This window comes from Sarcophilus harrisii, chromosome 1, assembly GCF_902635505.1.
Source record: "Sarcophilus harrisii chromosome 1, mSarHar1.11, whole genome shotgun sequence".
Classification (NCBI taxonomy): Eukaryota; Metazoa; Chordata; class Mammalia; order Dasyuromorphia; family Dasyuridae; genus Sarcophilus; species Sarcophilus harrisii.
This window is the reverse complement of record NC_045426.1, coordinates 79315446-79387534: the sequence shown is the minus strand read 5'-3', so window position 1 is coordinate 79387534 and position 72089 is coordinate 79315446. Positions and strand designations below refer to the sequence as shown.

The 72089-nt window shown below is 35.7% G+C and overlaps 1 protein-coding gene across 1 annotated transcript; it reads right to left on the bottom strand.

Moving 5' to 3' along the window:
- Positions 1–16140: 16140 nt before the first annotated feature.
- On the bottom strand, positions 16141–67009 carry RFT1 (RFT1 homolog). The gene is made up of 13 exons (XM_031957421.1): positions 66818–67009; positions 64068–64153; positions 62852–62968; positions 62219–62408; positions 61765–61866; positions 58713–58847; positions 49116–49194; positions 37882–37932; positions 37229–37359; positions 35761–35905; positions 28214–28319; positions 18469–18718; positions 16141–18064 (listed from the first exon to the last, which is right to left on the bottom strand). Exons 1-13 carry the CDS (start codon positions 66914–66916, stop codon positions 17900–17902), a joined length of 1656 nt encoding a protein of 551 aa, XP_031813281.1. The 5' UTR covers positions 66917–67009; the 3' UTR covers positions 16141–17899.
- Between the last annotated feature and the right edge of the window lie 5080 nt (positions 67010–72089).

Below are 72089 nucleotides of genomic sequence, written 5' to 3'. Positions count from 1 at the left end.
TTTAAAACATATTTCTATATTAGTCATGTTGTGAAAGAAAAAATTGGAAAAGGTACAAACTGTGAGAAAGAAAAAGTTAAAATAGTAAGTTTTGATCTTCATTCAGAGTCCATCATTCTTTCTCTGGCTGTAGATGGCATTTTCCATCACAAATCTATTAGGATTATCTTGGATCAGTGTATTGCTGAGAAGAGCTAAATTTATCATATTTAGTCATCATGAAATGTTGTTGTTATTGTGTACAATATTCTGGTTCTGCTCACTTCACTCAGCATCAGTTCATGTATATCTTTCCAGGTTTTTTCTGAAATCTGCTTGCTCATTATTTCTTACAGAACAACAGTATTCCATTATATTTGTATACCACAACTTGTTCTGTTACTTCTCAAATGATAGACATCCCCTCAATTTCCAATTCCTTGTACCACAAAAGAGCTGTTACAATGTGCAAACATTTTTGCACATGTGGGTCCTTTCCCCTTTTGTATGATCTCTTTGGGATATAGACCTGGATCAAAGGGTATGCAGAGTTTGTTAGCTCTTTAGGCATAGTTCTAAATTGCTCTCCAGAATGGTTGGGTCAGTTTGCAACTCCACCAACAATGCATTAGTGCCCTAGTATGTCTATATCCCCTCCAACATTTCTCATTTTCCTTTTCTGTCACGTTAGCCAGTCTGATAGGTGTGCCCTCAGAGTTGTTTTAATTTGCATTTCTCTATCAATAGTGACTTAAAGCCTTTTTAAATATGACTATAGATAGCTTTATTTTCTTCATCTGAAAATTACCTGTTTGTATCTTTTGAACATTTGCCAATTGGGAAATGACTTCTAGTCTTATAAATTTTACTCAGTTCTCTATAAAAATGTTAGTTATCAGAAACAATGATTATAAAAAATGTTTATCTGCTTTTCCCTGGCTACATTGGTTTTGTTTGTCCAAACCCTTTTTAATTTAATGTAAACAAAATTATCCATTTTGCATTTCAAAGCAGACCTGTAGATTTCACAGGCATTCTGGATAAGAGGATTTCCTTTGCTTTCTCCCTCTCTCTCTCTCTCTCCCTCCTCGTTCCTTCCTTTCTTTTTGCTGAGGCAATTGGGGTTAAGTGACTTGCCCAGGGTCAAACAGCCAGGAAGTGTAAGTGTCGGAGGTCAGATTTGAATTCAGGTCCTCCTGACTTCAGGGCTGGTGCTTTATCCACTGCACCACCTAGCTACACCCAATAATTTGCTTTTCAATCAAAATTAAATCCTTGACACTGATACATTGTTGGTGGAATTGTGAACAGATCCAACCATTCTGGAGAGCAATTTGGAACTATGCTCAAAAAGTTATCAAAATGTGCATCCCTTTTGATCTAGCAGTGTTTCTACTGGGATTATATCCCAAAAAGATCTTAAAGGAGGGAAAGGGACCCACATGTGCAAAAATGTTTGTGGCAGCCCTTTTTGTAGTGGCAAGAAACTGGAAACTGAATGAATGCCCATCAGCTGGAGAATGGCTGAATAAATTGTGGTATATGAAAGTTATGGAATATTATTGTTCTGTAAGAAACGATCAGCAGGATGAATACAGAGAGGCATGAAAAAATTTACATGAACTGATGCAAAGTGAAACAAGCAGAATCAGGAGATCATTATATAAAGCAACAATAAGACTATACGATGATCAATTCTGATGGATGTGGCTATCTTCAACGAGATGATTCAAATCAGTTCCAATTGTTCAGTAATGAAGAGAATCATTTATACCCAGAGAGACGACTATGGGAAATGAGTGTGGATCACAACAAAGCATTTCCACTCTTTCTGTTATGGTTTGCTTGCATTTTTGTTTTCCTTCTCAGGTTTTTTCTTTCTTTCTAGATCCGATTTTTCTTGTGCAGCAAATGTATAAATATGTATACATATATTAGATTTAACATATACTGGACTATCTGCCATCTAGGAGAGGGGGTGTGGGGAAGGAGGGGAAAAGTTGTTGGAACAGAAGGTTTTGCAAGGGTTCAGTATTGAAAAATTATCCATGCATATGTTTTGTAAATAAAAAGCTATAATAATAATAAAAAAATTAAGTCCCTGATAAAAGGCTTTGAGGTCCTTCATGGATAAATTACACCTTCTAGAACTATGTCCATCTTTCTTATTCTGTTGTTTATGGATATGATCTATTCTTAGTTCAAACAAACCTGTGTCTCACAGGAAGTGCTACCTTTCCCACAGTAGGCCTTCCTCTGAAGTATCCCTGTTGGAATCCTTACAAAGTGATAAGTCATTAGAATTGATAGAGACAATAATTATCTAATTTAGCATGGTTCAGTATGATTGATCTGATCCTACAAGGAGATGTTATGGGCCAGAACTTGAAACAAGCTACTAAGTGGAATTGATGGAAGTAATGCTTGTGTGCTTACATTTGCATCTTTAAGAGTTTACATATTAGAGGTCACACATTAGAGCTCACACCTTTAAGAATTCACACATTAGCTCACACATTGGAGTTCACAAGTATGGGAGATTCACAAAGTTAACTTTTTAACTTTGTAAATTCACACCTCCCATAATCCCACTCTCAGAGGAGGAATCAACCTTTGAGAGAGCATACAAATAGCTGAGCTCAGTCAGCAGAGTCAGTTGAAAAGATTCAGAGTGGAGGAGCAACAGTTCAGAAAAAGCCACAATTCGGAATTGAGCTAGAGGCAGAAGGTGGAAGAGCTAAACGACAAGCTGCAAGAGCTCTTGGAACCAAGGAGTAAGAGAGGCCTCTAAGAAAGCTAACTGGGCCCAAAAGAGATAAGACTTGGAAGGAGAAAATAAATGTTTGGATTTTATCAGCTGGCTGCATTTGAAGTGATTATTGATCTGAAATGAAACTAAGGCTGCCTCTAGAAAACCTCCCCGAGAAACCTGCTCCCAGAGAGAACCATCATATTATAAAAAAGAAGAGAACATATCCCCTTGCCTTGAAGGCACTTTCCATTTCCTCTGCACCAAATCTTGTCCTTTTCTTTAGGACAATAATGGAAGCCACATAATATGATTGCAAAAGAACCAATTATAGGATCTATGAAAGCTGGGTTTGAATCTTGTCTTCCCTATTTCTTATCTGTATGATCTTGAACAAATATCTTCACCTCTCTAAGCCTTAGCTAAATGAATAACCAGGTTTCATTCTAATACAGGCATTTATTTATCTATGAGTACTGGGAGATGAGATTTAAGAGATTATGCAATTTAAGAGATTATACAGAATGCAAAATCTGGGTAAACCACAAGGTGGTGATCTAATTTCAAACAGCCACAGTTCCTTTTCTAAGCATGTGCAGATCAAAAAAGAATCATCCAAGTAGATGGTGGTTATGTAGATTAAGTCACTGGATGGTGCTCAAAGTCTGAATTACAGGGACTCTCTTCTGATATCTGTGTGAATGGACAGTTATTATTTGATTGTTGTTATTACCTTTTTTTTTTTTTTTAAATCAGCTCTGGCTTTTCCCACTGCTGGATCCAGAGAATTTACTTGAGTATTATTTAATCCCACCCTAATTTATATTGAGTTTGTTTTATGTTTGTTTCCATCCCATTGAAATTCCAATTTCTTACCCAATTTACTTGATCCAAAATGAGTTATTCTGAGTAGATTAAAAGAATATTTTACAACAGTAAAAATAAAATGATCAACATTGATTTTTTAAGCTCCCCTGCTGAAGACAGTTATGGTGAGCTTTTAAATCAACTCCTCCTACCCAGTCTACACCAAGTGTTCCCTAGGTTTGTTCAAAAACGTTATGGATAAAGAACCACCTGTGAGGATTTTTGGTCTCTAGAGGACAAGAGTGATAGAGGCATAGTAATGCCTAAGGAAGATTATATCAGTAGCTATCTGAAGAGGGAGTACTTTTCCTGGAAGATGGAACATTAGAGCAGTAATAATTCTGGCTACATTGCTCCTTGGTTGTAGTGAGGATTTAGGGTTTCTCTTCTTCTATGCTCTTGTCTTGAGGTCCCATTCTGATAAGTTTTCTCCAGCATTAACTACCTAGTGGCTATTAACTAGCACCTCAGATGGCTAGGTGGTACAGTGGATAGAGCACTGGGCCTGGACTCATCTTCTTGAGTTCAAATCTGGCCTCAGACACTTACCAGCTGTGTGATCCTATGCAAGTCACTGCCCCAGTTTCCTCATCTGTAAGATAAGATAGAAAAGGAAATGGTAAACTGTTCCAGTATCTTTGCCAAGAAAACCTTAAATGGGGCCATGAAAAGTTGATCACAATGGAAATGACTCAACAACAACACTAGCACCCCAGTTCTATTTAACCAATTAATAATAAAAGGATATATATATTTTTTACTTCACTCATATATCAAGAATAAGGGTATAAACATTCCACTCTCCCAGCACTTTGGACATATACTCTTACCTATACCACCTTGGTTCCTAGTGATAGTGGGCTCTATACTACAATTACAGCACTGATGCTGGATGAGCCTTTGTTCGAAACTGCGGGGCTGAGTCCCACAAGGTTATTCCCAGCTTCTGGAGGGTTTGAAGGTAAAAAAATATATAGATGGCTGCAGATTCTACCTCAGAACATTACTGCTAGATATAATGAAGGCGTGTTCTCTTGATCTTTCAAAACTCAACGGTGAGGTATTCCAATCTAAAATGAGAACACAAATACCAAAGCAAAGAACTGGGATCCATATCCACATGCTACATGTTGGTCTTGGATGGAGAGAGCCACGGCCTCTCTACCTTATCTCTCCTCCATATAGTTAACTGACCAGAACTAGTTACAGAATGTCTATAAATGAGGCAAACTCCATCTAAGAACTGAATCAATAGGACACTCTGCATATACTCATGAGGACTAGACATATATAGTATAGCAGAACTCTGGCAGGAGTTTGCCAAAGTGAAAAATGAGGATTGGAGATGGGCATGAAAAGAAGCAATAGAGAACAGGGAAGATAGGAACCAAAAATAACTCCAATGATAGAAAAGTGGCTGAAAGGGAGGTTAGTAGTACCAGGTGGCTCAGTGGATAGAGTTGTAGGCCTGAAGTCAAGAAAACCTGAATTCAAATCTGGTTTCACTACTTTACTACTAGCTCTATGACCCTAAGCAAGTCACTAAATCTGTTTGGTTCAGTTTCTACATCTATAAAATGGAGATAATAATAGGGTCAATCTCCCATGGCTGTTATGAGGATAAAATGAGGAGATATTTGTAAAAAGTTTTGCAAACCTTAAAGTGCTATGTAAATGCTAGCTAATATTATATTATATACAATTATTCGTTATTTTTATGATATATTATGTATTACATGTTATTATAAAGACATAGAACAATTATGAGAAAGAAATAGCTCTATAAATTTGAATACTGAGTGATATGAAATAGGGCAAAATACCAACCAGACTCCAAAGCTTTGTTTTTTAAAGTGTGTAGGCGTCTTTTCAATTTGAACTGAGGTCTTTCTGATTCTAGTCCAGTATTTTATCTGCTGTAGCATCATTTGCTTTGAGCTGATTTAGGTTAATTGTTTTTCCTTGTGGTCATTATAATTATGCATTATTCAACCTCATTTTTTTGCTATTTTTCTTTCCATTTATATTTTTGTTATAGTCATCTTGTCTGTTGTTTTCTTGGTTCTGCTTATTTCACCTTATTATCAGTTCATATACATCTTTCCATAGTTCTCTTCATTCTTCATGTTCATCATTTCTTACAGTGCAGTTATATTCCACTTTATTTACAGAACACAATTTGTTTAGCTATTCCCCCAAGCAATGGAGGAACACCTATTTTATTTTCAGTGCTTTCCTATTACAGAAAAATGTTTTATCAATATTTTGGTTTATATTGGACCTATCCTTGACCTTGAGGTATATTAAGCTCCATTTAAAAAAATAGATGCCAAACATAATCCTCTCCTAAACCATAATAATGAAAGATACTTCCTATTGTTGTCCACTGATTTCCCACATTTTCATAGATTGTTCATTTGGAGCTAACTGTGGCATACTATATAGTATGTTACACCTCCCCCCCCCAATAGAATATAGCTCTTTAAGGATAGAGACTATTTAACTTTTGTTCCTCTATTCTCTGCCCAATATTTTACAGGTAGATGCTGATTAATAAATGCTTCTGGTATTGTGTGAGGATCAGATGAGATAAAGTATATAAAGTGTTGTTTTTTTTTTTAACAATTTCAAAGTATTATACTTTGTGGTCTAGTGTGGTTTTGTGGATATACTGAGAATGTGAGAGGAGATGATCCTACAGATTGGCTGAGAAAACTGTGACAATGCTGACATAAGAGATTTTCTTTAGTTGATTCCAAATATTCTTTGAAGACATAAAGAAAAGGTCACCTGGGAAGCAGTTTGCAGAAAATAGTGGATTGTAGTTGAGCTACAATTATATAGAAAAGCTAGCCCCATCATCTTCCCAGTCTCCAGGGTCTGACATTTTAGAGTCTGCTAAAATCTCCCCAGGGGGAGATTCTCTATGCTAGTTTGAGCAAAGATCTTTTCTGAAGAGCTAATTAACTCACTGATTTCCTATGATATTCTAATCTGTAGAATTCTGATTTTTGTTTACTGTTTTATATGAATAAATGTGTTTCCATGGTATTCACTATTTGTATAACTTGTATTTGGTGGGAAGGGGCTAAATTGGTTGAGTATAAGCTAAAGGCTCCTTTCCTCATTAAGAATGATTGATTAATGAAGTACTTTTCCTTCCAAATCCAGATTCATATACTAAATCCAAAGTCATATGAAGAGTCACAATAGATATAATTCTAGCCTAATATCCTTTCTGGAGACTAAAGGAGGGATTGCCCAGCCTGAGCAGCCTAGACATTAATACTTCTTGTAGCTATTATGCTGGTGGTACAGGTATAACCATTCTCCTATTATACAAAAGTGGGTCAGAACTCCGATCATATTTATCCATGCTACTTGAGAGCAGGATCTATACATTTATGTAATTTACACATAATTTTACATGTAAAAATTATGTATAGATATGTCATGCTCACATAGGCTCTAATACTTTGGCTGTCCTCAAATACAGCTTTTTCTGTAGCCCTAGGGAGTAGCTTTAGCCCAATTTCCAGCCCATACATATATCCATGTTTTACATTGTTGCATATATTTACCTTTTTTTGGCTAACATTGCAAATATTAATAATGTTAAAAAATCTTAAGTGTTTCATTTCTCTTTGTTCTTTCATAGTTGAGAAAGCATTTTTTTCCTTCTTAAAGCTTTGTAGGTAGTGAGGAATATTGAGTCTCTGTGCATGGGGCATCATTAGTCTTGACTGCAGCCGGGGCATTTCCTATATGCTTTATTGACAGGGCTTGCCATGTTCACAGTAATTGGACATCTAGGATCTGAAGTGAAGATCTGAACAAGATTGATTGAGCTACCCACTTAGGAATTGCCCTAGGTACATTCAATAGCATCAGGGGCTGCTGAATGACACCTGTTCATAACTTTAACTCACTCTGTAGTTTTCTCTGTGTAGTCACGTCCCTTAATTTGGACCAGAATGCTAAGTAGTTCTTTTTTCGTCTTTACTAATTTTTTTTTCATCTTTACTAATTTTCTGGATGTAAAGTGAAAACTCAGAGTTGTTTTATGATTTTTTTTTTTATTATTGATTTATCAGACCTGTCTAATCCTGCTGTCTTTGGTGTGGGCTCTGGGCTCTTCAGCTCTGATCTGTCCTCAATTGCTGGGGCAGAATCCTGTGTCCTGGGCTGAGCTCTGTTGTCTATAAACTCATCTTCCCCAAGAAAAAGTCTTGAAAGTTAGGAATTGGTCTCTGTGCTCCTGATAGTCAACATTTATTAGAAACTCTTACTTTGATGCCTGTGTATGGAGGGAAACGAGGGTTCTTGAAGCCTATTCCAACAGAACATAAACATTTGTACAACCTCTCATATTGAAAATGTTTTGACCCTTTATTCTTGTTCTCTGATAAATCCTTCCAACCCAACCTGTCATTAACTTTCCTCTGGATCATTTGTAATTGTGAAATACACAGAAGTTGATAACTAAATAAATTGTGAAGGTAGCACTGGAGTATACAGGTTGTTCATTTAACCTTCACTCTCTGTACACAACCAATTCACTCTTCATGTTTTAAAACTACATAAAATTTTTAATTAAATCTATTTTCTCTCCCTCTTCAATCAAAAAGGGTAGGAATTAATTTAGCTAATTATTTAATGATGTATTAATTTTAAAAAATTGCTCTTCCATCTTTTATTTTTAGTTGTATCAATGGCTCCTATACTTATCAAGATAACTTTTTTGTGCTTGTTTAGAGATTATTTCTTTTTTTTCTTTAATCAAGAAAAGTCAGAGCAGTGTTTATTTAGCTGGTATATGGTGATAAGATTGGGACAGAATTGGGATCTTCTCTGCATCTGTGACTACTCTTTCAATTCTACAGATGCTTCCTCCTACATCCAACCCTTCAGTCTCGCCAACAGAAACTGTTTTTGTACAAATTATTTTATGTGGATCACACAATCCTGATTCATTCAGATCTCGCGGACATGCTTTTATTGGTGATATGCCAACAAAAAAGGAAGCTATCTTGTTTACACTTGAGTAGATAGTTGAAGTGATGCAAGCAATAATCCTCACTGGTACATCATTCATCTCTTGCTACTTGTCCAACATTCTACTCCTGATTTGCTACTGGTTTCTCTAGAAAGAAAAATGATCTTCAGATTTCTTATAATTTCTAGAATCTTTATGAATCTGGAAACCACAATCTGAGGCAAAGGTGTGCTAGAACTAATTTGCATTGACTCCCAGGAACCCATCATTAAATTTTCAGTGTAAGTATTTGTATCTTGGAAGTTGGTAAACACTATAAATCAGAGTTTGATTTAATTGATTGTGTACAGTGAAAAGTGATAGAGAAAATGTTGATAAGGCATACTTAAAAAATGTCAAATATACAATTTTTTTGGAGAGTTAGCTGTTAAACATTTTCCAGAATGTCATTGACCTCTCTGAAAGTTTGGTACCTTCAGCAAGACTTCATTTCTACATCCCACACATATCACAATATCTATTGGATGTTCCTTGTTATTTCACTATTGTGGTTCTCTTCAACAGTTTGTTTCCCTGATTTATCTTGAATTTTCTTTTAATTCAGACTCTCAGTCTCATTTGGTCAGTAACTTTTGCTTATGTTTTCTTAATAACTACTGTTTAAGGTTTCACAATCTAAAAAGGATTTGTTTATCTGATTTCTTGCATTTCTTTTTTTCTGTCCTTGTCTAACTTACCTTTGCACTGAAGTAACCAAGTATTTGTTGGTATGAGGAACTCTCAAGTGATGAACCAGTTCTACCTCAACTCCAGTGCAAGTTGTGACTTTCCCTGCAATTTATAGCCTTAGAGAGTTGACAAAAACACTTAAGAAATAAGTGACTTTCTCAAGGTCACAGCTAGTTTGTATCAGTTCAATATTTGAACTCAGGTCTTCTGGTAAGGTCAGCCCTCTCTATCCACTGTAAAACCACCTCTTTGAGTACATATTGATTTTATTTGGAGTATTTTTTCAAGTTCTTCACAGAATTTCTTTACTTCACCCTCTTAGCGGATGGTATATCAACTGCAAATATTTTCATGATAGTCTTTGAAAACAGTTCATGAGCTATGCAAAAAGAGATAAACAAACATTCAATTTTTTTTTTATGCCTTTAGATACATAATAAACATAACTTCCCCAACTCCTTTATTTGTCTTTTCAAGGAGAAACTTTGAGCTACTTTTCCTTTTATTTAGCCACAATTTTATCTTTTGTTTTCATTCATGATAATACAAGGGTTGATATAATTCAATCTTTTCAAAAGTTCAATGTTGATTCACTGGTCATTGGACAAGGATATCACATTTAGTACACAATCAGATAAATTAATGCTTATCAGTCTGAAAACTGTAAAATTCTTAGAATCTTTTGCCCCCATTTTCTGTCAGTCATGGATTTTTGTCTTAAAGTGAATAGGAGTACAAGTTTTGATTTAGAAGAACCCATTACCATCTCTTGGTTGGCTCTCAAATTCAGGCACATAGCATCATTTCCCCCATTCCTTCAATTAGGACATTCCTTTTGATCAATGGTTCTAGGTTTTGCCCATTGGGGCAGTGTAAAAGCTGCCCTGAAGAAACAATGGGAAGGGAATTCCTAGGTAAATGCCTCAGAAAAGCTAACTCAAGTTTACTTATACCCCTCAATACCACATCCTCATCAGGACTGCCTTAGGCTCACTGGGTCTAGCATTAGATGTAGATTAGTTTGGGGAAAGCCATAAAAATATAAATCAACAAAATCTCTTTTTAGTCTAGCTCTGAGGCCTCATGCTGGGAATATTTCAATTATGAAAATCTCTCAATCATCTTGCCCCCTGTTCTCAGTTTCCTCATCTATAAAGTATACTTACCTCTTAAGGTAATTGGGAGGATTAAATAATTATAAAGTGCTTAGAACAGAGCTAAGCACATGGTAGCTGCTATATAAATGTTAGCTGCTATTGTTAATTACCTACAAAAGGAGATCTGAGAAAATAACACTAACTACCAGAGCCCTGTGTCTATTTTCTCCATCTATACATAGTTATTTTAAAATGCAAAATTATATTATTTAGTCAGGTATCTGTGAGGGTTGTTTGTCTAAAGTGGAAAAATTCATCCATAGAAATATAACAGGAAGGGAGGGTATCCCTGGCTCTAGTTCCCATACTTATAATATGAACATTACCAGGCTTTTCCACCAATTCTCTTTCTCCTCAAGACATCAGGAATGAATAACTCTCCAGTAACTGCTTCTCCTTCACAGAATTTATGGAGGAGGAACTACGTGAAAGACAAAAAAGGACTCAAAGCAGCTTCCCAGCTCTCACTAGACAACGATGAAAACTGACTAATTTTCCCATAAACAAAGCCTAGATTCAGATTTTTACTCAGTTGTGAGACATTTATGCAATATATATATATATATATATATATATATATATATATTTATTTAAAATCAGTAAGATTCTCATATAATTTTTAGGACCCCAAAAAGGAATATCTATTTCCCCCCTGATTTTTATATTTGCTTTCTGCCATTTTAAAATAATCCTATGATAATAGCTAGCATTTATAAAATACTTTAAAATTTATAAAGTGCCTTACAAATATTATCTTTTAATTCTTACAACAACCCTGGGAGGCAGGTGCCACTATTTCCCTTTTATAGATGAAGAAAGTAGGAAAATTAGCATCTAAGCAAGTGATTTTCCCAGGCACACAGCTATTAAGTGTTTGAAGCTGAATTTGAATTCAGTTCTTCCTGACACAGTTTCTGAGCTCTAGCTGTATTATCCAGCTGCTTTGCTGTTTCTTTTTGTAACTTTCTTTTCATAGAAAATGCTGCACACAGATCCAAATCAGCTACATTGAATCACATTTATAGCTATCAAATTCTAGATGGATTAAACACAAATTGAGAGATCAGTTTTAGAATAAAGGCAAACTTTGGACTTACTATCTGCCCCCTGCAGAAAGCAGGGAAAAGGAGATAGGCTACTGTCCTTAATCCTGAAAAGTTCCACAAGTTCCTTCCAACCACTCTTTCTTAGGGTTACTTCAGGGGAGTTAAATGATGGCAGCAGTAGAGGAAACGCCTAATACAAAGGCCAATTGCCTCAGAGTTCTCTCCTCATTTCCAGTTTCAAGTCATCCATTTGAACTCCTCTTCCAAACAGACCATGTTGGCTCTGCTCCCCTTGTGCCCCAGGGACCTCAGGTGAGAGAAAACATAATGTTATTTTAAGACTTACTCAATCCCTACATCTCCCAGAGGCCCAGAGTCAAGGACTCAGGATGTCCTCTTGGCAGGTAGAGAACTGGTCTCTAATCCCCTTACACAACTCAATGTCTATGTTTGTGGTTTAGTTCTTTGTTCTTTAAAAGAAAGATTGTTAAACTCTCTTTGTTTACAATTCCTACAATAAAGGTGAAAAAACTACAATTTTTATCATAATAATCTGTATTTGCATTGATGATTTCTTTGATGAGGTAAGTATTAGAAGCGGTTGGCAAGTCTTCACAAGAGATTTCCAACAGCAGACCAGGGTTTTATCAACAAAAAAATGAGTGAAAAACATAAAAAATACAAGACTCCATAGTACTTGTTTGTTAACTACAGAAAGCACTTGATTTGGTAGAATAAAAGTGCCACCATAAGTGCTCTTCTCCAACGAGGTGTCTCCTAAGAATAGCAAGAATCCCTGAAAGAGACAGCATCAGAGATATTTATTCAATGACTCTTTGATGGCTAATATTGAGTTAAATATATGCTTGCTTAAGTTGTATGCTATTGTCCTAGTGAAGATACTACCTAGAGTCAGGTCTCTACAGTCTCTGTATTGAGCTGAATTGAGCTGAAAGCATTAAGCCATGGATGACTTGTGGAGCAGCCTCCTAAAGGAGATAGATATAAAATCACCTCCAAAGCAGAGATGAAATATTTAACAACCCATTCTCATAACAAAAATTGTTTTTTATGTATATATACACATATATATACACACATATACAAATATTCATGTATACTCAGAAGACTCAGTTTTAAATTTAATGTTCGCCATTATTTTCTCTATCACTTTTTAAGCCTTGACAATCAACAAAAATGAATCCAGTCCTGATTTGTAGTGTTTTTCAATTTTCAAGGTATAAATTTCATACTGAAAATTTAACTGGATCTCTGAAGTTCATCTGAGCTGGTTCCAACATTCTGGTTCAAAATTAAGTTTGTATTCCAAAGAGATCATGAAAGGACCTACCTGTACAAAAATATTTATAACAGCTCTTTTTGTAGTGGCAAAGAATTGGCAATTGAGAGGGTGCCTGAACAAGTTGTGGTATATGAATATAATGAAATACTATTGTTCTATAAGAAATGATGAATAGGTAGATATCAGAAAAATCTGGAAAGAACAGATGCCGAGTGAACAGAACTAGAATATTATACATAGTAACAGCAATACTGTGTGATGATCAATTATGACAGATTTAGCTCTTCTCAGCAATATAGTGATCCAAGACAATTGCAATAGACTTGTGATGGAAAATGCCATCTACATCCAGAGAAAGAACTATGGAATCTGAATATAGATCAAAGCATACTATTTTCACTTTTTTTCCCCTTTTTTGTGGATTTTCTCTTTTGTTCTTATTTTTCTTTCACAACATGACTAATGTGGAAATATGTTTAACATGATTACACATATATAACCTATATCAGATGACTTGCTGTCTTGGGGAGATGGGAGGAAAGGGGGAGAAGGGACAACAATTTGGAACTCCAAAATCTTAAAAAAATGAATGCTGAAAATTACCTTAACATGTAATTGGAAAAAAAAAAATACAATTAAGTACCAAAAAAAAAAAAAAAAAAAGAGAGAGATTGATTTGACAATCCAACAGGAAAATCCAAATGAATGAAAAATGACTTTTTTTGGACAAATATATATTTGAATGGAAGAATTTCCATTCAAACCTCAGGAATTTGTCTATTAATATCTTAAACAAGTACTACAGATAGATCACAAGTTGGGCCTAGTACTGAAAGGAGTGGGCTGAATTATATTTGGAAGATTGCAGAGTTCTACTTAATGACTTAAGTTTAAAATTTAACAATTAAAAAAACAAAACAACTAAGATCATAGCATTTGGGGTCATTACTTTCCTGCAAATAGTGGGATAAGGAAAGAATTTTATATTCTTGGGCTTAAAGATTACTGCAGATGGCACTGCAGCTATGAAATTAATACTCCTGCTCTTTGAAGTTAAATTATGGCAAACATGAACAGCATCTAAAAAGCAGAAACATCACCTTGCCAATAAAGGTCCCTATAGTCAAAGTAATGGTTTTTCCAGTAACAATGTAATTGTGAGAGTTGGACTTATAAGGAAAATTGAGCACTGAAGAATTGATGCTTTTAAATTGTGACACTGGAGAAGACTTTTGAGAGTTCCTTGGACCACAAGGAAATCAAATCAATCAATACTTACAGAAATTAACTTGTGACTTCACTGGGACAAATACTGAAGCTTAAATACTTTGGACATGTAATGAGAAGACAGAAAAGATTGAAGACAAAAGGAGAAAGGGATTGAAGAATCCAACAGATAGTATCATGGAAGTGATGAACATGAGTTTGGACAGATTTTGGGAGATAGTGGAGGACAGAATGGTCTTGTGTGATAAGATTCACAAGGTCATGAAGAGTTAGTTGGACACGACTGAATAACAATTAATGACTTCAAACTTCTCCCTGAAACAAAGACTCATTTAAAAAAAAAATGTATAAAAAGCCTGCCACATAGTGGGAAAAAACAGGAATTGTTTAGAACAAATTAAGAAATTTAGGTCTCCGGGTACAGATAAGCATCAATGAGTGTTAGGAGAGTTGTGATACAAAACAAAAGAACAAACCTAACAACAAAACAAACTAAGCTATTTGGTTAGAAATTTGCAACTGCTTGTCTTACATGAGGTTTTTTGAAATCATATACCATGTCCTAAATTGTTAATACTATAAAAAGAACTTTTGAGTTTGCTTCCTTTAGACAATTCTGTCCTGATCTGAAACGTTTACATGTAAACATTAAACCAGAAATAACTATTGAGATTAAACTTGGAAGTGCAGAACTTTTTTTCTTCTCTGACTGTATTATGTTACTATGTAAATCTGGGAGATTTTTTGCAACTACATGATACAGATTATGTATAAGAAATATATGCCTCTAGTGAAAATGATACCAAACACAATGTAAAGTACTTTCCCCCACTCTAACAATTTAACAAAGGAGAACAGATATAGAGAACATTATCAAAGGAATGCAAAGGAAAAAATAAAAATGGACTAGTCACATGGGAAAAAAATGACAGCCAGTGCTTAGGCCATTTACCTACTGGTATTTTCATGTTACAAAGAAGAATTATGGACAATCTCCAGTGCAATTGTGTACCTTCTATGGAAATGTCCAGGAAAAACATGGATATTTGTCACAAAATGGGCTGGCAGTCTTGTGAGGAAAATGTTCCTGAAACTTAAAGGTCCAGAGGACTAATGCACAAACTACTGAAATCTTGTCCTAGTTGCCTAGGGTATAAAATGTCAGCCCAAGACGAGTCAGTGTCCTTCAGACTTGACAGATGTCTCATTGCCATGTGAGTCACCAACGTGCTTAATGACTAGATTTGCTTTTATATGGAGATTGGGGATGGAATGGGTAAGTAAAAAACGAAATCGGTGTTGTATCTTTACTGAGTTTTCTTACCATGCTATCTTTAATTGTTATATGACCTTTAAGTAATTCAGTTTGTTCCAGTCTCAGACCTGAAGCATTAGAATAGCTTGAGTCATGCTTAGCCTAAGACATTGATAGCAAAACTGCATTTGAATGACTTAGGGTTTTGGTGTTTGAAGTAGGAGGACAATTCAAAGAAGCAATGAAAGAATGATCTGATATAATAACTACAGGCAAGCCCTCTGGTGGGACAGAAAGGAAGCTGAAGGGAGTATTAGTGTCTAGTAAGTGGTAAAGAAAAGTAAAATAAGTGGTGAAATAAATAATACAAATTCTTTTATTCCTCTTTTTCTTTCTTTTTAAAAATTCTCTTGGCTCTTTGGCTCTTGGGGAAGAGGGAGGAGTTACAAAGTGGTGACATAAAAACAAAAAATATGAAAAAACTATAAAAAATACAAGTGAATGTGGAGCTGCTTTTGGGGAAGGGACTAATAGACCACAGCCAAGAATGGTCTCCAACCAAGAAGCCAGAGGGGAAAAATGTGTCAAATCCCACCAAGATCAGAAATATAATAGGGAAGAGAATGAAGTGGCAATGAAGATGAGAACCAGGAATATAGCTCAGTAGAATGAGAGTGTCCAACTTAGTCTATTACTACCTTCATCAAAAGGGATTAAAGACCAGCCCTGAAGTCAGGAGGACCTGGGTTCAAATTTGACCTCATACACTAAGCACCTCCTGGCTGTGTAACTCTGGGCAAGTCACTTAACCCCAATTGCCCCAGCCAAAAAAAAAAAAAAAAAAAAAAGGGCGGGGGGATCAAAGGGATCCAAAATTTGGGAGAATTTCAGTTCCAAGAAACTTGGGAAGTTACTGGAGAAGTCTTATAATAGCAACCTGAATCTTTAGAACAATGACTAGAAAGGGTGTGATCTAATGGGCACAAGCTGAAGTTTATTCTGTTGGCAGAGTACCATGGGTTTGGGAAACTCACAGAAGACATACTTCTGCAAAGCTAGGGAGAACTATTTAGAGGCTCCAGATGAGGACCTTATTTTCTCCATTTTACATGGCTAATATGGGGATAATTAATGACAGTGTCTTATCCATCTTTTGATGACCCACAGTGTTTATGTTTAACACAGACCTTGCACACAGTATGAGCTCTGTGTAGTCAAATGATGACTGAATGACTGAGACTGAATTTCCATTATTATTCTATAAACCCCTCTATACTCTGAGCATCATGGGTCAGCTCTATTCTTGGGTTAGGCTGGAAATTTATCATATTTATTGTCATAACTAAAAGTAGAAATAAGTGGGCCAACAACTTGGGATGGTCATGTTGCAAAGGCACAATCTTTCATGAATAACATATCAGAATGGTATTTGTTACAATAAAGGAGAGACAACAAGGCTTAGTAAAGAATATAGGATTTGGAGTCAGAAACTCATAAACTGTGTGACCAAAGGCAAGTCACTGAATCTATCTAAACTTCCTACAACTGTCTAAAACTTCTCTACTAACTTATAAACAGTATGCAATTGGAATTGGTAGAGGGAATTTTTGTACCAATTAAAGTCACAGATGTTTGATTACTGACTTATTAGTTATACTGTTTAAAGTATTATGTTTTCTAAGGAGGGAGAAACACGGAAAAGAAAGATGTTCAGTCAAAGTTGCTTTTCTATACTATTTTCATTCTCTATAAAAAGTTCAGGTCAGCTACAAAGACAACATTTGGCTATAGAACCAAAGGTAGCTCATTTTTGGTGATCTCTTTCTTCAAAATACCATGGTTTTTTTAGATGGTTAGTCTAATTATTTATAATCAATTAAAAAGTAAATGTTATCCTTCTTTCATCCTGAATTCTATATTTTACTTTCCTGAATTCCTTTTTATTTATTTCCTAATAATTCAAGCTTCTTAGAAACATGCTTCTCAGAAAGACTACATGCTTCTTTTTCCTGACTTGTGGGATGGATGACATTTATTCTTCCCTGAAAGTAAAAATCACATTGTGATAGAAAGAATCACTCAAGTATCTTAATTTCTGTTTTGTAAGCAAAACTCTGCATTCTTCCTTTCTTGAAGAAATGAATGAAATGTTTTTAAAGACAGTTAAATAATCAGATCTCTTTTAGAGGGCTCAATGTTTACTCAAAGCTAAAAAAAAAACTAGAAATTATACAATTGGCTATTAAGCTAGATGAAACCAAAAAGGAATCAACAAAGAAAAAAAAAATCAGTACAAAATGACGAAAAGACAATTGAAAATGCTACTATTAATTTCATTTCTGTTTAAAAATTATATCCTTCATTAACATTTAAAATTCCAAATGGATTGGAAACATAAACCAAATATTATGTCTATTATTTTCCAATGGGTTCCCACTTTCTAGTTTCTTATAAACCTATGATTTTGTTAATACCAGAACCTCAGTGGATTCTCATGATATTCTTCCTTTGAACAGGAAATGAGCTTCTGCACCACAAACCATTCTGATAGGCCTGCAGAACTAAATACAGGAACTGGTCCTCTTATATGTTCATGTTTTTTTCTGGATATATTTGGGTAGGAACTGAGTTCGAATAAAGAAGATAAGCTTGGTCTCTGTGAAGAACACAGTCACAAGGGTAGCTCCCAAACACAAAACACCCACAATGATGTGCAGAAGTCTGGTCAGCCAGCCTCTCTCACAGCACAAAAACACCTAAAGGGAAAGAAAATATCATTAGTGCCAGGAACCTTTAGCCCAATCCAACTCTCCTAACATTTCACTCCAGAAATTCCACTAGGATCATAAATAATTGCTTATTGTTAGAGAAGCTGAGAGACAGCCCACATTCTAGATAGTAACTGATGGAAAAATAAAGGTCTTGCTATCTCTAGCTCTTTATTCAAACCAACTAATAAGAATTTAATCTATTATGCACACAAGCCTGACATTTTATTGCATGGTCTATCACTGACAAAGTAAACATTTAGGAAGAAAAAAATCCAAAATTGAGTGGGATTGGGCAAATACTTATCATGGCAGGCACCTCAAGTTAGACAATACTGAAAAAAGACAGGGGTATGGCCTGAGAGAGTATGTGAAAAAGAAGGAAAACTTACCTCTGAAATACCAGTAACCACTCCACAAAGCACGTAGACTACAATTAGAAATGGTGAAGGAAGCAGGCCTGCCAGTGGCCTGTAAGGACTCTCTCTGAAGTACCTATAGATATAGCGTATGCTTTGTGCAATCCGAATTCCCATGTTAAAACAGTTGGCAAAGATGAAGCCCACGCTGCCTTGCCACTTGGTCAGGAAATAGGAAGACAGCAAGAATGTGAATGACAGGGCCAGCATAATAAAATTATACCTGTAAGAGAGGGAAGCAAATGAAGCTATACGAGCTACTTATATCATCTATACAAAACACTTTGGCCTTCTTTTATTCTTTTCAAGGGCAGAAAACATAACACATAGTACAGATCTAATAGACCAGAAAAGAATTGGGAAATTTAAAATCACAGTTTCCCTTAATTTTTAAACCAAAAATTAATGGTTTAAGTGGGGCCTTTTCACTTATTAGTACACATATAAACATTGACCGAGTCCCTGTTGTGAATTACAAAAATGAATATAGAATTAAAATATAATATAAAATTTAATAAAACTGTTAAAGGCAGTGACAGTGTTAATCAAGGCAGAATATTTTATTTTAAAGTGAGGATTAAATTTCATGCCAGAAATGTAGATAATACCCTCATGAATGAATTTTTTTTGGTGCTTTCCTAACAAACACATATTCTAATCAATAAAGACTCACAAATTTTGAATGAGTTAAGAAGCCTTGAGAGATTTTCTAGCACAATTTCTTCAGTTTTATAAACTTGGAAATGGAGATATGTTTCGTATTCTATCCATATTTTATATGTTTCTATTTCCTACATGATTTTATAGACACTCTCCTTTAAGACATTAATTTCTTAATAAAACTAAGAGCCAGAGAAAATGAGCCTTATAGCATGGTAAAACTACCTTCTACTCCCATAGATTTTTTTTTAGCCTAGAAATGCTGCCAGTATTGTTACTTTCAGGGCCACTTCAAACTGTGATTGGATTCATATAGTGTTCGGCAGAACTGTGCCCTTCTAATAGACATTTGTTTCTTTTGTTTGGCCAAATCATATCAATACTTCATGAATCTTTTTCTTACCAGTTGAAGAATCTCAATGATTGGCCCTTTGATTAGATTTCTAGAGAAGGAGCTTATTTTCTTCTCACACAAGACAGAAAGTCTTAGTGGACAATCTGAGAACAGAAACCACAACCACCATTAAATATCAGAGTTGGAGGGGTGCTTAAAAATTGGATAGTCCAGTCTATTGATATTACAGAAGATAGCACCAAAACCTATATGGGAAAAGAACTTGTTCAGAGTTTCAAAACAAGCTAGTGCCAGTATTAGAATTAGAACCCAATGCATGAGCCAGTTTCTTAATTAATTAGAAAGACCAACTTCACTGCACCTAATACCAATGACAGTAAGGTTTAGCAAGGTATATTTCTTTGACATTTTTTCCAATCAAGGCACTATAATTTATATTACCACTTATAATTCCATTTCTCTGAAACTATGTCTTTAGAAGGCTTAATACACCATTCCTTGGCATGGAATGAACAGTTTTATGAAACTCTCAAAATCACATACCCCTGTAAATGGTAAATTGGATGGAATTAACAACTAACTCATGAAAGCAGAGATTAATTCCACATTATAACCTGCTCAGTTTAGAATACTAGGGTGAGCAACTTTCAGGCTGTTGGTACAACTGATAATGAAGAATCCTGCTGTCTTTCATCAGAAGAGCAATCTACAACTGATGCACTTCCCAATTAGTTTCAACCAAAGCTCACATCTATAAACTTAAAAGCATCATACTCTTCTGGAAAAAAAAAAAAAAAAAGCAAATGTAAAAGAAGCTATTAAAATACCACTTTCTCAATCAATGTAAAAATTATTACATAGTGATAGTAATTATTATTCTTCAAGGTTTAGTTAATATAAACAGAAAATTAATTTTAATGCTTCTTTCTCAATACTCAAAAAAGATTAGATTTAAAATTGGGATTTAGTAGAAAAACTGAGATTTTTAAAAAGATACTAAGCTTGAGCAGTGAAAGGAGTTTAACAAACTAAATATCATTTTATGTATTTTTTAAAGTCAGTATCCACATGTATAAACTTCTTCCATTGTTCTATATATGGCAGATTGCTTAATAAGATGGAACAAAAACTCTTTTGTGTGTGTGTGTATGTAATATTCTGAGAAATCAATTTCAATAAATTTATTAAATTTTCTAAAATACTTGTTAAATTAAGTAATTAAAAAATCTTGTTATTCAAAGGATCCTCTATTCTATATTCAGCCACATGTCCTATAGACATCTCAAATTCAACTTGTCAAAAACATGTCATTAGTTTCTTCCAAATTTCACTATTATATTGCCATCCTTGAAATCCAGATTTACAATTTCAGTGAAACCCGAATTTCTCATGCTCATTTACCCAACACATAGTTTATTGCCAAATGTTTCTATCTCCACAACATTTCTTGTATACATTATATTTTCTTCTCCCCACTCACTTGCCTAATAGAGGTCCTTATCACCTCTTGCCAGGACTACTGCAATAGCCTCCTAATTAATCTCTTTGCCTTCAGTCTCTCTTTAGTCCAATCCATTCACCACAGAACCACCAAAGTAATTTTCTTCAGGTGTAGGTTGGGTCATGTCATACCCTTATTCAATGAATTCCAGTTCCTTATTACCTATAGGATCAAATGTAAACTGACTTTGGCATTTAAAACTCTTCTTACACCTTTTTCCTCTATGACTTCCTAAAAGACTTTTTCCTCTAAGGTTACTTTGTCCTTCTATCTATCATGTATATAATGATATTGTTACTGCTGTTTCCCCCAATGAGTCCTTATGAGTTGGGACTATTTCCATTTTGTCCCTGCATTCCTAGTTCTTTGTACAGTGCCTGTCACATAAATAAATTATTGTTGACTGATCAATGCAATACTTCAATGGATGTACATGGGTTGCATTCATGTGTGCAATTTTTGACCAGGTATTTCCATATATTTAAAGAAGATCTACTTAATATCCTGGAGACCTTCCTTTGGCCTTTTAATATTTTGTGATCAAGCTGTCCATCTGTTTACTCCTCACTTGTTATTTAACTGGCCCACTACCTTTTCTGGTCATACATTTCATGAGTGAAACTTCTTTTACCAAACTCCAAAAGGAAAGATTAACCAAAGTCAAAACCAATTTAAATTACAAATTCATTGGGAAAATGCTATAAAGGAGGAGAACTGAAGAACAGCAAAAAAATCAGTGGAGTTGAAAATGAGGCTACACAAGGCCTGGTCATCTCAAAATACTCACAGATGAATTGAAAGGGAAAAAAAGGCAAAAAGAAATAAAATGAAACAGATCTTCATTCAATGACATTGGAACTGCCACATTTGGATTTTAGTATGTGTCTATTATATCAGGATATGGAAACAGCACAAAAATGAGATTTGGAAAAGCATTTGGACAAAACTAAATAAATGCTGATAAAAATTTAAAGACATTCTGGAATGCATAGCAAGATATTACAAAGAAAAAAACCCCGAAATTAAAAAAACGTGGTTGGTATAAATATAAAAAAGGGGGCAAATGAGAAGACATTAACACTCAGTTTTCTTTTCCAACTCAATCCATGCCCATTCATATTTGAAACTTTTAATATATACGTTGGCTTTCATTTGAACACTATGGTCTCCCAATTACTCAATATTCTCAAGTATTATTACCTTTATCTTCATTCTACCTCATTATACTCAAGGATGACCATATTAGATCTTATCATTGCTCATAACTGTGCTATCTTCAAATCTTGATATTTCTTCCTCTAATTATAACTTTCTATACGACCATATTTCCCTCTACTTCACTCTACTTAATCTATTCTTTGTTCTCACCAGAAGCCTCAGTCCCTCTACTCCATTCTTTTCTCCCAGTCCACTTCACTTTCTTTTCTTCATGGTTTTGAATTTAGAATAACTAAATCCGCTTAGCAATTTAAGGTTTACAAGCCCATTATATAGATTATTTCAAATGAGCCTCAATACAACCCTTGAAAAAGATGCTATTCTACTCCTCAATCCTTTGCCTCTTCACAACTTGCCAAACTTCATCTCTGTATTGTTCCACCTTCTACTCCCTTCACATACTGGTCAATGATGCTAGATAAAGGTATACAATCATCCTGAGTGGTTTCATTACATATTTATGTTAACTACTATCAATTGCTTCTTATATATGCAAAATAATCCTTTTATTCTTCCTTGATTAACTACAACATCTCCTGGAGATGCTGTTTTAAGCCTTCTTTTTACTCCTCAAACTCTAACATCACCTCTTACCTAAGGGGCCTGGCTTTATGTATTACTGAGAAAATAGAAGTCATCTATATCAAACTCCCTCTTTTCTCTTATTCGACATCTTAACCTTTCCAGATTTTGTCATTTCCAATTCTCTCTTCCAGATATGTCCCTTTTTTCCCCACCTAGATCTACTTCTGAGAGTCCTGCCTTGTTCTCAGGAGCTCACCCCCTTGTTTCTCTTTTTTGATCATCACTGATCCTTCTTTACTCACTGGCTTCTTCCTGCCCACCTAAAACATGCCAAGGTGGTCTCTATCCTTAAAAAACTTATTTGGAAATTGATATCTTCTATTTTTTTTCCCTTTTCATAGTCAAAATTCTCAAAAGAGTTATTGAATCTTGTTGCTTCCAAAGCCTGACTTCTCAATTTCTCAAATTCAAGCTTTTGACCCCACCATTCAATTGAACTTGTTCTCTCCAAGAATCTCTCTGAACCATCTGATAATTATTAATCAGATCCTTCTCCTGGATCCTTCCGTTCCTTTGGCTTGTGATCCTGTTCCTTCTACTGGCCCCTTCTCTGTTTCCTCCAACATACCATCATTCAGCTTCCTATATAGTGTCTCCTATAAACCTGCCCTGGGTCTTAATTTCTCTTGGCTCTATTTCTCTTAGTCATTTCACTAGTGCACTCTCATATGTTCAATTCCCATTAGAATGTAAACTGCTTGAGAGTAGTGATTTCTTTCTTTGGATTTTTATCTACCGTGCCTAGCACATAATACCTTCATAACAGGTGCTTAATAATTGTTTTGCTGCTTTGGACAATTCCCAAATCCATAAATTCAGCCTTAATTTCTCCTGAATTCATCTCACTTCATCAGTTGCCTACTAGACATGTCTTCCTAAATGCATCAGGCATATCAAACTTAACATTTCCAAAATGGAATTTACTATCTTCTACTTAAACCTATTCCTCCTCCAAATATCTCAATTTCCTTGAGGATACAACCATTTCTCTTGTTATCCAGGTTTAGAATCTTAAAGTAACTGATTCTTCATTCTTTCTCACTTGACATATCTAATCATATCCCAAATCCTATTGATTCTCCCTTTACAATATTTCTGGCATCTATCCCTTTTCTCTATTTGCAAAGCTGTTGCTTTAAGTTCAAACTCTCATCACCTCTTACTTGGCCTAAAAGCAAAAAGCCTCTTAATTGGTTTTCCTGTTTCTAATTCTTCATTTTCCAATCTATTTTCCACACAGCTACCAAATTACTATTCCTCATATATAGGTCTGAAACATGTCTGCTCCTTGTTCAAAATTCTTCAATAGCTCTCATTTGCCTCAAGGATAAAATATAAACTCCTCAGCCTAGTATTTAAGGCAGAGTGGCGCCCACCTATCTTATCCTGTTTATACCTATTTACCTATAACCTCTCCCCACATTAGAATGTTAGCTCCTTTGAGGGCAGGACCTGTTTTTTTTTGTTTGTTTGTTTGTTTGTTTTTTACCTTTCTTAGTATCATCAACAATTGACACAGGGCCTGTCTTATAGTAAGCACTTCTATACATTTTATAAATCTCTTTATTTACTTCCCTTTCAAAAACTCTATATCCCAGTCATATTGGCCTATTTCTCATTATGTAAACTGCATTTTCCTTTCCCCCTTTTTTGCATTTTTAAACAAGTGGTTTATTCTCATCTCTGCTTCTCAGAACACCTAACTTCCTTTAATTCTCAGCTCAGGTGGTACTTTCTACAGGAACGCTTTTTTGATTCAATTAGAAGTAGGCAGGGGAGAAGGGAATAAACCTTTATGAGCCTACTATATCCCAGGCACTGTGCTAATAAGTGCTTTATGAATATTATTTCACTTGATTATCACTGCTGTGAAAGACAAACAAGGTTAGATTTCTACAGAACAGTAAAAATTCAATTCCTCAGAAACCTTGATGAGACAATGAGAAATACTGAAAAGCTAAGTTTCCACAGAATGTTGTAAGCCTCAAGATAATGTGAGATAATAAGTATCACTGACCAATGAACTTTAAGAAGAGGCTTACTTGGCTCCAAATTTTTGATAAAGGAGCCTAGGCTAGAAACTGGCTTAAACTGCTGGGATCCATGACCAGGAAAAGGCTTTTCTTTATGGGTCTTGCTTATTAAGGCTCATACTTAGTATCTTCTCTGCTCAGGGGGGAGCAATAATATAAATCTAGACACAATAAGGTGAGGAAGAAGGTGTTCGTAGGGCGTCCCAGGAATTGTTCTTCTAAGGAGGGAAATAACCTAGAAAAGCTTCCTCTGGCTTCCATAACTAGTATGCCCACTTCCCATAAGAATCAAAGGCTGCTTCCTTCAATCTCACTTATTCATTCCAATAAAATATCACAGACTTTGAAATTGAGTCTGGGTCTTGTTTCTAACACTATTTCTTGGGAGGTAGGTACTATTATGATCATTATTTTACAGTTGAGGAAACTGAGGCAGACAGAGGTGAAGTGACTTGCCCAGTCCTACAATAAGTACCTGAGGGAAAGTTCGACAGGACTCTAGGCTGGGAGTTCTGTGCACCTGGCACCCCCTCACTGCCTCTTTGATAGGAGAGGCTATTTTGTTCTTGCCTTCATCTCTCAAGTACCTCCTAGGTGGCTTGGCACACAGAAGTAGGTACTTAATTAAATTGAATTAATTGAATTTATCCAACAATCCATTTGCCAACTTTTCTATATCTCCAATATCTTTAAGAGGCTGGTCTACCTAGATATCTATATAGATAGTCCTCGATAAAAGAACAAGAAAGGGAACACATAACCAGACTTTCACTACTACTCTGTTCTCTACAGGAGACCACATCTTCACAGTCACACAGCTGACTTAGAGGTGTAAAGAATATAAGTCCTGTGTTTATTTTCTGCTGACTAAAATAAAATTGATACAATAAGGAAAAAACACAGCCTCTCCAAAAAGATCTCTTCCACATTGACTGATCTCAGCTTGGTTCATTTAAGATTGATTTTTTCTAGTCTTTTGCATTTTCCATTAAGTTTTTACTCTTCTATATCTATCTTTCAAATTGAAGAGTTTTTCTTCCATTTAGTTAAAAAAAATTCACAGTTAATAATGTTAAATGATGAAATAATTTTAGTTATTTTTCATACAACTCCTGTGGGAATAAGGTATTCACCAGCCCATAAATTATTTCCATCCAAAGTGTTTGCTATTGATCTTGACACTATTAACTAACTCAATTCTGTCTAAGCCCTTGGACCTCACAGAGCCATTTGTTTTGCACCTCTCAAGTGCATTTACCATACTGTTGTACATGATTATTATTTGTGTATATATTTATTTCCCTACCAGACTGAATAGCAGGTAATCATTGAACATTGGCTAAGTATTCTATCCTCTCTAGGACTTACCAAAGTATTCTTTGGTATATAAATTGGTAATAAAGTAGGTATTTAATAAATGTCTGTTTAATTGAATTTGTGTCAGTTACTGAAATAAAGTTAGAACAGCAGGTAAAAATGGGGATGGGGAAGAATATAATAGAAATGTAAATTTTTTGGAAAAAATCTGCTGGACTAATATGTTTAAAGATCACAATATTTCTTTTTCACTTTCAAGAAAGTTAATTAAAGGCCAGATGAAAGGTCTATTAGGAAGACACTCTGCTTAGCATTACTACTGAATATTAACATGAAAATAATCATGTCAATGTTGTAGAAACTCCACTACAAGTAAAATAATAGAAATTTCCTTTAGTTCACTGGAACATAATTTAGCTGGAATAGATGTGGGAAGAAAACAAATAGCTAGTGAGTATATTCCACAGTTTGGTTGCAACAAGTCTCCTCCCCCCCCTCCCATTTTAACAAGTTTGGAATTTTAGTTGACTTTCTCACATACAGTACTCAGTGCTTGTTCACTCTATGTATATTTGTATATGTACATATATATACACACACATACAGAAACACAGATAAGTGGACAGATTTATATATATAGAAAACTAGAGAAAATAAAAACTTCAATAATACTGAAATTACAGTATACCAAAAAAACTTTCCCTTCAAAAAGATGGACACCAGATAGAAGGTTATATGGATACATACTTAAGTATTCCTGAGTCAGGGATTCTTAACCTGGCACTAAGATCATGGATGCAGGAGTATATAGATACATGAAGAGATTTCAGGGTGTCTTGTGAACTTGGATGGCAAAAAAAATTACAACTTTATTTTTCTGATCTCTAACTCAAATTTATTATTTCCTTCAATTATGAATTTTAAAAAATATATTATTTAGAGAAAGGGTCCAGAGATTTTTTACCATATTGCCAAATGGTTCAATATACAACAAAAGATTAAGAATTTCTTGTATAAAGTAAACAATGGAAAAAGCCATGATCCAACTAGGGAAGATACCTTCTCTTCTTTTCTTTTTTTATTTTTCTCTTTTGAGTTCCCATTTTCAAATACACACGCCTGCAGATGGTACTTCTGAACACTACTAACTCCCCATTTGTGGAATTTAGGGCTAAAGGGGTAAAATGACCCTAATGGGTCTAGATTCTGACAACACTGAATAGGAAGAGAATGAGTTCTTTTCCTACTTCTTCAGATTCCTTTGTGATTCTGAAAAAGTGGACTAATTTTTTGATAATACTAACATTATTTGCCATCTATCTATATAACAGATATGATATTATCAATCAATAAAAATATATTTTACACCTACCATATGCCAGGCATTGTATTTGGAGCTGGGGATACAAAAAGAGGCAAAAGACAATCCTTGTCCTCAATGTCCTCAATTATAATGTTAATAATAAAATATTAATTGTATCGTATCTATTTTATGGGGATGTCAACAATCTGTTGTTTTGAAAAGATCCAAAGGTTTATCTTCTGTTTATAGATTTATTGATTTATGTTCTGTTTATAGAACCTCACTGTGAGGTAGATAAATTGGTAAATTATTTCATTTTCCTAAGAGCTAAATTTGCACTTTCTTTTTCCAATTTTTAAACATTTTTATTTAAAATTTTGAATTCCAAATTTTCTATCTATCCCCTTCCTTTCTATATCCCTAATATGGTAAACAATATATAGGTTATATACATGTGCAATTATGGTAAACATTTCCATAACCTTTTATATAAGAAGACTCGAACAAAAAAAAAAAAACAAAAGAAAGTAAAAAATACCATGCTTCAGTCTGTATTCAATCACTGTAAGTTCTTTTGCTGGCAGTAGATAGTATATTTCATCATTTCTCTTTTGGGATTGTCCTGGATCATTGTATGTTGAGAATACATAGCAATTGTGTGTTGTGCTTGTGCTATATTGTTTGATGAAGAACTGTGAATGACTTAGCTATTCTCAGCAATACAATACAATCCTTAAGTTACCCACCTGTCGACTTCCTCTTTGCTCATAGAGGCAAATGTGAAACATTCAGTTATGCCATTTACAGCAAGCAGGAGAACATATAAACAATAGCATCGAAGGAGAATAGGACCTGGAAACAAAAAGTCATAAAAAGCTTATCAAAACCACAAACGGGGGGGAAAAAAAAGACACTTTTTTTCACGTCTGCTTATGGTTCATAGGAAAACCAACAACAACAAACCAGAACTCTTGTCTGTTGTTGCTAGGATCAGTGCTTCACAGATTTCATGTTCAAATCTACAGTTTAATTATTTGGAAAGATTCCCAGTATTCCACAGCAATGAACAGAGGAAATAGGCCAAAACAAAAGAACAATTATGAATAAATAGTCCAGATTTTTTTCCTTGACAGCTGAAAGCTTGTTTGGATAGCAAGTGCCACTTGCTTTCTTTTTAATAAACATGAAAATTTGCTAGTCTCAGCACCATGCAGAAGTACCTTCCCTGAAAACTAAGAGATCACAAATGTAGAGGCCATGATGAAGAACAGACTTTGAGAAAAAGCACAGGGCCAATGGCCAAGAGCAAGCAACCAGGCAGAAACATCAACATACCTTCAATGAAAACCAAAGCTTATGCCTTACTCTTGGTCAAGATGAAACAAATCCAATTTTACAATCAGCTAACAAACCTCTAATTGATACTATCAAGGTAAGGGGAATCTTTCAAACATTATTTTTTTTGGGGGGGGGGAGGAGGAAGGAGGCCATCAGTTAAATGGCTTGCCCAAATTCAGACAGCTAATGTCTGAGACTGGATTTGAACTCAGGTCCTCCTGTCCTCATAGATGGTGCTCTATCCATTGCAACACCTAGATGCCCTGGAACCTTTTTATATGGGATTGAAGCACTAGGTCTACAGATCTGAAATGTATCCATTTTTAAAAAAAATTGTTATAAAATATCCTCAACTGAAACCCAATTTTTTAAATGAAAATCATAAATTGCTAAATAAATATAAACAATTCAATCTGGGAAACTGCTAAGAATTATTCAATATCTCAATCTTGAGTTTTCACTAAAGAAAGGGTCATTCCCCCAATGTCTTTTTAGGTCCTCCAGTAGTACCTGCTGGAGACAAGATAAAGCCAATTAGCCTGGCCTATCAGCTCTGCTGGAAGAAGCTGATTGTAGTAGAATCTACAATGCTAGCCCTCTGGATTTTAAAAGAAGTTGAGGGTCACCATGTTTGTAGCAGCCCTTTTTTAGTGGCAAGAAATTGGAAACTGAGTGTATGCCCCTCAGTAAGAGAATGGCTGAATGAGTTATAGTATATGAACGTAATGGAATATTATTGTTCTAAAAGAAATGACAAGAAGGCTGACTTTCGAAATGCCTGAAAAGACTTACATGAATTGATGCTAAGTGAAGTAAGTAAAACCAAGAAAATATACACCGCAATCTCTGATGGATTTGGCTCTTTTCAACAATGAATTGATTCGAGGCCATCCCAATAGATTTATGATGGAAAGAGCCATCCACATACAGAGAGAGCACTATGGAGGCTGAATGTGGATCAAAGTATAGTATTTTCACCTTTTTTGGTGGTGTTGTTGCTTTTTTTTTCCTCTTTTTCCCCCCATTTGATCTAATTTTTCTTGTGCAAAATGATGAATATGAAAATATGTTTAGAAGAATTGCACGTGTTTAACCTATACCAGATTGCTAACTGTTTAGGGGAGATAGGATGGGGGAAAGGGAAGAAGAAAAATTTGGAACACAAGGTTTTGCAAAGGTGAATGTTAAAAATTATCTTTGCATGTATTTGGAAAAATAAAAAGCTATTACTTAAAAATAAAAAGAGAGAGAAAGAGAGTGAGAGATGTTCAGGATCAAAGAGTGAGTTTTACATCTGCTGCAAGATTCTTTATTGTCACTGCCACTCTTCATACTTGCTCTTTACAAGAGGTCTCTATTGAAAGAGAAGGATACTAGAACTCTCTCTTTCACCATTCCAGAAGCCTCCAGACTCATCTGACATTGGAGAACATTGGGCCACTTTCAAGTGGTTTAAAACACACACACACACACACACACACACACACCACACACACAACACAGAGACACAGAACATAAGAAAAAGATTTGAATTGAGATAATTGAGATACTGAGGCAATATTAGGGTTCCCTGAAGGAAAAGATGCTGAAGCTGAAGCATCCAAGCGTGACCCAGTATAAGATATTATAAGGTTAGTGAGGAAGGAAAGGTAGATATATGATGATGGGCCAGATCTGGGAACAACTTGGCTTTGGGAGGATAAAAAATAGAAACATGTAAGGTGACACTGAAGATCCATTCTGGAAAAATGAAAGAATGATTATGTTTTAACTTGGGATGGGAAACTCTGAGAAAAAAAGAGACATAATTGCCATATGGGACCTTAGTCACCAGTATCTATAAAAATAGCAGCGTTTGCGAAAAGTACCTGGATTAAAGGCTTTGGCCAAAGACTATGTAAAGATGGGCACAAATTAGAGAAAGACAAGCAACTAATGCTTCTTAAGTTTCTTTGTGTTTCCTATTTTTAGTTGCATCTGTTAAATGCTTATTATGTGCCAGGCACTGTGCTGAGTGTGGGTGGGGATGTGGAGGCAAGAGAGACAACAAGTAAACAATCACATGTAAAAAAGATACAGGATTAATCAGAGATAATTTCAGAGAGAAAGCACTAGCATTAAGGGATACAGGAAAAGGCTTTTTGTATAAAACTTTAAAAGCTCTTTAAAAATAGTCAACCTTTTTTTTTTTTTTTTTTTTTTTAAAGAATCATACCTGTAATACTTTTTTAAGAAAGTTGTCAGAAATGACCTTCCAAACATCTGGCTACCAAGTTTAAGTCTAATTCTCCTCATTAGGGAGCTGGCTTTCATTTGCAAAGGAAAAGAAATTAGAAACACTAAAAATGAGTCTTTATGGCCTACTTTTCTTTTTTTGTTAAAGTTTTTTCTTTTTACTTTCAAAACATATGCATTGATAATTTTCAACATTCACCCTTGCAAAACCTTATGTTCCAATTTTTCTTCCTCCCCTAGATGGCAAGTAATCAAATATATGTTAAACATGTGCAATTCTATACATATTTCTGCAATTATCATGCTGCACAAGAAAAATCAGATTAAAAAGAAAAAAATGAAAAAGAAAACAAAATGCAACAAAAAAATTAAAATATTAAGTTGTGGTCCACATTCAACTCTCTCTCTGGGTACAGATGGCTCTCTATATCACAAGATCATTGGAATTGGCCTGAAACATCTCACTACTGAAAAGAGCCACATCTATCAGAATTGATCATTGTATAATCTTGCTATTGCTATGTATAAATGATCTCCTGATTTTGCTCACTTCAGCATCAATTCATGTAAGTCTTTCCAGGCCCCACTGAAATTATCCTGCTGATCACTTCTTATAGAACAATAGTCCATAACATCCATGTACCATAACTTATTTTGCCATTCTCCAACTGCTGTTCTAGTTTCTTGTATGGCCTACTTTTCACTCTTAGTAGTGAAACCATGTCTTCATTCAGAAGTGTTTAAAACACTTAATTTTGTACAGTGCTATGCCAGGTACTATAAAAAAGAACTAGAAAGGAGGCTCCTGGAGGGCAGGGGCTGGGCCTTTTTTTTTGTATCTCCAGCACTCAGCACAGTGCCTTGTACAGAGGAGATGCTTAATCAATGCTTACTGAAATAAATAAGTGTAGGTTAGGTTCTAACATCAGCACATAATGCAAAAATCATATGGAATCAAAATTATCCAATGGAGAACAATCTAGGCCTTACTGTTCCTGGGAGATAGTGGATTTTTTTTTCATCAGTTAGAATTCTACCTGTGAACCAAAAAGTCAGCACTCCATCCCCTATTGCTGCTTTTCACCCCTGGCTCTTTAAAACTAGTACTTCTCCTGCTCTGATTGAAGGGATAAAATATCATCTCATTTTATCCTCCAGACAACTTACAGATGAGGAAACTGAGGCAAACAGAGAGTGTCCAGGATCACACAGCTAGTAAGTGCCTAAGACTGAAATTTGAATTCAGGCTGTCCTGACTCCAGGCCCAGCACTTTGTCTACCAATTATGTAGCTGCACTTGTTTTATTTCAGACCCACAGAAATATAGAAAAGAGAGTGTGCACCACTAAAGTATTGTTAGGGAAATGGAAAAAAAGGATTCCTTCAGATGTAACTGTTCCTTCTTCTCAAATTATGGCACAATGCCATAGGTGTTTTATATCTTGGTTTGGGAGCTGAGACTAAAACATGAGATCATTTCTGATCAATATAGAAAGCTTTCCTGTATCCCAAAGAGACAATAAAAAGGGAAAAGGACCCATATGTGCAAAAATGTTTGTAGCAGTGCTTTTTGTAATGACAAGAAACTGGAAACTGAGTGAATGACTATCAATTGGAGAATGACTAAGTTATGGTATATGAATGTTATGGAATATTATTGCTCTATAAGAAACAATAAGCAGGATGATTTCAGAAGAGCCTGGAGAAACTTATATGAATTGATCCTGAGTGAAGTGAATAGAACTAAGAAAATACTGTACCCATTTGCATCCAGAGAGAGGACTATGGGGACTGAATGGATCATAACATAGTATTTTTACTTATGTTGTTATTTGCATGCATTTTGTTTTCTTTTTTATTTTTTTTTCACTTTTTGATTTGATTTTTCTTGTGCAGCATGATAATTGTGGAAACATGTATTGAAGAATTGTACATGTTTAACATATATTGGACTAATCACTATTTAAGAGAAGGGAGGGAGAAAGGGAGAAAAAAAATTTGGAATACAAGGTTTCACAAGAATGAATGTTGAAAACATATGCATATGTTTTGAAAATAAGCTTTATGAAAAAGTAAAAATTAAAAAATATAGGAAGTCCTCTTTGAGGAGGAGATTTGAAGCAGCTTAAAGCTTATTTTCTTAGACCGTGGTTCGTGACCCATGTTGGTCTCATAACTGAATGTGAAGATTGCAAAATTATGATTTGCTATCAGTAAATGTTTGATTTGTATACACCTATTTTATATATCTATATGCCTCGGGTCATATAAAAATTTTTTGGGCAAAAAGGGATCATGAGTGGACAAAGTTTAAGAAGTCCTATCTTAAAGGTTTGATAAGTGAGAAAGACTTTAAAGATCACCAAGTGTAATTCTTCTCCCCTTTTACAAATAAAAAAACTGAGCCTTAAGAGACATAAGAGAGCAATGACTTGCTAAGCTGATAAAGGAATGGCAATTTAGATGTGTGACAGTTTAGAATAAGGCAGAAAATTAAAAGTGAGGTAAGTGTATGATCAGGACTCAAAACTGATATGTCTGCAATGAATAGAGGAAAGAAGCTAAGGAGAAATAAACAAAGTACATCCTGGTGAAAAATTTTGACCCTTGGACTTGATCTGAAATATACTAGCATGAACCTATTGGAGAAGAAGCTCCAATAGGGAATCATTTGTGGAGCCAGGAGGACTTGAGTTCAAGTGTTGACAAACACATAATGGTTCTGTAACCAGGGCAAGTCAGGTAACTATCAACACCTCAGACAATTCTTGAAGACTGTCAATTGCAGAGAAGGTACTGACCTGCATTGGGAGAGGTAGTTCTTTAAATGGAACTCCTGATTTCATATAATCATAGATTTTTCTCTCCTCCCCAAAAGGGGAAGCAATCATCAAACCTTTATGGGCATATAATCCAAGTAAAAAACAGAAGCAAGCAGGGGAAACTGGATATTCATGAAGGAGACATTTTGATGAGGAAGATTCCACACAAGAAAGAAAAACTTTCAGTGGGCTATTTATAATAAGGTCTCCATATACTTCTCCCACCAAATCCTAAGAATGATGCCAGTTACTTCATCTGCTTAAGGGCAGATTGTTCTTTGTTCTTATATACCCAAATTTGGATTTTCCCTCTCTCCCCAAACCAAGATGGCAGGCCCCACTACAGCAGATATCTATAACAAATGATTTTTTCACAAAGGTTTAACAGCAGGAAAAGATATTTGTTTTTTTCCCCTATTAACCTGAGGAATTAAAATAACTTTTCTACTAAGAAAAAAGACTACAAATGGTAGCCAACATGAAAATAAAGCTTCTGTCCAATGTAATTTGAAATAATGAACTTTAATTTACAAGATCACAAATTAACAATTTAATAAATACTTATTAAACAACACATTGTGAGAGACCCTAGAAAGCAAAACCATCACTTTCAGATTAAAACTCCTAACTGCTTGAAAAATGGCTTTGAGAGGGTTTTTATGGAACTAAAACTCCTTAAAAGAATCCCTAATGACTCTGAATTTACATTAGGTAATGAATTAGAGATTCTGAGTGTGTTCACTTTAGCACTGACTTCTTTTTAACTGGTAAATCTGGTTCTAAAATTCAGAACTTATGGCATTGGCTCACATGCTTTAAAAAAAAAAAAGGATATGCAGAAAAAGCACATTTTTTCAATGTTTCTTTTATAACAAAAAATTTCACTATATTAATGCCAAACCCAGACATAGAAAGTCCCTCTTGCTATGGCAATGCTATAAATAAAGTATACATCTTGTAGTCTGTCTCTCTTAACAGTCAAAGTTGTAATGAAATAGCTGAGTCACCAATCTCTGAACATAAATTCTGTAGTTATATCCTATGAAGATCTCCTTGCAGTGGGCTGTTTATAATGAGGTCTTCATATACATCTCACACCAAATCCTAAGAATGATGCTAGTTACTTCATCTGCTTAGGGGCAAATTGTTCTTTGTTCTTATTTACCCAAACTTGGATTTTCCCTCTCTTCCCAAACCAAGATGGCAGGCCCCACTACAACAGATAACTGTAACAAATGACTTTTCCACAAAGACTTAACAGCAGGAAAAGATTTTTTTTTTTCCTATTAACCTGAGGAATTAAAATGACTTTTCTACTAAGAAAAAAGACTACTAATGGTGGCCAAGATGAAGATAATGCTTCTGTCCAATGCAATTTGAAATAATGAGTCTTAATTTGTAAGATCACAAATTAAAATAATATAAAACACTTGCTAAGAGAAATTGTATGTCTTGAGTTGCTTAAAAGTTAAATCTATCCAACCAACTTTCCCTAAACCCAGATTTATTGAAATAAACACACCATTCATTTGCACAATTTGATCTAATTCTTCAAAAATTATTCTGAGTTATTCTTTAGAGGTTTTTATACATGAAGCCATTAGACTTAATGGAATCTATTATCTTAAGAAACTCATTAGCACTATTACAGTCATTCTAAGGGAACTTGGTGAATTGCTCTACAGGAAACATTATGTGGCTAAAAGAGGAATAGCACTGAAGTGGATTTATCCATCTCTTCTAGGCTAAGGTCTGTGTATCAAGAAGGATCTCACAGTCATCTAAGTACTAATTACTACACCTGGTTGTTTGGATAGGAGATATAAGAGCCCCTATCCATTGGGACAAAAATCATTATTCTGTGTGTACACAGATTAGGTTAAAAATATGGAACATACCTGATCCAGTACTAAGCATGGACCCTCCATAAATATCCAAGGCCAACTGAGAATATGAATAGCCAAAAACAGTGATTGTCAGACCAACCAGAAGGACAAGTTTTAGCAGGGACTCTAAAACTGTTGCTGCCATGGCAATATCCTCCTGGAGTAGGAAGAAAAGTAAAGGAAACAATATGAATCAAAAACTAAAGGAAAAATACTTCTTTCTACTTTTGATACTTGAAAACATCTAGACTTTCTCCTTCATTAATATACAATGTATAGTACATGCACTCTTACAGTTAATGGTCTAATGATCTTCAGAACCTGCTTTTGAAACCTGAATATGTTTTCCCATAAATTAGCAAAGGAAGAGAAATGGAAAAGAACAAATCATTTATGAGGTGAAATTTTTCCCAACTGCTTCTGGATAAATTAACTTCCACTGTCATCATGTTATATTATGGAATATCTAGACTAAATTCTTTGAAATACTCTCTTTTTTCCCCCTTAACTTTTTCATTAACTTAAAACAGCAGTATATCTGCTGGCAGCAGCATCTCACCTATCTACTTTTAGTTTTCAATATTCTGAAGGCAATGTTGATGTAACATACATACCAGATAAGTGAAGAATAACAATATTAAGTATTACTATTTGCTAGGAACTGTGCTAAGCATTTAGAATGCAAAAACAAACAAGAACACAATTACTGACCTCAAGGAACTCATATTTTAATGCAGAGACAACATGCAAACAACATAATTTATAGATCTTGACACATTTGACAAAATCTCTTATGATTTCTTAGGGCAAAAGCTTCACCTAACCTGATGATAATTCAAAAGCAAATCAGAATTTTGAAGCAGTTTCATATGAGTATACAGGTTTTCCATTTCTTGGAATCATTACTACATTTGCCATATACCATGTAGGATCTTAACATGAATATCTATCTCCAAACAGCTCATGTTCTGCCCACGTTGTGGCAGCTCCCATGCATTAGAGCAGAGAGGGATAACACATGATAGACTCTTCTCACCATTCTACTTAAGCTATGATTCTTAAATTTTTTCATTCTGCAGATCACTTTGAGGCCTTTTTGGGCACCCCATATTCTTTGACCTAAGAGGGAAATGGGATACAATTTTTGTCCTTCCTAAGGGAAGAGAAATAGTAGTGAGACAGCTCTTTTCTTTCCTTTGATGAGTAGGAGAAATGAAAACAGGATTAGGATAAACCTCCAAAGTGACAAATAGGGACAAATTAGAGAAAAAGGAGAGCAGTATAGAATGATAGGGCCATGGGGAAATCCATACCCAAAAACCATATGGAGTCAGACTATGCAAAAGAATGATAAGAGGAGGAAGTTAAAATCTTGGAAACACATCTCAGATATAAGGCATAAAGAATACTGATGTTTCTGGGTTTTTTCCCTCAGCAATGAGTGAATTTAATTGAGAACTAATATGAAAGCAAAGACTACCTGTTTTTGAAGCTTGACACTCTTTCCCCTCTCCAGAACCTTAGCAAAGAATATGTAAAAACTCTCCTCAATTGGCAGGAAAACCAATCTGGCCACAAGTGAGCCGAGGTTGTTCACTATGTCATAAATACCTAGTGGAACAAAAAAGGAATATTATTAATCTTTTGGTCCTGGTTTATTCTTCTATAGGGGCAGGTTTTTAAAATGTATACAATGCACATTTAATTTTTCTGGTCGGTTTCTATTTCTGTTAACTTAGCAGAGCAAACAGAAATTCAATTTCAAAAGAAGCCGCTATAATCTATAAATATATTGACACATAATGGAATCTCTAGCTATATAAACATACTCAAGAACAGTTTGGCTTAGAGAAAATGGGGTTCATCCTCTACCAATATAAACTACCACCCTTTTAGGGATCAGCATCCCAGGTCAACAAAGCAGTAAGGGAGAGAATAATAGTTAAAATTCTTTAGTACCACCACTGGACATTTGAAAAGATATTCTAAACCTTTCATATGCTTACAAAGAACAACAGTTTGGTATCTCTAGAAATTTCATTTTTATAAAAAGCAATAAATCAGAGAATAATATTAACCATTTATTGTTATAAGATATTGCTATCTTATAAACTTAACTATGGTAAAGCTTACCTTGGTCTCCAAAATTTAACACATTCAAAAATGTCATCACATACCGCTCACCTGTAAATTTGAAAAAAAAAAAAAAAAAAAAAAAAAAAATATATATATATATATATATATATATATAAAACATTTAAAACACAGAGTTCCAGTTTCTCTTGTCTGACTGGTAGAGCTTTTAAAGTGAAAAGTTTTGATCTTCAGCTAAGCATAGTTCCTTGTACATGAGTCCAGCTTTAGTGCTGACTTTAAAAGATTGAAATGTAATGAAAAATATTTTGAAATTATTTTTGACTAAGTTATGATAAAATCTAGAATAGGATTCCATATTAAGATAATTTCTTCAATTTTTAAGACAGAGCAAGTATTCATGGTAGAGAGTTGGCCTTGAAGTCTGAAAGATTGGAGTTCACAGTCTATTTCTAACTTATAATGGCTGTCAAGCTAACACTGGGCAAATCACTTAACTATCTCAGTGGCCCAGGCAATTCTCTAAAACTATCAGTGGCAGGGAAGGTACTGATCTCTGGCAAAGATGACAAAAGAGGAAAATGACAAATATTAGAGGGGCTATAGAAAAACTAATAGATAGCTGGTGGAGTTGTGATTTGATCCTGCCACTTTGGAAAGCAATATGCAATAATGCTCCAGAAGTCATTAAAATGTGCACACCCTTTGACCCAGAAATATTATGCCTAAGCATATATTCCAAAGAGATCAAGGAAAAAGGAAAAGGACCTATGTATATAAAGATATTTATAACTGCTCTCTTCAAAGTAACAAAGACTAAGGGGAGTACCTACCTATTAAGATATGACTAAATAAATTATGGTACATGAATATATTGGAATATTATTGGGCATTAGAAATTATAAATTAGATGATTTCAGAGGAAACTGAGAAGACCTTTATGAGATGATATAGTGTAATAAACCAAACTTAGGAGAAAAAATTACATAATAACAACAACTTAATAAAAAAAAAAACTATTTGGAAAGACTACAGAACCCTGATCAATGCAATGACAAATTACAATTCCAGAGAACCAAAGAGAAGCACACTAACTACTTTTTGCCAGAGAATGCAGAATGAGAACCATGTTTTGGGGCAATTTTTTTGCTTGAAAAAATATATATATATATAAAGGTTTTCTTTTTATTTTTAAATCATTCAAAGGAGGAGGGAGGAGGAAAAAAATGTTGATTAATCATAAAAAAAAATTACGATCATCAGGATGATTTCAGAAAGGCTTGGAGAGACTTATATAAACTGATGCTAAGAGAAGTGAGTAAAACCAAAAGAACATTGTACACAGCAACAACAAGATTATGTGATGACCAATTCTGATGGATGTGGCTCTTATCAACAATGAGGTGATTTAGGTCAATTTCAATAGACTTGTGATAGAGAGAGCCATCTGCACCCAGAGAGAGAACTATGGGGACTGAATGTGTATCACCTTTTTTGTTGTTACTTGCTTTTTGTTTTTTTTTTCATTTTTTTTCTTTTTTGATCTGTTTTTCTTGTGCAGTATGCTAAATGTGGAAATATGTGTAGAGTGGATTGCCTGCTGTATAGGGAGGAGGAGAGGGAAAAGGAAGGAGAGAAATTTGGATCATGGGGTTTTGCAGGGGTGAATATTGAAGACTGTCTTTGCATGTATTTTGAAAATGAAGGGCTATTATTTTTTTAAATTTAGTTAAAATTTTAAAAGAATATACTAATTTGCAGGAAGCTCCCCATACCAATGGAATCTCAGGTTTTGTTTAAAGGGGTCTTCTTTGCTGGATCTTAATCCAGGTTAGTGTGTTAATGACTAACAGTGGTTCCACAGGGCTCTGTCCCAGGCCTTCTCTTCTGCCTCCATACTGTTTTACTTGGTGATTTCATCAGCTCATAGGGCTTCAATTATTTTCTCTATGCTGATGATTCTCAAAGCTACTTACTGTCCTAACCTCTTGGCTGACCTCCAATCTTGCATCTCCCAGTTTTTCGGACATCACAAACATGATGTCCATTAGACATCTTAAATTCAGTTACATCCCAAACTAAACTCATTATCTTTCCTTCTAAACCTTGCTTCTCTCCAAACTTCCTTATTACTGTTGAGGGCACAGTCCTGCAGGCTCCAATGTTAATTCCTCATTCTCATCCCCCATATCCAATCTGTTGCCTATCAATTTCACCTTGAATACAGCCCCTTCTCTTCCCTCTGACACGGCTACCATCCTGATGCAGGCTTTATCATCTTACTCTTGGTCTATTGGCCCCGCTGGTCTCTCCCCTTGACAATCTATCTTCCACTAAGCCACCAAAGGGATTTTCTAATGATTTTCTTAAAGTGCCAGCCTGGTCATGTCACCTTCCTTCTCAACAAACTCCAATGGTATCCCAAACATCTCCACGATTAAAGACAAAAATCCTCTGGTATTCAAAGCCCCTCCTAATCTAGCCCTACCTCACTTCTTTTCTAGTCTTCTTACACCTTAACCTCCATGTGCTCTTCAAGACAGAGACATTGGGCTCCTTACACTCCACGAACAAGACAGTTCATCTTGAGGCATTTTCTCTGGCCATTTCCCATGATTAGAATGCTCTCTCTTTGAAACTTCATCTCCCAGCTTCTCTGTCTTCCTTCAAATTCCAGCTAATATCTCACTTTCTACAGGAAGCCTTTCCCAAAGTCTCTTAATTCTGGTACTTTCCCCCTGTTAATTATTTCTTATTTATCCTGTATATGGTTTGTTTGTGCATATCTGGGTGCTTGTTGTTTCCCTAATTATACAGTAAATCCCCCTCCCCATTTCAGACAGGGATCTCTAGCACTTAGGACAGTGCCTAACACAAAACTATTTTATAACTTATTTAAAATGTACATTTCCATTTAAACACTTCTTACTTTTAGGCATTCTAAATCTGGCAAATCCCAACAAATATGAACATTTCCAAATACTAAGAACAAAAAAAGAGAATTTTATATGTGTCTATCAATTATATACAGCCTTTAAAAAAAAAAGTATGTAATAGTCATTATATTAGTTTCAAAGCTGACCAGCTGATTTGTCTCTCTGAAATTCTTATTCTTTTCTGTGAATCTGTAAAAGATTCCTCAATGATCCTCTTTTGACACTTTTACTAGTTCCCTTTTCACCATGAAATCCTTTCCTTGATCTTTAATGGAAAGGATTTCACTATTTAAAAAACAAACAAACATAAAAAACTCAACAACAATCCCTTGTAATGAATGAGTACAGTTAAACAGAACAAATCTACCCATTGACCATGATTAAAATGTATGTTTAACATGTATTGGTCTACCTGCCATCTGGGGAAGGGGGTAGGGGGAAGGGGGAAAAATTGGAACAAAAGGTTTTGCAATTGTCAATGCTAAAAAATTACTCATGCATATATCTTGTAAATAAAAAGCTATAATAAATAAAAAAAAGAAAATGTATGTTTCATTCTGCAGTTCTAGTCTATTATCTCTCTTATCAAGTTTCATCACTAGTCATCTGGAGGAGGGCATGAACACTGCATTAATCAGGATTCCAAATAGTCCAAAGTTGTTTCTTTTACAATGTTGTAGCCATTATATAAATTATTCTCCCGGTTCTAATCACTTCACTTTTTTAGTTCCTTCAATTTTTCCCAGGTTTCTCCAAATCTATTCTTTTATCATTTTTCTTATTCATTACAAATATAAATTTTAAACAGAAAATAGAAAAAAAAAACATTGCCAAGAACACAGTAGAATATGAGAGGATTCAAAATGTAAAGCAAAAAATATCCATTTCAAGAAAGCCTACAGAATAAACATTACACATTTTGTTCAGAGCCGTCCATCTTTTCTTTGCTTCCTTATAGGTTTTCTTTTATTCTCTGCTATGCACTTTTTAACTTTACTCTTTTCCCCTCTCCCTTAAGAAAGCAACAATTAAGTGAAGATACATTTATAAATGCACATATACACATATGTATAATCATACATGTATATATGCATATATTCAGATAAATCTATATAAAATTGTACTATACTTGTTTGTCTTGTTTCTCTGAAAGTGGAAAGCACCTTCTTTCTTAAGTCCAAGCCTTTTTATATATTTCTAGATCCACCAACTCACCATTTCCTGTACCACAGCAATATTCTAACCTTATACAATTTATAGTTATTTTAAATAGTCTAGAACAATATTATTACTACTGACATATAGTATAGTTTCCCTATTTTTCTCTTTTGAATATATCTATTTTAGCCTTAATTTTGAAATCATGATTACTACCCCTGTATTTTTTACTTAATAAATTCTACTGCTGATCTTTATTGTGTTTGTGTGCACCTGACTCCTCTGCTTTACTTCTACCTACTACCTTGGCCTCCTATTATTTAAATTACCTCCTTCAAGGATCCCTCCTTTATCTCCTCCCTCTACTTTTATCCCATTCTCTTCTATACCCCCTCCTAATCTTCTTCCCTCACCCTCTTATTCCTTTATAAATTTAGAAGACTTTCACTGCTTGCTAAATGTACATGTAGTTCTCTTTAACCCTGATGTGATGTGAGTAGCATTCCCTCTAAAAAATCCCTCCTTTTCCACTTTCCCCTATTCCCTTATCCTCCCATTTCTTTCTGAATTTAGAAGACGTTTATACCTTTGTAGACAATACATATATTGTTCCCTCTTTAATCCATTCCTGATGACAGCAGGATTAAAGGACTACCAGCTCTCCTCCTCCACCTAATTCTTCTGTTGCCTACATGTTTAGCTTTTTAGGATTACATCAGGAGCAGCTAGATGGCTTCATGGATAGAACACCAGCCCTGGAGTTTCAGCCTCAGACACTTATCACTTGCTAGCTGTGTGACCCTGGGCAAGTCATTTAACCCCGACTATCTCATAAAAAAAAATAATAATAATAGAAACATATTCAGTTCAACCCCAATTTTTTTCAAACTAATTACAATCTTAGACATATTTTACATTTCCACCTATATACTGCTTTTTCTTATTGAGTCCCTTGTAATAAATCTTTGATGTTTATCTTATATTTCTATTGAATCTTACAAGTGACATTTTCTATTAATATCAGGTCTTTTTGTTATAAAATCCCAAGAGTCTGGCAATTTTTGGAATATCCTTTTTTTGTGTGTTCAGGATTATGCTTAGAACTTTTCTGGGTATGATATTTTCAGCCACAATCTCAGATCTTGCTCTTCAATGTATAGTGTTCTAAACCTTGAAGCCTTTTAATGTGGATAACTGCTAGATCTCCGCCAAAATTGAATTTTTTTTCTTGTTGCTCATAAAATTTTCTCCTTAACCTGGGGTTTCAGAAGTTGGTCATGATGTTCTGAACATTTTCCTTGTAGGATCTCTTTCAGGTGGTGATCAGTGGATTTTTTTCTATTTCTATTTTCCCCTCTTATTCTAATACTTAAGGATAATTTTCTTTAATTATTTCTTATGTTATTGTATCAGGATTCTTTTTTTGACCCTAGCTTTCAAGTAATCCTATTATTCTTATGTTTTCTTTTTGTCATTTCTCATATTGCAATAATATTCCATTACAGATTTTTTTTTTTTTTTGCTGAGGCAATTGGGGTTAAGTGACTTGTCCAGGGTCACACAGCTAGGTAATGTTAAGTATCTGAGACCAGATTTGAACTTAGGTCCTCCTGACTTTAGGGCTGGTGTTCTATCCACTGTACCACCTAGCTGCCCCTCATTACATTGATTTTTCATAATTTGTTCAGCATTTTTTTTATATAGGTACCCCTTTAGTATCTAGTTCTGTGCTACAACATAAAGGACTGCTATATTTTTGTACAGATAAGTCCTTTACTCTCTTAAAAATTTCTTTATAACAATTAGCAGGATGATTTCAGAAAGATCTAGAAAGACTTATATGAACTAATGCTAAGTGAAGTGAGTAGAACCAAGAGAACATTGTACACAGCAACAAGAAGATTACATGATGATCGACTCTAAGGGACTTGGCTCTTTTCAACAACGAGGTGATGCAGGCCAATTCTGATAGACTTGTAATAGGGAGAGCCATCTGCATTCAGAAAGAGAACTATGGGGACTGAATGTGGATCACAATCTAGTATTTTCACTTTTTTGTTACTGTTTGCTTACTTGATTTTTTTCTTTTTTTCCCTCTTTGATCTGATTTTTCTTGTGTGGCATGATAAATGTGGAAATGTTTATAAGAATTGCACATGTTTAACTATGTTGGATTACTTTGGGGGGGAAGGGAAGGAGAAAATTTTGGAATACAATTTTTGCAAGAGTGAATGCTAAGAAAAAAAAGAGTGAATGTTGAAAACTATCTTTGTATGTAATTTTGAAAATAAAAAGGTGTTATTGAAGTTTTAAAAAAATCTTTGTGGCTATATACCTAGTAGTGGTATTGCTAAGCCATAGTATAAACACAGTTGGGTGACTTTGGGGAAAATTCTCAGAATGGTTAGACCAAATCTCAACTCCACCAATTGTGTATCAGTCTATCTATACTCTCACAGCAACTACAACAATTGTCATTTTCCATTTTTGCCTTCTTTGCACCTTTGACAGGTATAAGGGGAAATCCTCAGAGTTGTTGTAATTTGTATTTCTCTTCTTATTAGTAACTTGGAATCTATTTTTCTTACAGTAGTTGAAAATTTGGATTTCTTTCCTTGAGAAGTACACCTTTGTATTCTTTAATCATTTCTTTACTAAAGAATAACTCTTAGGGGGCACTAGATGGCACTGTGAATAGAGCAGTCTTGGATCAAGAGATCTGAGTTCAAAAACAGTGATGTCCCCCTCGGTAATTAGCAGCAAGAACAAAGAGCATACTTCTCCTGGAGCTTATGTCAAGTTGCTTCAAGATCAGAGTGGCAAAGGGGAAGGAGAGAACATTTTGAGTTTCAAACACGGGAAGTTATTGCAGTATTGATTATTTTTAAGCTGCTGGACTGCTTACTGTTATTCATGGCTGCATTGCCCTTCCCCCCCCCCCCCCCCCCCCCCCCCCCCCCCAAAATTAAAAGTAGATCTTGGTCTTTCATATTGAAGTCAGTTCTCTAAAGATTTTTAATTTTCCCCTCTTCTTCACCTATCACTTAAGTACTTTCTGATACCATCTCTATCTCCTTCTCCTCTGTCTTCACATGATGAAGCAACTTTACTCCAAAGGTATCTTCTCTACTTGTCCAAGTGACCTCATTTAATCCCATCTCCTCCAAAAGGCTATGCCTTCTGCTATCCTTACTCTATGTTCAGTCTCTTCTCTAGTATTTCTTTTCCTACATCCTACAAACATCCTCATGTCTCCTTCATTCTGAAAAAAACCCTCCCTTGATCTTTCCCTCTTGATAATTAATCATCCTGTATCTTTTCTGCTCTTCATACCCAAATTCTTCAAGGTCATCTAAAATAGGTTCCTCCACTTCTCCTTTCACTCCTTCATAACCCCTTAAAATCCAAATTCTGATTTTATCATTCCACAAAACTTCTCTCTCCAAAGTTATTAATGATTTTTTAGTTGCCAAATCCAATGGGCTTTTCTCAATTGTCATTCTTGATGTCTGTGCAAACTCTGACACTTGATCCTTCTTTCCTTCTTGATCCTGTGTTCTCTCTAGGTTTTCAGGACAGTGCTTTCTTTTGGTTTTCCTCCTAAGTGACTGCTCCTTCTCTGACTCTTTTGCTGAGTCTTCATCTAGATCATACCCTTTAAACTTATGCATTCCATAGGGATCTTTCTGTCTTGGGTCTCCTACTCTTTTCCCTCATATACTACTTCACTTGGTGGTCTCAACAGCTCCTATAGATTTAATTACAATCTCTATCTTGATGATTCTCAAATCTACCTCTAATCATGTATCTCTAACTGCTTTTCAGACACCTTGAACTAGAGGTCCATCTTAAACTTAATATGTCTAAAACAGAATTCATTATCTTTCTCCTAAACTTTTCTCTCCCTGCTACCTTTTCTATTACTGAAGAGTAATACTATCCTCCCAGTCCCTCAAGCTTGCAACCTGGACCTTTTACTCTCTCTTACCTGCCATATCCAAGTTGGTGACAAGATCTATTGAGTTCACCTTTGCAATATCTCAAATACATTCTCTTCTCTCCCCTGACACTATCACCATTCCAGAGCAGGCACTCATCGCCTCATGCCTGAATCACAGCAATAGCCTGCTGGTAGGTCTGCCTATCTCCATGCATTCATTAAAGTGATCTTCCTAAAATTTCAAGTCCTACTTATATCACTACCCTACTCAATAAACTCCAATGGCTCCCTATTGCTTCCAAGATCAAGAATAATTCCTCTACTTGGTATTCTAAGCCTTCCATAACCAATTCCCTCCTACCTTCTTAATCTTCTTACACATTACTCCTCAACATGTAATCTTCAATCCAGTAATATTAGCCTCCTGGTGTTCCATAAATAAGATATTCTATCTCCAGGCTCCTGACATTTTCTCTGGCTCTCCTCTATACCTGGAATGCTTACTGTCCTCAACTCTGTCTACTGATTTCCCCAACTTCCTTTAGATCTCTACTATATACAGTCTTTCCCCAACTCCTCTTGCCTCCCTTTGGTTAATTACCATTTATCTTATATTTGCTTGTAGTGAATATATCTGTTTACATATTGCCTCTCTCATTAGCTTATAAGTCTCTTGAGGGCAGGACTGTTTTTTATTTCTTTTTGTAACCCCAATTACCAGCACTACTGGGTTCTTAGTAAATATTTATTGACTGATATCATATTTGCTCTTTAACAATCATACTGGTTTTGTAATAGAATCTAATTTATCTTTAAAGCCAGAGACCACACAACACATTTTCTCCTTCAGGATCCAGTGGTAGCACAAATTTTAAAAATAACCCATACATGCCAACAGATACTTATCCTATCCTGTTGTCCTGAAATTATACATTTTTGTGTTTTATCTTAAATGAGACTAATGAATCAAAACAAAAATGGGACTTATAAGAGCAACTATGGCCCAACATGAAAATTTTTACAAATTTGTGGTGTCATCAATAACAGCTACTTATTAATAAGCACAGGATTCACAATTTAGCCATACCCATATTTGCTGTGACACAAGCTCAACAGTTAAAGGTAAATTAGTTAACTGAGAGACTGATTTTATATTAGAAGGATAATATGACAATTATCCAGCCTGATTTTTGCACTGAAAAACCCCAAGAGACTTTAAAGACCACTTGGCTCGACTCCTCTATTTTACAAAAGAAGATGAAATTCGGAAGGGAATTCTTTTAGTGAGTTGTAGTTATGTTTTCAACAGTTAAGGCTTGGTTGGTAAATTTGTAGATTTATATCTCATATAAAGAAGGATTTAATGATCATTAGTGATCTAGAAAACAAATATGGGCCACAAAACAGGTAGAATATGCTTCCTTCAAGCTAACTATAATTGCTATTAATCATCTGGGGACAAAAAAAGGTGCATATAAGTAAAAATGTTTATCAAAAATATTCAGTTGGATTTTCCATGTTAAAATGTGACAAACTGATCAACACTCTCATTAACATGTCTACAAAGTATTAGTGCTAGTTTTCCTATTCTGTCACATAAAAGAATATTTGATTCTGTTTTCTCTGAAAGTTCCTAAACCTCTTTAATTTTAAAAGGCTAAGTATCTATATTTAGGTTAATAGCACGAAATCTACAGAATTAGAAGGATCCATCCCCCAAATTTACAGATGAAGGAAACAAAATATAAAACTGAGAAGGATTTTTATCCAAGTCATAGAATCAATCAACAAATATTTCCTGAAGCTCTATTTTTAGCTTAATGATCTAAATCTAAAACAAATAAATTTGTCACTATTATGTCTATACTTTAGCTATACCTCTATTAAGATTAGGGTCTCATCATTCATTACTTGGGTGAATCTCATTTTCCTATGCAAATGAAATAACAAAAATCTGATTCTTAACAGCCCATTCATAATATGAAAATGGAAGCAAGGATGGAAAGTTAGGAGATTTGTGTTCCTGCACTTGTCTATAATTAGCTTCTGTGACAATGAGCAAATAATTTCCCTTTTCTTTCTTTATATACAAAGTAGAGAGATTGAATAAGATCATCTCTGAGGCTCTTTTCAGTTATAAGAGTCTTTATTTCATATGAAGTACTTAAAAAACTAGATGACAAAGTCAGGAGGCAAAAAGATATTCTTAGGCTGGAGCACTTCTCTGAATCTGGAACAGATGAAATTCAGGAGGGATAAAGGTAAAGTCTTACACTTAGATTCAAAATATCCATTTCACAAACACAAAAGGAAGGAGGTATGGGTAGGACAGCGATCTATCCAAAAATAATCTGGAGTCTTTATGATGAGTTAGAAGTGTGCTCTAAGAGCCAAAAAGCTAATGTAACTTTAGGTTGCATTAAAGGCTGCACTGCTTCTACAAGTGAGGAGGTGACAGTTGTACTCTCTCTATATAGTGCCCTGGTCAGTCCATGTTTGAAGTAATATATTTAGTTCTGAGCATCATGGTTTGTTTAGGAAGGCCACTGATTAGCTGAAGAGTGTCCACAGAGAGAAACCTTGAAACCATGTCATAATAGGGTTGCCTGAAAGAATTTGAGATATTTAGCCTGAAGGATAAAAGTTATGGGTGGGGGGAGTAGCATGACAGCTCATATTTGAAGAAAGCTGTCATTCTGTTTGGCTTAATGTAAAAACCAGAATCAGCAAGCGGAAATCTCATATAGGGAAAATTTAGATTTAAAGTTAGGAAAAATCATCTTAGCAATTAGAGCCATCCTAAGCTGCCAGGAAATAGTGGGTTCCTCCATAATGAATGTCTTCAAGCAGATGCTGAATTATTTGGAGTATTATTATTATTATTATTATTATTATTGGACTATTACCTTCTTATGCCTGAAAGCAATGTCTCTTTTAAAGCAACTCAAGATCACATTTTAGTGGGAATTTCTACTGAGGCATAAATAAGCTGGACTAGAAGTTCCTTCCAACTCTAAAAGTCTGCATTTCTGTGAACTCATTGTTAAATAAGAGCCATATTTATTCATTTTAATTACTTCAAAATTTATCTTTAAAAATTTCACTGAGGAATACTAAACAACTTGTTAATTTGGTCTTAAGTTACTTCAAATCCTAGGAAAATTCTCTCTGATTTGTTATTCAAATCAAACTATGACTTCATGACAATTCAAAGAAAGCCTGCTATTTATTTTACTTACCTTCTGTCAAAATCTGTTTCAGGAAGGATTGTTGGAAGAAACTCCACGTCAATTTAGCCTCTTTCCAATTAACAAAAGTCTGCAGTGTACAGAGAAAAAGGGATTTTTAAATTTTGGTTTTATACAATGTATTAATAAAGAAGAAATTTCTTACTTGAGGCTCTAAACAAGTTCTTAAATCCTTTTCTTCTCTCCTTTTCCCAATTCTTCAGTCAATGTTGAGCACATAGTAGGTACTCAATAATTGCCAAATTATATCCATTATCAATTATAAATATGAACTCTTCAATCTTGGCAGCTTGTTTACAAGAAGCCTATCACAATATCCATATATTGATAACATTTGGGAAATTACTTCACTTATTTCAAAAGATCCCAAGAGTAAATCAGCAATACTTCATTCAATATAACATTCCCTACAATCAATAAACAGCAAGTACTTTGATTTCTTGGCTGTTGAATAGATGTGAAATTGTGAGGCTCCATGTAGGCAAACAAGTTTTTTAAAATTTTATTGCTGCTTTTGTTTTTATATTACATTCATTTCTGAATATACCTCTCCCCCTTATTTTTCCTGTAGAACAAACAGTTCTACAAAAGTAGCATAATAACTCATGCTATGCAATGTTTACATCACTCCTGTAAGTCCCCATTTCTCCAATAAATGGGGAGGCTCATTTTCTGTCTTATTCTCTGGAAAAAAAAACCACTTCAACTTGACCCTTTACCAATCAGCCCTAGAGCTTTTTACTCACAGTCTACTAAAATCTCTGACTGCTATAGCAAAAGAATCATGATCTTTATGCTACAAATTAAGGAGTTAGTAATGAGTTTTTCTTCAGTTACAGCCTAAATCATGAACTATCAACATTACTGGTCTCTAGCTGATCTCAGTGTCCATGTAATGAGAAATATTTCAGATATTGGTCTATGTTTATTGAGTCTTCAATATGCAAACCAAATGTCACTCACTCATCAAGCATTCCTTAAAAAGGCCCCAGGATGGCAAGGGAAGCTTGTCTCGAACCCCTGGCACTTATCTTTTGTTCCCTAATTCCTTCTCCTTCATATTTTGCAGCTCTGGTATGCTGACACTGCTCTATTTGTAAAGTTTCTCTCAAAAAATGTGTTGAAATGTTACATTTCTCATGTGTAGAAATACCTACATTTTTAAAACATGCCTACAAGAAAATCAGCAATGCTTAGCTTACGGAGAATCAATCTCTAACAGAGATATTCTAGGTATCATTAGGGCTCTACAGGTTGACAGAGTCTTCTGAGCGCCCCCTAAATCATACAGGATGGGTAACTATCTACTCCACTCATAAAGGTGGTCTTCTCTTTGCATCATACCCCTAAACTCGTCAATGTTGCAAGGCTGTCGCAAGGATCAGGCTGACCTAAGCATATTTATTTCCTTTCTATTGACTTAGTAGTATAGAGGGATTCTTAGAGGGAAGTAAATTCTAGCAATTTCACTGCTTCTATCCATTCAACAGAATCCTAGAAGGCAAATGATAAACTAGGTCCCTCTAACATCAACCTGGTCTTCTAGGGTCCTCCTCTCTGCAACTCAAAGTGCAGTAGAACAATATGGATTTAAACTGGAGGGATATAAACATTTGTAGATATTGATTTTTTATTTATGCTACATATTTTAATGTACTTATTGTCTAAAAACACATTTTTTACTTGTTTCCCTAATAATCAGCACACAGTAGATGCTTAATAAATACTTGTTAATTGATGTTAAATCACAGAGTAAATCTAAAGAAATAAATTCTTTTCACCCAAATGCAAATCAGCCTTCTTAAGCACCACAGCTATGTAAGTATCTTTCAGATAAATATTAAACTTTAGGGTGATAAGATGGGTTCACAAAATATTCTTTAATCACTATTGATTAGAGAAATTCAAACTAAGACAACTTTGAGGTACCATTACACACCTCTCAGATTGGCTAAAATGAAAGACAATGATAAATGCTGGAGGGGATATGGGAAAACTAGGACACTAATACATTGTTAGTGGAATTGTGAACTGATCCAATCATTTTGGAGAGGAATTTGAAACTATGCCCAAAGGGCTATCAAACTGTGCATACCCTTTAAAACAGCAGTGTTTCTATTGGGCCTATATCCCAAAGAGATCACAAAAAAGGCAAGAGACCCACATGTCCAAAAATGTTTGTGGCAGCCCTTTTTGTAGCGGCAAGGAACTGGAAACTGAGTGGATGCCCATCAGGAATAAGTTATAGTATACAAATGTAATGGAATATCATTGTTTTATAAGAAATAATAAGCAGGATGATTTCAGAAAGACCTGGAAAGACATGAATTGATGCTAAGTGAAGTGAATAGAATCAATAGAACACTGTACACAGCAACAACAAGATTATGTGATGATCAACTGTAATGGACTTGGCTCTTTTCAAAATGAGGTGATTCAAGTCAGTTTCAATAGACTTGTGATAGAAAGCCATCTGCATCCAGAGAGAGGACTATAGGGACTGAGTGTAGATCACAACATAATATTTCCACCTTTTTTTCTCATTTTTTCCCCCTTTTTGATCTGATTTCTCTTGTATAGCATGATAAATGTGGAAATATGTTTAGAAGAATTGCACATGCTTAACATACATTGGATTACTTGTTGTCTAGCCGAGGGGAATGGAAAAGAAGGGGAAGGAGAAAAATTTGGAACAGAGTCTTTCAAAGGGTGAATGTTGAAAACTATCTTTGCATGTATTTTGAAAATTAAAAGCTATTATTAAAATTTAAAATTTTTTAAAATACTCTTTAAAACAGGAGATAACTATAATACTTTGGCTCTGTAGAATAACTTTCTTAAGGCAATTATAGTTCAACTTCCTATTAAAATATAAAAGCTTTCAGAGCACATCAATCTTTCAAGAGTTTTATAAAAATGTGAAATAGGAATGAACATGTAAAGAGCTGATGAATGACTAAGGCTCTCCTTTAGTGCATTTCATCCTAAAGTTCTGGCTTAAGGTCGAATTTCTTCTATGTAAGTAGACTTGTGGTTTGGAAGCAATGTTCTCACCATTAACTGTTTCTAAAATGTCATAAAAGTTAGACAAAACAGAATCCAAGATTGGAATCTGCTCTAGAGCTACTGATAAATAACATGGGAAAGAAAGAAGAGATTAATTTTCTTCATGCTATGCTGAGTGACTTAGCAGGAGAGAAAGAAAGGAAGAAGACTTGTACTTTTTACAAGGCCTACATGTGGAAGCATTTGACCAATATGCCATTCTCCAGCCTCATTTTGTATTAAAAAAAGAGAGGCACTGGGAAAAGAAATGTTTTATATATATATATATATATAAAAGTTAGGGGAAATCATAGAACTATATTTCAGAGGCTCAAGGTGTTTAAGCTGTAGTCAGCCTATTTTCACTCTCAAACTCATCTCTCCATGAGGATAATCTTATTAACCAAATTCTCTCTATAAAGGCTAAATGTCCCTAAAGAATTTTTACAGGCCTTTGATTTCATGCTGGTGTTCAGTATTTTTTTTTTTCCATGATATAACACATCTCTAAAATTAAAAGATTTTTTAAAAAATCTGAGTTTCATAGGCATAAACAATTTTAAATTCTATTAACTTCATTAATTTCATTAAAGTTATTAAGATGGGATTCAAGAAATAAAAAGTAGGATGTAATAATTCTACCTTAGTTTTTTACTAAACATAATACTTTAATTTTTAAAATTATTATAGAAATTCTCAATCTTAAAAAAAAATCCCACCATAAAATAATCAATTTAGAGAATTTCACAAAGTAAATTTTTTTTATTGTAAAATGGCTTTATATTCTGTTGTTTACCCAAATCCCTACCTCTCACTTTATCCTCTTATTTTTGGCTTTGATCACTTTTTGACAGAATAGTCCTATCTCTATCATTCCCATCTGAAAATATATTGTAACTATGGACACATCCTTAAGGAAGAATCAGTTTCAACAACCTCACTAGTTGGGCAGTTTTTGCTGGGTACTACATAGATGGGTTATTCACACTACCTTGGAAAGAACTTTCTTAGTGTCTTCACAATTGACTTTATGTGAATTAGATTCCTGGTATGATTAATATCATTGAAATCTAACTGAATAAGCTCTTTGCTTAAATATGATTTTAAAAAAAAACCATCCTGATGAAAAATACGAAGTCAAGAAGAATCTGTATTCCCTCACTGTTTCAAATGAAATGAAAAGAATTAAAAGAAATTAGACAAGTATATGAGAGTTATTTGTTCTTGACTGTTTTCATATGAATAAAGTAGGTTTAAGCTTAAGAAATACCTATTTTCTCACAGAAAGCTTTACAATAGAATTCAAAAACTTCTGAGGGTTAAATTTTATAAGTTCTTTAATCTTTTCCAAGAACTAAAGAAAAAAAACATAAGTACAAATCCCCTCTCTACTCTGCGCCATATAACTAACTGTTCTACTTCTAAAAAACAAAGATAAAAAGAGAATGGCAAAGGGAAAATCAGAAACTATATGGGATCTGCCAAGGGAAAATCAGAAACTATATGGGCAAAACTACAAAACACTTTCCACACAAATAAAGTCAGATCTAACCAATTGGAAAAATATTAAATGCTCATGGATAGGGCGAGCAAATATAATAAAGATGACAATACTATCTAATCTATTTATTTAGCGTTATACCAGTCAAGACTCCCAAAAAACTATTTTAATGACCTAGAAAAAATAACAACAAAGTTCATATGGAAAAACAAAAAGTCAAGAATCTCAAGGGAATTAATGAAAAAAAATCAAATGAAAGTGGCCTAGCTGTACCAGATCTAAAATTATATTATAAAGCAGCAGTTACCAAAAGTATTTGGTATTGGCTAAGAAATAGATTAGTTGATCAATGAAATAGGTTAGGTTCAAAGGACAAAACAGTCAATAATTTTAATAATCTAGTGTTTGACAAACCCCAAAACCCCAGCTTTTGGGATAAGAACTCACTGTTTGACAAAAATTGCTGGGAAAATTGGAAATTAATATGGCAGAAACTAGGCATTGACCCACATTTAACACCATATACCAAGATAAGGTCAAAATGGGTTGATGACCTAGTTATAAAGAATGAGATTATAAATAAATTAGAAAAACATAGGATAGTTTACCTCTCAGAACTGTGGAAGAGGAAGGAATTTACGACCAAAGAGGAACTAGAGATCATCATTGATCACAAAATAAAAAATTTTGATTATGATAAAGGCCTCATTTCCAAAATATATAGAGAACTGACTCTATAAGAAATCAAGCCATTCTCCAATTGATAAATGGTCAAAGGATAAGAACAATTTTCAGATGATGAAATTGAAACTATTTCTAGCCTTATGAAAAGATGCTCCAAGTCATTCTTAATCAGAGAAATGCAAATTAAGACAACTTTGAGATACCACTACACACCTGTCAGATTGGCTAGAATGACAGGGAAAGATAATGCAGAATGTTGGAGGAGATGTGGGGAAAACTGGGACATTGATACATTGTTGGTGGAATTGTGAATATATCCAGCCATTCTGGATAATGATTTCGAACTATGCCCAAAAAGTTATCAAACTGTGCATACCCTTTGATCCAGCAGTGTTACTACTGGGCTTATATCCCTAAGAGATTTTAAAGAAGGGTAAGGGACTTGAATGTGCAAGAATGCTTGTGGCAGCCCTCTTTGTTGTGGCCAGAAACTGGAAACTGAGTGGATGCCCATCAATTGGAGAAGGGCTGAATAAATTGTGGTGTATTAATATTATGGAATATTATAGTTCTGTAAGAAATGATCAGCAGGATGATTTCAGAAAGGCCTGGAGGGACTTACATGAACTGATGCTGAATGAAATGAGGAGGACCAGGAGATCATTATATACTTCAACAACAATACTATATGATGATCAATTCTGATGGACGTGATTCTCTTCAACAATGAGATGAACCAAATCAGTTCTAATAGAGCAGTAATGAATTGAACCAGCTACACCCAGCAAAAGAACTCTGGGAGATGACTATGAACCACCACATTGAATTCCCAATCCCTGTATTTTTATCCACCTGTATTTGTTATTTCCTTCACAGGCCAATTGTACACTATTTCAAAGTCTGACTCTTTTTGTACAGCAAAATAACTGTATGGAAATGTATACTTATATTTTATTTAACTTATACTCTAACATATTTAACATGTATTGATCAACTTGCCATCTCGGGGAAGGGCTGGGGGGAGGGAGGGGAAAAGTTGGAACAAAAGGTCTTGCAGTTGTCAATGCTGAAAAATTACCCATGCATATATCTTGTAAATAAAAAGCTATATATAAAAAAAAAAGCTATTTGACCCCCTCCCAAGACAAAGAGAGAATGGCAAAAGAAAAGAAGACTTAGTTGAGTATAGCCTCACCAAAGCGTCCTTGAGAAACTATCTGATAAGGGCTATGATTATATAAATGATGTCAAAGCAGTAAATAGCACCATTATGTGGAGAGGTACTCAAAGGATGCTCCTTTGAAACAATGAAAGAAAAGATTAAGGAAATTGTTACTTTAGACTTTATTTTGGCCAACAAGGAGGAATCAACCATTGATTAGAAATACTGGGAACCTTGGGAGGTAGTAATCATACAATTTTAAAATTCCCATAAAAAAGGGAAGAGTAGGCATTGTCTGCCACATATCCCAAACTTTAGAGAAGTAGATTAATAAGATCTCAGATATAGAACACATAGAATCCAGTAGTCAGATGCTAAGCAGAAAATGAGCTAAGTAGGCTTAGGAGAGGTGAGATATTCTCTGACTCAGTGACTCCACTACTAAGCAGGAACTCCAAGGAGGTAGTTCCTAAAAAGAAAGCCTCCATATACACCAAAAATATTTATCGCAGTACTTTTCACAGTAGCCAAGAACTGGCAACAAAATAGATGACTATTGATTGGGGATTGACTAAACAAACAATAGTGCATTAAAAAATAGAATATTACTGTGTTAAAAAATTATAAATGTAGAGATGATTTATATGAACAAATGTAAAATGAAGTGAGCTGAGCAAGAAAAATAATATAACCAATGACTGCAACAACATAAATAGAAAGAACCATAACAAAAAAATTGAAAATAAGTAGCAAGTACAAGTTTAGCTCCAAAGAAAAAATAGAGGAAGCAAGAGGTAGAAGTGTATACATGTAGAACATTGCATATATCATCAGGTTTTCTTGATGTCTTGCTGATTTTCTCCTCATTTTTAAAAATTACTTGTCATAAAGGATAACTGGGGAGGAGGGGAGACAGTGAAAGAAAAAGATGTTCGGCAAAATCTAAACAATATACAGACTAAAGATATCCTTCCCCTCTGGAATCTAGTATTTTTTTTTTTTTTTTGAGAGATGAGAAGCTACCAAGAAGGAAATTTTGGCTAGAAGTCCTAACTGAATTTAATATTGAAAAATGAGAGAGCCATTGAAGGATATTAATATCGTCACACATATTTATTGGCTAACTGATTTTTAAAAGGGCATTCATGAGGGGCCATAAAGAGCACGTATTAAAAGAGTAGCAAAGTTTTATAAGAATAGTGTTAAGAAGGAAATGTACATTGTAAGCTGAAATATGCAATAAATGTTAAACACAGCAAAAGAAACTATTTAAAACTATGCCAATAGTCAACAGTAAGAACACAGAAGGGATAGAACACCTGCTCAGGGGAAGGGCAGGTGACAAGAGAGGATGAAAAAAGACTGGCAGAAGGAGAAATTATTCAACTGTATTGTGCTAATTTTTTCAACCAATGATCTTCAAAACAGTAACAGCAGAATAAAAATTGTTAATAAGGAACTGAAACCCACGAGAAGTAAGGAAATGGTCAGAGAGTGCCTAATTACTTTCATTTTAAGTACACATCATTTTGAATAAGTAACTATATCCCAAAGTATGGAAAGAATTTGCAAATGTGATTGCTGAGCTGCTATTGGAAGATTGAGGGATCATGACAAACAAAAAAATGGAAATGTCATCAACAAAGTACATTCATTGCAGGAAAGAATATGACAAAGTCTTTCAGGATATCCTTGTGAGCAAGAGAAACAAGTGAACCTGATAATAGTACAGTTAGATGGTTTCTCAAACTTGATTAACAGACCAATATCAACCTGAATAGACTTCTCTAATATCACAGGTTTCTTTCCTTGACCTCATCCCATCTAACATTTTATCAATAACATGGATGAATAAATAGGAGATATGTTTATCAAATGACAAAAGTCTAGGAGGGATAGCTAATGGTTTAGATGACAAACTAGGATTTTAAATGACCTTGACAGAGTAAAATCATGGGCTGACAAAATGACAAAATGAAATATAATAGGGATAAACATAAGGTCACTGAGATTTTTGCTTAAACCCTATACAAATAAAGCACAAAATGGGAGAGATATAGCTAAAGAACAATTTGTATGAAAAAAGATGTAGAGGTTTTAGGGAACTGAAAGCTGTATGTGAATAAGCAGTGAATTACAGTGTCCAGAAGAGCTGATGCCATCTTGGGGTTTGTATAGAGAAGCATAGTTTTCCACAGTGAGAAAAATGATAGTCTGACTTCTGCCCTGGTGAGACCATCTCTGATGTGCTATGGCAAATTAAAAGGAACAGAGAGAAGATAGAACAAGATTATGATGTGATTCAGAACTATGGCACAGGTTGCTAAGTTGAAAAGTCTTGTTTAACTGGAGAAGACTGGGAGGGGGTCTTCAAGAATTTGAGGACTGTCATATAGGAGAGGAATTGGATTTGTTCCACTCAGTTGCAGGAAAGAAATAATAGCAGATGGTAGAAATTATGAGGAGGAACTTTTGGGCTCAAATAAATGAAAAATGTATTACAATTAGGGCTGCCTAGCAAATGTGGAATGGGCTGCTATGGAGAAAAGGGAGAGTGAGTATGAAGGACACACTATGAAGTATAGACAGTTCTTTAATCACCGGAGATCTTCAAGTAGAAACTCCAAATCAATTTCTTGCTGGGAATGGTATAAACAGAAATTGCGCTTTGGGGAAGGGAAGGTTAGACTAAATGGCTTCTGAGGTCTCTTCAAACTTTGGAATTTTATGACTTCCTAAACTGAATTATTAATACTTAAATGAACTATGCAATAGAGATTTGAACAGAAAAAGAATTTATTTTATTCTCAAACATCAATATCTAGAATTCCAAATGTCCCAAATGAGTAAGAAACTGTTCATATTTAACTAGTATGGGTTAAAACTAATAATATAATGATATTATATTATATATAAATAATAATATAATGATATTATAATAAGCATAATATTCCTAGTAAATGCTTTTTAGTGACTCAGTAGGAAAGATAGACCTAAAAGTAAAAAAAGTAATATTATTTTTATGGCCCTTTCTATGTCACTTTATAACCAACACAGTTTATGGTGAAGTCAATTAGGAATAGACTGACTTAATTAGAAGAGTAAACAAATTCTAGTTTCCTTCCTCTAGTTCATATCTCAAGAATGGAACAAGTACCCATGATTAAAATGAACTTGATAGATTTTGGTTATTTACCCCTTTTACTGTGATGTGAGGTAACAGATCTGTCATTCTTGAGATTGGAAGAGACTTCTTGGTTGACTGTTGGGAACTCATCAGCTTCATGAAATGAATGGCATAACAGCTCACCAAAACAGTGGTATACAAAAGCTGGAGAAAAAAGAGAAAAGCTAATTTCACAAATTTAAACAAAATGGTTTTTCAAACTAAAGTAAAATCAAATTGCTGTATCTGTTAAATTTAACTTCAAATGCCAATCAAGAAATAAAGTTGCTACTGAAGATTTCAAAGAATCTTTCATCTAGTGATCACTGATCATACATAAAATTTTATCTAATTTTGTCATTGATAATCACTTCCATAAAGAACTTCTATGCCCAGTAGAAAAGAACAGGGCCAATGTTAAACATTACACGGGAGCATGACGGAACAGAAAGGAGAAGGGTCCTTTTGCTTAGTCAAAATGACATGAATAACTTTAGAGGGACCATAATTTCCAGCATTAGCATAACTCAAAACTGCAAAGCAATATATGAACACAGACAAACTAGATTAGTGTTAGATAGAGTAGCCCAGTTACACCACTGCTGCCTTTATAAAAGTGCTTTCCATAAATCCTGGAAATCTGAAATTATGATTACAAAAAGACCCCCCATCTACTTTATTGGCAGAGAAGCTACCAGGCCTTTTTTCTCCTCTCAAGTACATAGTTGGCAGGATGGAAGGAGGGCGATAAGAGAGGCCCTTTCCACTCCACCCATCCTGGAGACAAAGACCAGCTCCAGAGGCCGCCCAGTGGGTGGCTATGTTCTCAGGCTGAGGGAGAGGCAGTGGGTCCCCTCCCCCCATGGAGGAAGAAGTCCTAGCCCAAAAAAAAAACGAGAAAGAGAAAAATTCTCCCTCACACTAGGTCTTTCTGCTTTACCCTATCTTGCCAAAAGAACCCCAGGGACAAGAAGTTTGAATATGGGAAAAATATGATAAAGGGAAAATTCCTGCCTTTCTATTCCCTTGGAGATGGCTGGAGCTTTATTCAAAGTATCCTAAGTGCTCAGGCAGCAACTTTCCTTGGCCAAGAAGCACAGAGAAGTGGGCAAAGTCCATGAATACTTGAAATATAATATATTTTCATTACTGTGTATTTGCTGCTAACACTTGGAAACAAATAAGGCAGTCTGCTTGAGGAAAGGAAGGAGGCAACCTTGTATCACTACAGTGGGCATGGGGGAGATTACATATGTTCCACCGCTATTCCGAAGTCTGAGGGTTCTATCTGGACTTACAGAGCAACCTGTCAGAATCTCTGAAAGGAATTTTAAACAGGGGAGAAAGGAAAATCGGGATCGTGTGAGAAGACTTCCTGTAAAGTAGTTAACTTAGAATGAGGTCTGATTTAACTGCTTGCTGAATTGGCACACAGCCGGTACAAGCACTGAAACAAGCAAGAAGAATATGCCTTTCCTAAAAATAGCTTTATGTACCAGGGTGTGGTCCCGAGTGAGAGAGCTATTCAAGGAACTGCATCATAAAACTGTGAAAAACAAAAGATAGTATTAAAGCTTTGCCTTTTCCAGTCAAGTATGACCAAGCAAACTATCAACAACTATTTATTAAACACCTACTACATGCAGTCTTAGGGCGGAGACTGTGTACAATACAAACAGGAAAAGGTGCAGATTGGGGAATAAGAGCTCATACCTGTTGAAAAGATTACAAACTAAATTATAAAGTAATATATAATAGGTGCCAAATGACTGACAGACAATCCATGCTACAGTTCTGAGAAGATCAGAGCTCATCAGGGGTTGTAATGGTTAAACTGACTTTGTTGAAAAGCTGGATCTTAAGTGAAAACTTGAAGAAGGGTGAAGAGGTCAGGAAGATAGTTGCCAGAGGGTCATTTTCTATGTTCTATAGTCATGTCCTTCAAATTCTTTTATTTCATCCTTATGTACAATATTATATATGGTTCTTGGTCAATTGTGGTCAAAAAAGTATTTTCCTGGGATTCAGAGGTCAGCTATCACTTCATGAAGCATAAGCAGTGATTCTAATGAATCTAACATTGACTCAACTGGTCAAAGGCTCTCATTTTGGACTACTAATTTTCCTTTTTCAAAACTGATAACTGTTCAATTTTTAATTTTTATCGAAATTAGCTTTTTATTTTTGTAATTTTCTGTTTCTATTAAGTATGAATATTATAAAGCCAAGATACAAGGGATATTTTAAAAAAAACATAATTTTAGCTCACATAGTTACCAAACTTCTGTAGCTTCAGGAGCATGGTGCCTTGCATGAGGTAAATGCTTAGTGAATGTTTTCTGAATTAAACCCAATACTTTGCCATTTTACAATATAAATTGAAATCATTTAATATCTAAAATTAATAAAATCAGAAGGTACACTAAGAAAAAATATTATGGTAAGGATACATAAATTTAGAAAATTCTTAGGTTAACTTATTTAAGACATGATTTAAGATGAGGAGAAAACTAACTTGACAGAAATTCTACTTAATTCACAGTACCCTTTTTAAAACCCAAGAAAGAAATATAAATTCATTTTGATTCTTTCCCTTTCCATCAGTCTTATAGTTTTCAAAGAAGAAACTCACTATAAAAGATCTGGTACATATTTGCCCAAGATCATCTAGAAGTATGATACATAAAGACATATTTATCTTGCTTGTTTCAGCTCTCAAATAGGTCTAAACTAATTCATTAAGTGGTTAAATAAGACCTTCTCAAGGTCCCTATATCCTTTTTCCCCTATTTAAAATTCCTAATCAGGTCAGGTTCCTAAACAGAACATACCATGTTACCAGGAAGCAAGCACCTGGAATCTCTGTGATTTCATTAGCATAAAGGTGACAACCAAAGATGAAATAGTAACATAACTAACAATCTAACATTTCTGTGGTCCTTTTTTTCTGAGATTCTTGGGACACAAACTATTTGTTTAAATTAAGAAGAATAAACTACATGAAAGAATAAATGACATAATAAAAGAAGAGAATTTTTAAAACTAGCTATAATATAAAAAACTAAAAAGCTATGAATTTTACCTGAGTTAAAGAAAAGATGTAAAGTCCCCAATGAGGCAAACACACGACTAAAACAGCTGTCAAAATACATTTGAGGATTATTGACAGACTTTCAGCAATCACCTGCAAAGATATTTTCAAAAGATTAACTTTAGCTAACAACAATTTAATTAACATCAGCTAGAAAAATCTGAGAAGCCCACACAAACTTCTTACATGCTTATTTATAATATTACTTTGCTTATTAAACCTGTTCTTCATAAATCGTAATAGTAAAAGTCAATTTTGGCCTCTCCCTCTTCAAAGATATCAAATAAGTGGAATCCAACTTAAAGGGCTATTCCTGTACTATAACGATATCTTTTCTGACTTCATTAAAGTACAGAACTAGAAAAAAATCTCTCTTTATCCAAAGTAACCTTTTCCCTTCTTTTCAGCATTTTATTTATATAGTCATAATAGACCAAGTACTAACCTTAAGCCTGACCAACATATGTGTTTGTGCTAAGATCCAGAAAGGTTCTCCTAAGAGTTCAACCACTGCTGAGAGGCCAAATGCTGCCACTCCAACTCCATAACTGGGTACTACATTAGGATCAGGTACTTCAAGGATCTGGGACCAGACCCAACCCAGGAACAAGGACCAAAACAAACCCAAGGGAACTCTAAAAGAAAAATTTTAAATCTACATTAAGGCAATTCAGTATTATCATATGTTTATAAAAATAAATTTAAAAAACAATATAATCTATATAGGAAATTCATCTGTATTAAGTAATTATGTTATCTTCCCAAGATATACTTGAAAATTAAAAATACTAGAAAAATTTTGGTCTGGTGACCTGCCAGGATATGTAAAAATGACAGAAAGTACTTTTAGTAATAAAATTTTAGGAACCCAAAAACATACAGTGCAGTACTGCATCAGATATACAGCAGGTTTATCTTCTTCCTACCACATCCTGATGCTCTGAGAACTACATGTGAAAATGAGATCCAGAAATAACCTGATATGAATAGGGCAGAAGTTACCATTAAATCAGTTTTCTCAAACACTTGGATATTTCCTTTGATTAAGCTCTTTTTTCTCTGCCAAATCACAACGTACGTTAGCCATAAGAGGTTGAAGGTCTGGCTCCAATTTCGATTTGTACTCCCACTCAGACATGCCCTGCGAAAGGCCTCTCTTGCTAAGAAGGTGATAGTCGAGTAAAGCAATGTTAACCTAAGGAAGAAAAGCAGGAAGAAGTATGATCATGCTTGTTTCTTCATAATAATTCCTAAGACTTTGCCAGTACCATGACAAGCTAAGATTCTGTAGTCACTAGTGAAGTGTAGTTAAGACAGTTGCCATCACTAAAATTTTCCCAGAAGCATAAGTTGTGCATAGAGACAAAGCATAAACTTAGAAGAGTTTTGTGTACACCTATATAGGCCATGATCAGCTTTAAGTCATAGGGCAAGTACAGAGCTGTTCAAGAGCCTGAAGACCTCATGGCTGTGGAAAAAGATGCTTTTGAATATGAAGAAGTGAAGGACAGAATCAGATAGACACTCTGGATAGGTATTCAAACTATACACAGCAGGAGATTGGAAATATGCAATTTAAAGGTAAACTTTTACTGAGCTTAAAATCAAACTAAGTCTTTGCCTTCATCTAAAAGTATTTTAGATTTCCTTTCCTTAATAGAGGGAGAGGATAACAAAAGTTAGTATGTTAGAAGAGCAATTCTCTTCAGAAATATGCTACTTTTAGCAAACCAAAGGAAGGTTATGCCGTAATAACAAAAGCAGAGACATAGATATTCTAAAGACTATTTTACTCCAATTGTTACTCAGTTATTCATTATAATTCTCTAAAAAAAGGTGAAATACTAGCTACTTTGCTGTGATTAAACAAATCATTATATTTTTCCACTGGAGAAATCCCACTCTTCATAAGACTTATTCCACGGGAGTCAGAAGGACACATGTTTGGAGTCAGAAGGACACATGTTTATAATTCAATCACCTTCCTCCCTTTCACAAATTCCCTATGGGACTCTGAAAGCATACCAAATAGAACAGCTGGCAAGGAAAACAATCCATGTGATCATTCAAACTGAAATCAATTTTCTCAGCTACTCTATAATCCTGACTTTTCCTTACCACAATATTAAAGCAAATAAAAAAACCCCACAAAAATAGTACCACAATATAAGGCTTGACAAAGGGAGGCACATATATTGCTCTTGAAATAAGATGACAAGATGCTCTAAAATCTAAGGAAAAACACAACTAGAGACATTGGGTTATGGACAATGCTAAAGCATGTCTCTATTTACCTGACATTTACTATTCCTATTATTTCTTTTGAAAGAAATCGAAGTGTAAATGCATTCAAACCGAAGGTAATCAAACGAAACAACACCTACAAAAGAAAGAAATGTCATAATAGAATCTTAATTATATTGTAATAGCTCTCAGGTGAACAAAGTACAATCTCACTAAAATCATTTAAATAAACTGATAGATTTACCTTTTCTTCTTAAACATTCCTATGAGAAGGTATGAAAAAGTATCCCAGAAAGTATTTTATGTCATTCCCAATTTATAGAAAAGGCCATCATAAGGATATCAAGTGATTATTATCAGGTAAAGAAGGAAGGCAAAGAAGAGAAATTTAGTATGGGAACCATACTGGCATTCCCTCTAATTGAAAAGCTGTATTCTATTTATAAATGTATAAATATAACATATATACACTACTTGAAATACAGTAGAGCTCAGCCAACAAAGTACAAGAAACATAAAAATCACTGAGTTAGTATTATTACAGTTTCATTTAATGATGAGCCACTTAATATGTTTTTACTTCAAATTGTCCATTTATAAAAATAGGTATTTGGAATATCTCAATATTTGGCATTGATCCAACTCATTTCATTCTTAAGGTAAAATAAATCAATACTTTGAAAACCTCATAAGGGTATGATAATTAAAGCATAAGTAATATAATAATGTTGCTTAAAATACTCAGTGAACCGTTGGTGTCTGAGGATCTTAGAAAAAATATTGAGAAAGGCAACATGTTATCATAAATAGAGAACTGGGCTCAATTCCTAACTTTAACACACAAATCACAAGTCTGGATAAATAAACAAAACAAACAAATAAATGAGTTGAGCTAAGGGTAATAACTTTTTCACTATCTGTCTTCTCTTCAATAAATCACATAACTCTATGCTTCAGATCTCTTACTTGTAAAATAGGGCAAATAATTGTTCTGATTCCTTTATTGGGTTATTATTCAAGATCAAGTTAAATACCAGATGTGAAAGCAATTTGAAAAAGTTAAATGCATTGCATAAATGAAAAGTGTTACCATTTTCCCCCTTTTTCCCTGACTTCCTACTCCCACCCCCTTAACTAGTAGAAGCACTAGTCGGTGCTCAATAGATGTTTGTAGAATTGTAGGTTTAAATATAAAGCCATCACCAGCATTTCCATAGGTGAAGTTGAGAAACTATACAAGATTAAGTGAAGGGCATTTTAAGAATACGAAACATTGTGGTTATTGTAAAACCATGCATCTATATTCTATCCTCAAAGTCAAATAAGATTTTCATGTAAATGCAAGGCTTTAAGAAACACAGGAGATAAATAACTTGTGTGTACAAAGAAAGCAAGAGATATCATTGCATAATCTTTTAGATGTGTATGCCCATAATAGAAGGGAAAATGATGCCTTCACCCAAACAGTGGGTAGTGTGTACTTGTACCATTTGTTCTTTGATTGTGTCTTTTAAATATTTACCTTGTACCTCTCCATCTAAGAAACAAACCCTAATCAAATGTTTTTTAAACAACTATTAGCACAAAACACTGCACCGGGGTACTCTCTAAAAATAGCTCGTGTACTGTTAAGATGGATAAATTTAGGATACAAAGTAAAAACATATTAATAGAGAAATGGAACATGAAAGGAAGGAAACAAAGATAATTTGGTGTAGTTAGAGGACAGAGGGGGCAAATTATCCTCCAGGCTCATTTTTTGAAGGTTTAGGATAAGATGATTTCTAAAGTCCTTTCTGGATATGAAACTTAGGATAAAAAACAATAAACAAATACAACGAACATGGTTTTCAATTTTTTTACGTGTTCAGAGATAGGTGGGAAGGCCCAACTTGTGTTTTCCACTTACAATCTTTTTTTTTTTCTTATACTTCCATCTGGTTGAATTAGCAATTTAAAAACCTCCTATTAACCTGCATGTATCTATGGTGCTTATTTTTAATCCATTATCCCATTTGATTTTCACAACCATTTTATGAAGGTGGTAGGGAAGAAGGATTTAAAGTTGAAACCTCAGCACGTCTAAGTTTCCTTATAAAAGAATAATGCTTAGACCTTTTAAGGTTCTTGTAGGATCAAATGAGGAAAATGTACATAAAATGCTTAAAATTCTGTTTTGATGCGACTAGAAAAATAAAATATTGGGGGAAAAAACAAAGTTCTATATTGTTGTTCAACTCTCTCTCCCATTTTCAGAAGGGAGCCCAGAGATCCGGATCTGCCACTTGATTTGCTTCCAGGGACAAGTCCCTTTCCTTCTCCGTATAAAATGAGAGGATTTCTAAAGTTCCTTTCATTGTAGATGTTTTAAGAGGTAACAGTTAAGAACAATAGCTAAGACTCGGAGAGCCCTCTGTGCCGAGCGTTGTGCTACACGCTTTACTTTTATTATCTTATTGGCTCCTCACAGCATCCTAGACCTGCCGGCGCTATTATCATCCCCATTTTACAGATGAGTTAACAGAGGCACGTGCGTGACTGACCCAGGGTCACACCGATAACACGTGCTCACGAGGCCGAACCTTAACTCGGTTCTTCCCGACTCCACGTCAGGAGCCTGCGCTACCAGCGGCCCCGAAAGAGGCTTGTTCCATGAATAGAACCCAGGGTTCGAGGGCTGGCCCTGGCTCCCTGCCCGCCAAGGAGAAAGCACGGGGAGGCCGCGGCTCTCCCGGGGAGGCCGCGGCTCTCCCGGGGAGGCCCCGGGCCGGGCCGAGCTGTCCTGCGCGGCGCGCGATACCTGCAGCAGGAGCCCAGAGGAGGCAAGCCGGGCGGCCTGGCCCAGCACCTCCGGCCCCGGCCGGGACGCCGGGCCCGTCGGGGACTCCGGGCCGCGCATCCGCTCCGCGTCCCCGCGCCGACAGTTACCAGGAAACGCCGCGCGCCGCCTCGCCCCGCCCTTCCCCCTGTCGCGCGGAGATGGCGTCACGCGACGGTCGGCCTGATGATTGGTGAAGACAGGCAAGGAGGGCGGGTCCCGAGCATTCCTGGAGCGCCTGCGCCGGCCGGGCCCATCTCATTCTTTTTAAAAGAAGAAATCGAGGCCCAGAGTATCCAAAAGTCCCTTTGACTAAGAGTGGTGGAGCCAAGATGCGCCAGGACCTCTGGCCCCCGCTTAGCCGGGCTCCGCTGCCCGGCCCGGAGCCCTGCCTGGGGAAGGGGGCGGGGCGAGGAGGCCAGGACACGTGGAGGGCTTGGGTTGGACCTGTAACGTCAGAGACGTCGGGAGCTCCCCAGGAGCAGCTCCCCCAGTGCGGGCAGCCAGCTTTCCCGCTATTTACTTGTAGAGGGGCCCCCGAAAGAATCCGATGCCTCCCGAACAATTAGCAGGGCTCACGTGCGGGCAAAACCATTTTCCTAATAACGTGAAAACGTCACTTACCTGTTCCGGTACTCTTCTGTTTCTCCAAATAGCCACACCAGGCCAGATTGTCTTCTTATAACTTAGGGTATCTTCAACCAAAACAAACATTGCAAACAGGTGGAGAACAAGAGCTTGCCACAAATATGTAAAACAATTCCGTTCCCGCTGGATTTTTTTTTGTTTTAGAAAGTGTTTTCCCAAAAATATTTTTGTTAACCCACATAAGGTTTATGATTTTAAAATTAATAGCGACTTGTATGACTTTCAATTCCTAAAATAGAAACTATACAACTCACATAAACAAAAAGTTCTTTGAGGTCCTCAATAAAAACTGATGAGCAAAACTCTGATACCCACTGGCCTGAGAGTACTTGGAGCTCCCCGGCCAGTTTGTGCAGAGGTTAAACTTGAAGTTGTGTGTTCCTAGCCTTAAAGCCAGCTCTCCACCAGGCTGTGCTATCTCTGTATGAGGGTAGTTGATGCTCTAGATGGGGCCAAGTAGCAAAGTCCGTGTTCTGCTAAGGATGTAGGTGCTCCATCCTCAGCCATATTGTCCTCCGGGTACAGAACGGGGTATTATAAAAGGTCTTCAAAGTGAAGAACCAGAAGCAAAGACCTCTGGGTAGATCAGACCGTCAATGAAGATGTTGTTAGTCCTGATAGTCTGCATATGCCCTGATATATCTGGCCGTTAGTCCCGATAGTCTGCATATGTCCTGATATATCTGGCCGTTAGTCCTCATAGTCTGCGTATGTCCTGATATATCTGGCTGTTAGTCCTCATAGTCTGCGTATGTCCTGATATATCTGGCCGTTAGTCCTCATAGTCTGCATATGTCCTGATATATCTGACTGTTAGTCCTCATAGTCTGCGTATGTCCTGATATATCTGGCCGTTAGTCCCGATAGTCTGCGTATGCCCTGATATATCTGGCCGTTAGTCCCGATAGTCTGCGTATGCCCTGATATATCTGGCCGTTAGTCCCGATAGTCTGCGTATGCCCTGATATATCTGGCCGTTAGTCCCGATAGTCTGCGTATGCCCTGATATATCTGGCCGTTAGTCCCGATAGTCTGCGTATGCCCTGATATATCTGGCCGTTAGTCCCGATAGTCTGCGTATGCCCTGATATATCTGGCCGTTAGTCCCGATAGTCTGCGTATGCCCTGATATATCTGGCCGTTAGTCCCGATAGTCTGCGTATGCCCTGATATATCTGGCCGTTAGTCCCGATAGTCTGCGTATGCCCTGATATATCTGGCCGTTAGTCCCGATAGTCTGCGTATGCCCTGATATATCTGGCCGTTAGTCCCGATAGTCTGCGTATGCCCTGATATATCTGGCCGTTAGTCCCGATAGTCTGCGTATGCCCTGATATATCTGGCCGTTAGTCCCGATAGTCTGCGTATGCCCTGATATATCTGGCCGTTAGTCCCGATAGTCTGCGTATGCCCTGATATATCTGGCCGTTAGTCCCGATAGTCTGCGTATGCCCTGATATATCTGGCCGTTAGTCCCGATAGTCTGCGTATGTCCTGATATATCTGGCCGTTAGTCCTCATAGTCTGCGTATGTCCTGATATATCTGACTGTTAGTCCTCATAGTCTGCGTATGTCCTGATATATCTGGCCGTTAGTCCCGATAGTCTGCGTATGTCCTGATATATCTGGCCGTTAGTCCTCATAGTCTGCGTATGTCCTGATATATCTGGCCGTTAGTCCCGATAGTCTGCGTATGTCCTGATATATCTGGCCGTTAGTCCTCATAGTCTGCATATGTCCTGATATATCTGACTGTTAGTCCTCATAGTCTGCGTATGTCCTGATATATCTGGCCGTTAGTCCTCATAGTCTGCGTATGTCCTGATATATCTGGCCGTTAGTCCCGATAGTCTGCGTATGCCCTGATATATCTGGCCGTTAGTCCCGATAGTCTGCGTATGCCCTGATATATCTGGCCGTTAGTCCCGATAGTCTGCGTATGCCCTGATATATCTGGCCGTTAGTCCCGATAGTCTGCGTATGCCCTGATATATCTGGCCGTTAGTCCCGATAGTCTGCGTATGCCCTGATATATCTGGCCGTTAGTCCCGATAGTCTGCGTATGCCCTGATATATCTGGCCGTTAGTCCCGATAGTCTGCGTATGCCCTGATATATCTGGCCGTTAGTCCCGATAGTCTGCGTATGCCCTGATATATCTGGCCGTTAGTCCCGATAGTCTGCGTATGCCCTGATATATCTGGCCGTTAGTCCCGATAGTCTGCGTATGCCCTGATATATCTGGCCGTTAGTCCCGATAGTCTGCGTATGCCCTGATATATCTGGCCGTTAGTCCCGATAGTCTGCGTATGCCCTGATATATCTGGCCGTTAGTCCCGATAGTCTGCGTATGCCCTGATATATCTGGCCGTTAGTCCCGATAGTCTGCGTATGTCCTGATATATCTGGCCGTTAGTCCTCATAGTCTGCGTATGTCCTGATACATCTGGCCGTTAGTCCTCATAGTCTGCGTATGTCCTGATATATCTGACTGTTAGTCCTCATAGTCTGCGTATGTCCTGATATATCTGGCCGTTAGTCCCGATAGTCTGCGTATGTCCTGATATATCTGGCCGTTAGTCCCGATAGTCTGCGTATGCCCTGATATATCTGGCCGTTAGTCCCGATAGTCTGCGTATGCCCTGATATATCTGGCCGTTAGTCCCGATAGTCTGCGTATGCCCTGATATATCTGGCTGTTAATCCTGATAGTCTGACATAATATTGTTGAGATTCAAAAGGAAACCCCAAAAGGTTGGAATTACAGACCGGTGTTGTGGGCTGTCTTGAACAAATCTGCAGTCTTGAACTCAACCATCTTCAAGTCAAGGGGCAAAGTTTATTGTAATTGCAACACCAATTGAAGTGGGCTCCATTCCAAAAGGATTTAACAAAGAACCAGGAGAAAGAAGATAAAATTATAGGACAAAATTAGAAAGGCCAGAGTTTCATGTTATTTATTTGTTAATTTTACGGCTTATAGGTAGGTTTGAGGTGTGGTCTATTCACTATTGTCTCAGGAACTTGGTTATCACTGACCAGCAGATCATCTATCTGATAATCAGCAATATTTGTAGGACTATCTTAAGGTCAGAAGAATTTAGAATCATTGACAGACAGATTGTTAGAATAATAACATTCTAAGGTCAAAGGACCTCAGAATCACTGTTGTATCTTCCCTAAAATCCAGGGAAAGAAATATATAACTATATTATTATATTTCTAAGACTGGAAGACTTTAGAATCATTGATGAAAGATAGTTCTCTAAGGTCAGAGGACCTCAGAATCACTGGTATATTTCCCCGAGAAGTTGTACCCCCTTCAATATGATCCATAAATGTCCTCTTTTCCAAGCTGCCCACAATAAGAGGGAATAAAGTGGGGTGGAGAGATAGGTATAATAGGTGGTAGAATCGAGTAGTAATGTGATGGGAGTAATATCAATCAATAAACATTTATTAAGCACATAATACTATTCTATGTCAAGTATTGTGCTGAAGTGAAAGATGAAAAGAATAAAGATGAGCAGGTAAAAAAGGATATCTTTTTTTAATACTTTTTTCTCTCTTCTTGAGAGGTCATAGACTAACAAGGGACAACATGAAAACAACCATATTTGAGCAACATTGTTGTTCTTTAGTCGATTAGTCATATGCAACTCTTTGTGACTCAGTTTGGGTTTTCTTTTTTTGACAAAGATACTAGAGTGATTTGCCATTTTACAGATGATGAAACTGAGGCAAATGAGGCAAAATTACTTTCCCAGGTAGTAAATGTCTGAGGCCAAATTTGAACTCAGGTGTTCCTTACTCTAGGATCAGTACTCTATTCCACTCTGCCACCTACTTGCCCTCAGACAGCATATATACAGGAAAAATTGTGGATGTTGTGCTTTGTTCTCAAAGACAACCGTGATATCTTGGAAGTGATGCTATCATGCAAGTGAATTCCAATTCATTTAAGTGAGGGAGGGTGTAGAGGGTCACAGACAGTGAGGGAAGTCTGAGTGAGGTATAAGACCCTTCAGCCCAGAGGTAACCTGCTTACAATGTCTGGTTCAGCTCCCCATCTCCCCTAAGGGCTCTGGGACTTCCTGAGAAGTCAAGGGGGGGGTGACAACCTGTGTTGTGATTGAATCAGAGTAATAACAGGTGGCAAACTATATACAACAGCAAGTTGTTTATGTGGTCCCATGTGTGTAGTATATATTTAGTGCATGCCCAGTGTTGTTTTGGTTACATAAGGGAATTAGGGTATGAAAAGGGGAAAGAACTGGAAATAAAGGACTCCATCTTCCCACCATCCTCAGGAGTTTCACCTTATCACTTCTCCACTAAGACAGTATGTTTTAATCACCCTGGCATGGGGGCTCTAGAAAGCATGGTCTCTTTTGTCACCCCAACTTGGGGGCTCTAGAAAGCAGGACACAAAAGGATGGCTATGCAAAGTCACCAGCCTTTCTCCTCCAGAGCCATCTGGGTCCAGTGGCCAGATAGAGATCAGGATGACTGGAGATGGATGAAATGGGAGGCCTTGGCTTATTTAAGCTATGGTCTTTCCCAGGTTTCAATGTATCTGAGGCAAAACCTATTCAGTGATTTAAGG

Coding starts and splice junctions, on each gene's coding strand:
- RFT1 (XM_031957421.1), bottom strand. CDS start 66,916: ATGCGCGGCCCGGAGTCCCCGACGGGCCCGGCGTCCCGGCCGGGGCCG. Junction 37,933..49,115: donor GAAACAGATTTTGACAGAAG/GTAAGTAAAATA, acceptor TCAAATTTACAG/GTGAGCGGTATGTGATGACA. Junction 28,320..35,760: donor CATGCTTAGTACTGGATCAG/GTATGTTCCATA, acceptor TTTTGTTTCCAG/GTCCTATTCTCCTTCGATGC.